Source organism: Salmo trutta, chromosome 30 (assembly GCF_901001165.1).
Source record: "Salmo trutta chromosome 30, fSalTru1.1, whole genome shotgun sequence".
In the NCBI taxonomy this organism is placed as follows: Eukaryota; Metazoa; Chordata; class Actinopteri; order Salmoniformes; family Salmonidae; genus Salmo; species Salmo trutta.
The window spans coordinates 7,235,661-7,307,749 of NC_042986.1; the positions used below are offsets into that span (position 1 = coordinate 7,235,661).

At 44.4% G+C, this 72,089-nt stretch overlaps 1 protein-coding gene across 4 annotated transcripts; it reads right to left on the minus strand.

The window, feature by feature from the left end:
- Positions 1 to 15,928: 15,928 nt before the first annotated feature.
- Positions 15,929 to 38,375, minus strand: LOC115167807 (voltage-dependent L-type calcium channel subunit beta-4). 4 transcript variants are annotated; one of them, XM_029722437.1, is made up of 14 exons: positions 38,289 to 38,375; positions 33,228 to 33,347; positions 32,321 to 32,443; positions 31,918 to 32,039; positions 31,555 to 31,604; positions 31,252 to 31,271; positions 30,561 to 30,641; positions 22,830 to 22,888; positions 22,569 to 22,669; positions 22,230 to 22,381; positions 21,851 to 21,946; positions 20,023 to 20,193; positions 19,746 to 19,807; positions 15,929 to 19,420 (listed from the first exon to the last, which is right to left on the minus strand). In XM_029722437.1, the coding sequence occupies exons 1-13, from the start codon at positions 38,325 to 38,327 to the stop codon at positions 19,778 to 19,780; spliced, it is 1,164 nt and encodes a 387-aa protein (XP_029578297.1). In that variant the 5' UTR covers positions 38,328 to 38,375; the 3' UTR covers positions 15,929 to 19,420; positions 19,746 to 19,777. The 4 variants fall into 4 exon arrangements, with proteins under 4 accessions (XP_029578297.1, XP_029578296.1, XP_029578294.1 ...); XM_029722436.1 differs by lacking the exon at positions 38,289 to 38,375 and adding an exon at positions 34,226 to 34,325 and having other exon boundaries at positions 15,929 to 19,417; XM_029722434.1 differs by lacking the exon at positions 38,289 to 38,375 and adding an exon at positions 34,226 to 34,325.
- Between the last annotated feature and the right edge of the window lie 33,714 nt (positions 38,376 to 72,089).

The following is a 72,089-nucleotide window of genomic DNA, read 5'->3' on the forward strand; positions in this document are numbered from 1 at the left end:
TGATTATTTTCCTGCTGAAGCAAACTGGCTCAAATTAAGATCCTACATCTCGAGCTACAATCCTTCCACTGACGTCCCTCAAAGTGTTTGGCCCAATTCTTGACTTACAGTGTTGCTCAGAGTTCATTGGTGAAATGCTTAGGGTGTTGTGGATATTTGAGAGAGATTGGTGTATGCTGGCAACAGTTCAAATGACTGTAATCCTGTTTGATGTTGTTATTCCTATCTCACAGGAAAGGAATTCTTCACCAGTTTCTCCACACACAGTTCTCTCTCTCTCTCTCTTCTCATCCTCCTCCTCCTTCCTCGCTCATTAGGCTAAATACCTCTCAGACGTCTAATGGCAGTCATAAATGAAAGAGGTTTGTGGAGATGTGCAGTGTGTGTGTGTGTGTGAGTGTGTGAGTGTGTGTGTGTGTGTGTGTGTGTGTGTGTGCGTGTGTATGTGTGTGTTTGTGTGCGCACGTTGCATCGCCACACAACAAAAGGAATGGGATTGGAAGATAAAACAGACATTTTTTAATCAATGCCTGGCTGGGCCCAGGTAAGATACAGAAATACAGCCCTGTTACTATGCAACACTGTCTGCTGCACTATCTGAAGAAATTCCTATGTAAGATTACTTCAGAGCTTCCTTCTCTCTGTCTTTCCTCACTTTCATTGCTCTCTCTCTTCATAAGTCGGGACTTTGATTGGTTGGAGGAAGCCAGTTGGTAAATCTGCATTTATTTTCCTGATCCTGTGCTTGTTGTTTTGATATGGAACTGTGGTGTGAACAGGAGTGCCCACAAAGCTCATCACTAAGCTAAGCACCCTGGTACTAAACACGGCTCTGTGTTACACAAAGTTTAATATTCCATTGAGGTATGTGTGTAATGCTATTTTGTAGGCAAACTGAATGCGCACAACAGTAAACAGATAATCTCATAGATAACCTCACCTGAATACCCCTCTGCAACTGGATCCTGGACTTCCTGACGGGCTGCCCCCAGGTGGTAAGGGTAGGCAACAACACATCTGCCATGCTGATCCTCAACACTGGGCCCCTCAGGGGTGCCTACTTAGTCTCCTCCTGTTCTCTCTGTTCACCCACGACTGCATGGCCAAACACGACTCCAACACCATCATTAAGTTTGCTGACGACACAACAGTGTCATTTGCACATACTCTATATAGACTTTTTTTTTACTGTATTATTGACTGTATGTTTGTTTATTCCATGTGTAACTCTGTGTTGTTGTATGTGTCGAACTGCTTTGCTTTATCTTGACCAGGTCGCAGTTGCAAAGGAGAACTTGTTCTCAACTAGCCTACCTGGTTAAATAAAGGGGAAATAAAATAAAATAAAATACTTTGCATGGGAGGCTATTCTATGAAAACTGTGTCTGAGGAGTTAAAAACCGTGAAGAGTTCCTGTGCCTTATGACATTTGTAATCATGTGTTGCATTTTTCCCGTGGTGTAAATTATAGAAAACCATATTTAGTTTCCATGACAGCAGCAGTGAAAAATTAAATGTCATGAGAACTGTGAAGCTTTACAGAGAAGCTTTACAGGACAGACAGACAGACAGACAGACAGACAGACAGACGGCTTTTCACTCTGCGTGTATTGAGAGGGGAAGACAATCTATCGGGGGGGGACATAGAGAACACTCACGACATGGATCAATGGGTAAACCCACAACATGGTACTTTAAATATCTCCTTTAACGACAGCAATATCCCTGAATAGTTTCTAAAGCATATGATATTCAGCAACATTATTGTAGGTCTACACTGCACAATATTCTCTCTCTCTCGCTCGCTCTTTCCCCATCTATTTCCTTCCGTCCCTCTCTCTCCCTTTCTCTCTCTCTCACACACACAGACACACACACACACACACACACAGACACACACACACACATTTGTTTTACTATCCTTGTGGGAACAAACATTTGATTCCCATTCAAAATCCTATTTTCCCTCACCCCAAACACTTAACCCTAACCCTAAACCGAACCCTAACTCCTAACCCTAACCCTAGTTCTAATCATAAACCTAACCCCGAAGAGAGAAAGAGAGAGAGAAACAGAGAGAGAGCGAGAGAGAGGAACGACTGATATAGTGCTGCTATTCTCCCAATGTGGAGACGCTAGCTGTTGTTGTAAAGGAAGAACAGCTTGAGGAGAGCTTCCAATCTGTCTTGTGGGGGTCTAAGCCAAGACCCAATGGTTGTTGCCAGCAGCACATTAGCTCTGCTCTGTGTGTGTGTGTGCCCTGTCGGTGAAGTAAGTCGGTAAATCTGTCAGCAGCATAACTAAGAAAAGAAGAGGGTCTGTTCTGCTAAATCAAGCAGACAAAAAGCCATGTAGCGTCGGCTATGAATCACAGAACAGAATGTGAGAAACAGCTTGGACAGATTTAAATAAAATCCAATCAAATTGTATTGGCCACATACACATGGTTAGCAGATGTTATTGCGAGTGTAGCGAAATGCTTGCGCTTCTAGTTCTGACAGTGCAGCAAGATCGAACATGTAATCTAACAATTCCACAACAACTACCTAATACACACAAATCTAAGAAAAGGGATGGAATAAGAATATTTACATAAAAATATATGGATGAGCAATGACAAAGGGGCATAGGCAAGATGCAATAGAAGGTATAAAATACAATATATACATATGAGATGAGTGATGCAAGATATGTAAACATTATTAAAGTGGCATTATTAAAGTGATTAGTGATCCATTTATTAAAGTGGCCAATGATTTCAAGTCTGTAGGTAGGCAGCAGCCTCTCTGTGTTAGTGATGGAAAACACAAACATACACGTGCATGCGCACACACACACTTAAGGCTGGTGTGTATGCACAGGTATGAAGACATACAGTTGAAGTCGGAAGTTTACATACACTTAGGATGGAGTCATTAAAACTTGTTTTTCAACCACTCCGCAAATTTCTTGTTAACAAACTATATTTTTGGCAAGTGGGTTAGGACATCTACTTTGTGCACGACACAATACATTTTTCAAACAATTGTTTACAGACAGATTATTTCACTTATAATTCACTGTATCACAATTCCAGTGGGTCAGAAGTTATTTACAGACAGATTATTGACTGTGCCATTAAAAAGCTTGGAAAATTCCAGAAAATGATGTCATGGCTTTAGAAGCTTCTGATAGGCTAATTGACATCATTTGAGTCAATTGGAGGTGTACCTGTGGATGTATTTCAAGGTCTACCTTCAAACTCAGCGTCTCTTTGCTTGACATCATGGGAAAATCTAAAGAAATCAGCCAAGACCTCAGAAAAAAAATTGTAGACCTCCATAAGTCTGGTTCATCCTTGGGCGCAATTTCCAAACGTTTACCACGTTCATCTGTACAAACAATAATGCGCAAGTATAAACACCATGGGACCACGCAGCCGTCATACCGCTGAGGAAGGAGACGCGTTCTGTCTCCTAGAGATGAACGTACTTTTGTGCGAAAAGTGCAAATCAATCCCAGAACAACAGCAAAGGACCTTGTGAAGATGCTGGAGGAAACAGGTTAAAAAGTATCTATATCCACAGTAAAACGAGTCCTACAGTGAGGGAAAAAAGTATTTGATCCCCTGCTGATTTTGTACGTTTGCCCACTGACAAAGAAATGATCAGTCTATAATTTTAATGGTAGGTTTATTTGAACAGTGAGAGACAGAATAACAACAAAAAAATCCAGAAAAACGCATGTCAAAAATGTTATAAAATGATTTGCATTTTAATGAGGGAAATAAGTATTTGACCCCTCTGCAAAACATGACTTAGTACTTAGTGGCAAAACCCTTGTTGGCAATCACAGAGGTCAGTCGTTTCTTGTCATTGGCTACCAGGTTTGAACACATCTCAGGAGGGATTTTGTCCCACTCCTCTTTGCAGATCTTCTCCAAGTCATTAAGGTTTCGAGGCTGACGTTTGGCAACTCGAACCTTCAGCTCCCTCCACAGATTTTCTATGGGATTAAGGTCTGGAGACTGGCTAGGCCACTCCAGGACCTTAATGTGCTTCTTCTTGAGCCACTCCTTTGTTGCCTTGGCCGTGTGTTTTGGGTCATTGTCATGCTGGAATACCCATCCACGACCCATTTTCAATGCCCTGGCTGAGGGAAGGAGGTTCTCACCCAAGATTTTACGGGACATGGCCCTGTCCATTGTCCCTTTGATGAGGTGAAGTTGTCCTGTCCCCTTAGCAGAAAACCCCCCCAAAGCATGTTTCCACCTCCATGTTTGACGGTGGGGATGGTGTTCTTGGGGTCATAGGCAGCATTCCTCCTCCTCCAAACACGGCGAGTTGAGTTGATGCCAAAGAGCTCCATTTTGGTCTCATCTGACCACAACACTTTCACCCAGTTGTCCTCTGAATCATTCAGATGTTCATTGGCAAACTTCAGACGGGCATGTATATGTGCTTTCTTGAGCAGAAGGACCTTGCGGGCGCTGCAGGATTTCAGTCCTTCATGGCGTAGTGTGTTACCAATTGTTTTCTTGGTGACTATGGTCCCAGCTGCCTTGAGATCATTGACAAGATCCTCCCGTGTAGTTCTGGGCTGATTCCTCACTGTTCTCATGATCATTGCAACTCCACGAGGTGAGATCTTGCATGGTGCACCAGGCCGAGGGAGATTGACAGTTCTTTTGTGTTTCATCCATTTGCGAATAATCGCACCAAATGTTGTCACCTTCTCACCAAGCTGCTTGGCGATGGTCTTGTAGCCCATTCCAGTCTTGTGTAGGTCTACAATATTGTCCCTGACATCCTTGGAGAGCTCTTTGGTCTTGGCCATGGTGGAGAGTTTGGAATCTGATTGATTGGTTGCTTCTGTGGACAGGTGTCTTTTATACAGGTAACAAACTGAGATTAGGAGCCCTCCCTTTAAAAGTGTGCTCCTAATCTCAGCTCGTTACCTGTATAAAAGACACCTGGGAGCCAGAAATCTTTCTGATTGAGAGGGGGTCAAATACTTATTTCCCTCATTAAAATGCAAATCATTTTTTAACATTTTTGACATGCGTTTTTCTGGATTTTTTGTTGTTGTTATTCTGTCTCTCACTGTTCAAATAAACCTACCATTAAAATTATAGACTGATCATTGCTTTGTCAGTGGGCAAACGTACAAAATCAACAGGGGATCAAATACTTTTTTCCCTCACTGTATATCGACATAACCTGAACGGCCGCTCAGCAAGGAAGAAGCTACTGCTCCAAAACCGCCATATAAAAAGCCAGACTATGGTTTGCAACTGCACATGGGGACAAAGATCGTACTTTTTGGAGAAATATCCTCTGGTCTGATGAAACAAAAATAGAACTGTTTGGCCATAATGACCATCATTATGTTTGGAGGAAAAAGGGGGAGGCTTGCAAGCCAAAGAACACCATCCCAACCGTGAAGCACGGGGGTGGCAGCATCATGTTGTGGGGGTGCTTTGCTGCAGGAGGGACTGCTGCACTTCACAAAATAGATGGCATCATTAGGAAATAAAATTATCTGGATATATTGAAGCAACATCTCAAGACATCAATCAGGAAGTTAAAGCTTGGTCGCAAATGGGTCTTCCAAATGGATAATGACCCCAAGCATACTTCCAAAGTTGTGGCAAAATAGCTTAAGCACAACAAAGTTAAGGGATTGGAGTGGCCATCAGAAAGCCCTGACCTCAATCCCATAAAAAATTGTGGGCATAACTGAAAAAGTGTGTGCGAGCAAGGAGGCCTACAAACCTGACTCAGTTACACCAGCTCTGTCAGGAGGTATGGACCAAAATTCACCCAACCTATTGTGGGAAGCTTGTGGAAGGCTACCCAAAATGTTTGACCGAAGTTAAACAATTTAAAGGCAATGCTACCAAATACTAATTGAGTGTATGTAAACTTCTGACCCACTGGGAACGTGATGAAAGAAATAAAATCTGAAATAAATCATTCTCTCTACTATTATTCTGACATTTCACATTCTTATAATAAGTTGGGGATCCTAACTGACCTAAACAGGGAATTTTTACTAGGATTAAAATGTCAGGAATTGTGAAAAAACTGAGTTTAAATATATTTGGCTGAGGTGTATGTAAACTTCCTGACTTCAAACTGTATATCGACAAAGACACGCACACCTACATGTTCTGCTCTTAAGTAAGCAGACGGGGCCTAGTGAATAAAAGAGTAAATCAGCGATGTAGGCTCACATTCTGTCACAGAGCGAAGAAAGGGAACAGAGGACCGAGGGGGAGTACTGGGCACTGAGCTGCAATAGCCTCACCACTATCATGCAAAGGACCCATTACAGTAAGTGGACATTTTGTTTGAGACCACACCTTAGCAGGCTAATATTATCTCATGTAGATCAAACTCAAATACACGCAATTTCGCAGACACTTTTATCCAAAGCGACTTACAGTCATGAATGCATACATTTCATGTATGGGTGGTCCCGGTTCCCACTATCCTGGCATCGCAAGTGCCATGCTCTACCAACTGAGCCACAGAGGACCATATTATGCATGAATCCAGAGGACACAGCGAGACAGTGGAAGGACAGGTGGCTGTGAATAATCAGTAGGCTTAAAGTGACACCTCCCAATATGGCCGACACAAAGGGAGATGAACTGTGACTGTTGGGAGGGCAGAGAGATGACACCTTGTAACCCCAGAGACTCTGAACAGTGTTGCTGCAGTATTTGCAACCTAAACTCAGAAGCCTTCAAAGTGTACCTTAAAACCTTTTAACATTTGAACCTTTTAACCTTTTACTGCAAGGGGCTAAATCAGGGTCACGCGGCGTGATTCTTGGTAGTCTTAAACACATCTACTTTGAAACAAAAGTATACACCTCACACACATGGTTATGGGCTTAAAAAAATAGTTGAAATGTATTACATTTTGAGTTTGCGTCCCAATATTACACTTTATATCACAGAAGACTAAAATATGACAAAACTGTTTGACATAAAAACTCCGGATTTTCATCACAAAAAAAAGGGAATTATTTATGAATTATGGAATTATGAAAAATATGAATAACATTCCAACCATCAGGCCAAAGAGGGCGATTTCTGTCATTAACGGCAGGAAAGGGTTCCACACCCTCAGAAGGTTTTGATCGTCTTAGTGACCCACATGAAAAGTTGTATGATAAATCTAGCTGTATGATAGATTTAGAGTCCTCCTGCAGATATGAAATTCATTCACTTCAAGAAATTCACAGTGATTGATGTTTTCGACACAAACATGCAACTGACTGACCCATCTTCAGTGTTCATAAAGAAGCCTATGCATGAGGAAATCTAAGTCTATTCAGGAAGACTATTGAAGTATTATTTTTCTATTCTTCTAAGTGGTCTGTCTGTCTCTCCCAGTGAGTGATGAGTGAGTGAGGGGTGTACTGATGTTGAATAACTCTGTCAGAGAGAGACAGTGCCATGATGCCCAAGGACGGAAAACGACAACAGATGGTAGAAGTAGAGAAAGTAGAAATAAGCTTCCGATAGGAAATGGAGCATAAAGCAATGTGTTATAGAGGGCAGCTTATGGAGACAGTGATGTTAATTTGGGATAGATAGCATGTAGCTCTACTAATCAACAACAATGTGGGCTGATAAGGGAGGGAGGAAGAACTCTACCAGTGTTTCTTTTACTCATTTCAGACAGAAGATGTGGTATATTACATGTAATAAAACATATAAGGAAATATTTATATGACCCCCTTTAAGAAATCCCCTTTTTTACTACTTATGTGCAGGTATACATACCCCTTTTATACAGATCAGTGGTTAACTGGCAAATTGGAAGGGTGGGGAGTGTTGTTAAACCGTGGGGGCTGTTTGCATTTAAAATTAGGGAGGTGTTAAACAATGGAAGTGGTAATGAATTGACCTGCAAAAAAGCAGAGAATCATTCACACAGACTCAATACCTGTACTTTGGTTACATGGTCTGTGAAAATGCAGGAATCATGAGTAGGTCTTTAGGTGGTTTTTAATTTGCCATGTTTCTCACCCACTACCCCTTTCAGATATACAAAAAGGCTGGTATAAAAAAGCAGGCATGGTAAATTAGTTGGATTTTGGTCTGTGTATGAAAGGGATTTCTCTTTTGCTCTCTCTCTGTAAGTACTGTATGTTCCAGTACAAAATTGCAACCTATTCCATATAGTGCACTACATTTGACATAGTGGCGCACTATGTAGAGAATAGAGTGCCATTTGGGACGCAATGTAATGTATCCCGGTCCCACTGCCAGCAGGTCACATAACCGCTGGCAGTGACAACCCTCACTAAGCCAAAGACACTGAATTAACGTACACTTCTAAATCTCTCTTGACGTCACATAGCCCTGTTATTGACGGCCAGATGGACCTCCCTGACCAAACTCTTTACCCTGCCGGCTGGCATACAGGAAACGGAGGGAGAGACAGGGAGAGAAAGTTGCCACAGCATCAGATGGAGAGAGAGAGCTGGACCTCCCTGACCAAAGCCTGGCACACAGCACAGCACGAGACGGGGAGAGACGGGCATAGAGATTCATTCATCTCTATGGATGCTTGTACCACAGCATCAAATCATATCATGCGGCCATTTTATTGGTCGCATACACATATTTAGCAGATGTTATTGTGGGTGTAGCGAAATTCTTGTGTTCCTAGCTCAAACAGTACAGGAATATCTAACAACACACAACAATTCACACAAATATAAAAGTAAAAGAATGGAATTAAGAAATATAGAAATATTAGGACGAGCAATGTTGGAGTCCGGAGTATAAGTATACATATATATATACACTACCAGTCAAAAGTTTGGACACACCTACTCATTCAAGGGTTTTTCTTTATTTTTACTATTTTCTACATTATAGAATAATAGTGAAGACATCAAAACTATGAAATAAGTAACCAAAAAAGTGTTAAACAAATCAAAATATATTTTATATTTGTGATTCTTGAAAGTAGCCACCCTTTGCCTAAATGACAGCTTTGCACACTCTTGGCATTCTCTCAACCAGCTTTGTGAGGTTGTCACCTGGAATGCATTTCAATTAACAGGTGTACCTTGTTAAAAGTTAATTTGTGGATTTTCTTTCCTTCTTAATGCGTTTGAGCTAATCAGTTGTGTTGTGACAAGGTAGGGTTGGTTTACAGAAGATAGCCCTATTTGGTAAACGACCACGTACATATTATGGCAAGCACAGCTCAAATTAGCAAAGAGAAACTTTCAAAGTTTCTTCAAGTGCAGTTGCAAAAACCATCAAGTGCTATGATGAAACTGGCTCTCATGAGGACCGCCACAGGAAAGGAAGACCCAAAGTTACATCTGCTGCATCTCAATATCAACTGTTCAAAGGTAACTGTGTGAACCAGGCCTTCATGGTCAAATTGCTGCAAAGAAACCACTACTAAAGGACACCAATAAGAAGAGGAGACTTGCTTGGCCCAAAAAAAACATGAGCAATGGACATCAGACCAGTGGAAATCTGTCCTTTGCTCTGATGAGTCCAAATTTGACATTTTTGGTTCCAACCGCCATGTCTTTGTGAGACGCAGAGTAGGTGAATGGATGATCTCTGCATGTGTGGTTCCCACAGTGAAGCATGGAGGAGGAGGTGTGATGGTGTGGGGGAGCTTTGCTGGTGACACTGTCAGTGATTTATTTAGAATTGAAGGCACACTTAACCAGCATGGCTACCAAAGCATTCTCCAGTGATACACCATCGCATCTGCTTTGACCTTAATGGGACTATCCAGTGCAGATTTTAGCATGTAAATCTTGGTTAAAAAAAGAAGAAAGTGCCAGCAAACACACTACACAACACGAAACAATACATTAATTGCACTGTAACGATGAGCACCGATACATTTTATCTATAATTTCTCTTCGTCATTTCTCTTCATATGATTTGCCAGTAGATTGTCAACTTGATTCATGATGATGACTGCTAGCTAAGATTTTGAAAGTATAATGTTGACATGATTAGTCCAATCAAAGCTACTGTACATATAACGTGATTGGACTTCATTTTATCTGTGACCAATGAGCCTTCTTGGATGGACACCTCTAATGTAACTCTATGGCAGCACATAAGGGGCTAGAATTTCCAATGTCTACCCTTATACTTGGCGGTGACGTAGTGTCCCCATGAGAGAGAGAACACTGAGCCAATCACGGCGCAACACTCCTTATTTTCTGCTGGCTTGCCCCACTACTACAGAAAGCACTGAGCTAGGCTGAAACACCTGCATTTTGGAGCTGCCTTACTCAAGAAAACAAAAAGGAGACCATGTTTGCATGCGGGTTTAATAACTCAATGATATATATATTTTTTTACATTGTTTGCAAACTAATATGTGACACGTACTATTAATGCCAAAATAACATGAAAAACAGGCAAGCAAAAAATGTGAGGCTCAAAACGCCCTGAGTGACGGGTCGCCACTGGGACTACCATTTGTTTTTCAACAGAAATCGACACAATTCTGTATACATCTGGCCCTTCTTTGGACACTGTGCTAACAAACCTCCAAACGAGCATCAACGTCATACAACACTCCTTCCGTGGCATCCAAATGCTTTTAAATGCTAGTAAAACTAAGTGCATGCTCTTCAACTGATCGCTGCCCGCACCCTCCTGCCTGACTAGCATCACTACTCTGGACAGTTCTGACTTAGAATATGTGGACAACTACAAATACCTAGGTGTCTGGTTTGACTGTAAACTCTCCTTCCAGACTCACATTAAGCATCTCCAATCCAAAATTAAATCTACAATCGACTTCCTATTTCGCAACAAAGCCTCCTTCACTCATGCTGCCAAACATACCCTCGTAAAACTGACTATCCTACCGATCCTCGACTTCGGTGATGTCATTTACAAAATAGCCTCCAACACTCTACTCAGCAAACTGGATGTAGTCTATCACAGTGCCATCCGTTTTGTCACCAAAGCCCCATATACTACCCACCACTGCGACCTGTATGCTCTCGTTGGCTGGCCCTCACTACATATTTGTCGCCAAACCCACTGGCTCCAGGTCATCTATAAGTCTTTGCTAGGTAATGCCCCGCCTTATCTCAGCTCACTGGTCACCATAGCAACACCCACCCGTAGCTCGCGCTCCAGCAGGTATATTTCACTGGTCATCCCCAAAGCCAACACTGCCTTTGGCCGCCTTTCCTTCCAGTTCTCTGCTGCCAATGACTGGAATGAATTGCAAAAATCACTGAAGCTGGAGTCTTATATCTCCCTCTCTAACTTTAAGCATCAGCTGCCAGAGCAGCTTACCGATCACTGTACCTGTACACAGCCAGTCTGTAAATAGCACACCCAACTACCTCATCCCTCTTGCACTTTTGCACCCCAGTATCTCTACTTGCACATCATCATCTGCTCATCTATCACTCCAGTGTTAATGCTAAATTGTAATTATTTTGCCTCTATGGTCTATTTATTGCCTTACCTCCCTACTCTTTGTCACGTCCTGACCATAGAAAGCTGTTATTTTCTATGGTAGAGTAGGTCAGGGCGTGACAGTTTTTTTTTTCTAGTTTAGTTTTTCTATGTTATGTTCTAGTTTTCTATTTCTATGTTGGGTTTTTGTTTGGGATGATCTCCAATTAGAGGCAGCTGGTCATCGTTGTCTCTAATTGGAGATCCTACTTAAGTAGGTGTTTTTCCCACCTGGGTTTGTGGGAGATTATTTCTGAGTAGTTAGTGTATGTTTCACCTCTGCGTCGTTGTTTTGAACTTTAGTTGATGTTTATGTATTGCATAGTTTCACAGTGTAAATAAAATGTGGAACGACACACACGCTGGACTTTGGTCCGCTTCTCCTTCCTACGACAACCATGACACTCTTCTAGATTTGCACACACTGTACATAGACTTTTCTATTGTGTTATTGACTGTACATTTGTTAATGTGTAACTCTGTGTTGTTGTTTTTGCCGTACTGCTTTGCTTTATCTTGGCCAGGTCGCAGTTGTAAATGAGAACGTGTTCTCAACTGGCCTACTTGGTTAAATAAAGGTGAAATCAAAATAAATACAATAAAAAATAAAAAGTCCTGAACAGTAGTTGCAAACAACAACAGTGTGCCACCAGCAGACGGCGGTGTTGACCTAGTAAGTATGACTAGTCTAATACATTTGGCTGGGATTGAATGTAATATTCTGTAGCTGCAGGAGATGTGTCTCTCTCTATCTTTCTAGCTCTCACTCTCTCTTTCCCTCTCTCTGCCATCCTCTCTCTAGTTGTATACCTGATGGTACGGCAACTGCACCGTCCCCAACCGCAGGGCTCTCCAGAGGGTGGTGCGGTCTGCCCAACACATCACCGTGGGCATACCGGGGCCTGCCCTCCAGGACATCTACAGCACCCGGTGTCACAGGAATGCCAAGAAGATCATCAAGGCCTGTTCACCCCGCCACTATTCTAGAAGGTGGAGACAGTGCAGCTGCATCAAAGCTGGGACCGAGAGACTGAAAAACAGCTTCTATCTCAAGGCCATCAGACCACTTCCAACCAGTACCCTGCCCTGAAATTAGTCACTGTCACTAGCCGGCTACCACCCGGTTACTCAACCCTGCACCTTAGAGGCTGCTGTCCTATGTACATAGACATGGAACACTGGTTACTTTAATTATGGAACACTGGTCACATTAATAATGTTTACATAGTGTTTTACCCATTTCATATGTATATACTGTATTATAGTCAAGGCCATCCTATTCAACTATTGCTGAACATATACTATTCTATCCACGTATTCTTCAGATATACTATATATACGTTTGGACACACCTACTCATTCAAGGGCTTGTCTTTATTTTTACTAGTTTCTACATTGTATAATAAAAGTGAAGATATCAAATCTATGAAATAACACATGGAATAATGTAGTAACCAGAAAAGTGTTAAACAAATCAAAATATATTTTGGATTCTTCAAAGTAGCCACACTTTTGGCATTCTCTCAACCAGCTTCATGATGAATGCTTTTCCAACATTCTTGAAGAAATTCCCACTCATGCTGATCACAAAAAGTCCATATACAGTGTGTGCAAATGGCGTAAGGAGGTAAGGCAATAAATAGGCCATAGTAGCGAAGTAATTACACTCTGCCCGATAAGAATACGGTGATTGACAGAGTCGAAAGCCTTGGCCAGGATGATGAATACAGCTGCACAGGACTGTCTTTTATCGATGGTGGTTATGATATTGCTTAGTACCTTGAGTGTGGCTGAGGTGCACCCGTGACCAGCTCGGAATCCGGATTGCACAGCGGAGAAGGTATGGTGGGATTCGAAATGGTCAGTGATCTGTTTGTTAACTTGGCTTTTGAAGACTTTAGAAGGGCAGGGCAGGATGGATATAGATCTGTAACAGTTTGGGTCTAGAGTGTCACCCCTTTGAATAGGGAGATGACCGAGGCAGCTTTCCAATCTTTAGGAATCTTGGACGATACAAAAGAGAGGTTGAACAGACTGGTAATAGGGGTTGCAACAATGGCGGCGGATCATTTTAGAAAGAGAGTGTCCAGATTGTCTAGCTCAGCTGATTTGTACGGGTCCAGGTTTTGCAGCTCTTTCAGAACATCTGCTATCTGGATTTGGGTGAAGGAGAAGCTGGGGAGGCTTGGGCAAGTAGCTGCGGGGGGTGCGGAGCTGTTGGCCGGGGTTGGGGTAGCCAGGAGGAAAGCGTAGCCAGCCGTAGAGAAATGCTTATTGAAATGATCAATTATCGTGGATTTATCGGTGGTGACAGTGTTTCCTAATCTCAGTGCAGTGGGCAGCTGGGAGGAGGTGCTCTTATTCTGTCCCAAAACTTTTTGGAGTTAGAGCTACAGGATGCAAATTTCTGTTTGAAAAAGCTAGCCTTTGCTTTCCTAACTGACTGTGTGTATTGGTTCCTGACTTCCCTGAAAAGTTGCATATCGCTGGGAATATTCGATGCTAGTGCATTCCGCCACAGGATGTTTTTGTGCTGGTCGAGGGCAATCAGGCCTGGAGTGAACCAAGGGCTACATCTGTTCTTAGTTCTACATTTTTTTGAAAGGGGCATGCTTATTTAAGATGGTGAGGAAATTACTTTTAAAGAACAACCAGGCATCCTCTACTGACAGGATTAGGTTAATATCCTTCCAGGATACCCTGGCCAGGTCGATTATAAAGGCCTGCTCGCAGAAGTGTTTTAGGGAGCGTTTGGCAGTGATGAGGGGTGGTCATTTGACCTCGGACCCATAGCGGATGCAGGCAATGAGGCAGTGATCGCTGAGATCCTGACTGAAAACAGCAGAGGTGTATTTGGAGGGCAAGTTGGTCAGGATAATATCTATGAGGGTGCCCATGTTTACGGATTTAGGGTTGTACCTGGTGGGTTCCTTGATAATTTGTGTGAGATTGAGGGCATCTAGTTTAGATTGTAGGACTACCGGGGTGTTAAGCATATCCCAGTTTAGGTCACCTAACAGAATGAACTCTGAAGATAGATGGGGGGCAATCAATTCACATATGGTGTCCAGGGCACAGCTGGGAGCTGAGGGTGGTCTATAACAGGCGGCGACAGTGAGAGACTTATTTCTGGAGAGATTCATTTTTAAAATTAGAAGATCGAACTGTTTGGGTATAGACCTGGAAAGTATGACAGAACTTTGCAGGCTATCTCTGCAGTAGATTGCAACTCCTCCAATTTTGGCAGTTCTATCTTGACGGAAAATGATGTAGTTGGGGATGGAAATCTCAGAATTTTTGGTGGCCTTCCTAAGCCAGGATTCAGACACGGCTAGGACATCAGGGTTGGCGGAGTGCGCTAAAGCAGTGAGTAAAACAAACTTAGGGAGGAGGCTTCTGATGTTAACATGCATGAAACCAAGGCTTTTATGGTTACAGAAGTCAACAAATGAGAGCGCCTGGGGACACACATGGCCTGGGTTAACCTCTACATCACCCGAGGAACAGAGGAGGAGTAGGATGAGGGTACGGCTAAAGGCTATCAAAACTGGTCGCCTAGTGCGTTGGGGACAGAGAATAAAAGGAGCAGATTTCTGGGCGTGGTAGGATAGATTCAGGGCACAATGTACAGACAGGGGTATGGCAGGGTGTGGGTACAGTGGAGGTAAATCTAGGCATTGAGTGACAATGCGTCTCTGGCGGCACTAGTTATACTGGATGAGGTCACCACATGTGTGGGAGGTGGGACAAAAGAGGTATCTGAGGCATGTTGAGTGGGACTAGGGGCTCCGCAGTAAAATAAAACAATGATAACTACCCTAAACAACAGTATACAAGGCATTTTGACATTAGAGAGAGACATAAAGTGAGGCATATAGCAATCACAGGTGTTGATGGGGAGAGCTAGCTAGGACAATAACGGGTAAGACAACAACAGCTAATCAGCTAAGACAACAACAACAGATAAAATGGCGATGAATGGGCAGAGAGGGTCAGTAAACTACACACAGGGCCTGAGTTCAAGGCTGGGGCCGACAGATAAACAAAATAAACAAAATGGAGTACCGTGATTAATGAACAGTCCAGCAGGCATCAGCTATGTAGCCAAGTGATCATAGGGTCCAGTGAACAGCAATAGATGAAACAGGGAAGCTGTTAGGTAGTCATTACTACGCTAGCAAGCGGGAGACACGGCATTCATAAAGTTAGCAGGCCGGGGCTAGCAGAAGTGTCTTCACCGACGGCTCCGTGTCGTCAAAGGGTCCAGACCAATTGGCAAAAGAGGTATTGTAGCTGGAGTAATTTCATTTGCTAGCCGGGAGATGCGCCTGGCTCGAGGCTAACTGGTGCTAGATTCGGGACAAGGGCGTTAGCCACTATAGCCACTCGGTAGCAGCTCAAAATGGTTCCCAATAACTACTGTGGTTACTTGTCGTTTTCTGAAATAAAATAACCACACCGTTTGTAAGCATCAATAAAACGTTCAGTTTATTTATTTAGTTTCTTATTTTTCATAATGTGCTATTGAAAACAGATGCATTCTGTACATAATTAGGTACAGTAGTAGGACATTTCATTTGTTGACTTTTCTGAAGTCATAGACATGGGTTGTCACACCAGGCATCATACTCAGTATTGTAGGTGGTGGGTACAGCAGAGTTACATTTAGTGCATTCATAGCATTATAAATATAAAGCAGACACAAAATGAAAATAGTGCAATTCTTACCCCATCTTAAACAGAAGAGGAGTCTTGATAGTCTCAGCTACTGTCTTGTCAATGCTAGAAGACTTTGTATTGCGTACAGAATTTAGGTATGTCTGGAAAAACTAAAGCAAAACAATAGACATTGATAATTGTGAAAAACATGTGCTTTTGGATATCCATCAATTTTACTTATATTATTATTTATATAAATTACTTGCATGAAAAATGTCATATTTGCAAGTGGGATTGATGCTCATTGTTGTGTTTCAGTGGTGGAACTGTGCTTGATTGGTGTGTATGTTTTGTAGTTCTCAAGTCTCAAGGTTGCGGTACATTAGGTCTAACGACTGACTGTCTGAGGTCGCCATCTAGTGGTCTACAGACATAACCTTAGACCAAGTATAAGTATAAACCAGCCTTTACACAATTTCTCAAAATTGTAACATGTTAGGTTAGGGGTCAACCAATAGAAGCAATACTCAAGATGGTTCCAAATAACTACTGTAGTTGCATCTGAAACGGCATCTTATTCCCTATATATTGTACTATATAGGGAAAATGGTAAAAAGGGAAAATGGTGCCATTTTGGACAGATTCCGCGTTTCATACTAAAAAGGGAGAAAATACACAATTTATGTATAAATACATGCTTATGAGGCTTTGAAGACATGATCAAGTAGACCTACAGTACATTTTCCAGATGATTTTCTGTCAACAGTTTATAGATTTTGTGCACCTTGTTATTACTGAGGAAGAACTGAGAATGAATATGAATTATACAATACAAGTAAGTGACGTTAGAGTGCATACATAATGTAATTAATTGGCTATGCAAGTCATCAGTTAATTTTTTCTTCAGAATAAGATGTGAAAAGCTCCAGTGACTGACTATGATCCTGGAAAGCCCTTCTACTTGTAAAATAAATATGTCCTTCTACTAAAATAAATATGATATATCATGCACATACATTTGATTAAATAACTGTGGTAGTAATTCATGTAATTTATATACAGTTTTGTAATGATATAGCAATAATTATCAATTAATGGCATGTGAGTGTTTTTCTATAGTGAGATGCATCCTGCTCTGTGATTTAAGGTCTTGTTTGCTTGGGAAAGCTTCAGGTATGTATTACTACAATGCGAAAACGTACACGTAGCTCCTGTAAGGGTTGGAAGCTCATAAAAATAGTTTTTGATCTACATATTGGCAACATATCATCATTCTCCTTGTCCTCAAGCAGAGCGCTATCACTAGTGAATATATCTCTTTTATTCAGATACATGAGTTGACATTTGGGCGATGGTATTACGTTGCATGACGTTCAGTAATGTGCTACTTCAGGTGTCATGTCACAAGCCCAACACTAGAGGTCCCTCGCTCCCAACGAAAGAAAAACAGGAAGTGTTACGGACAAGCTTTGATAACGTTGGAATAGGTGGATAGGTAGATTTTCATGAGAACTGAATTATTGTGGAAGCATAGTCTTTATAGGCTACTCATCATTGAAGCGCTGGGACTTTAACTACACTTTTTTTTATCAGAACTTAAAGTGAACTTGTTATCAGAAGTGCTAATCAACTGCTTATGTATGTTGAGTGTAATGTAGTGTTTGAGGAGAGAGCAGGTTGGAGCCTGACAGGTTGAACAGTGGGATGAGAGATACAGTCAAGTCCTGTAATGTGGGCTGTACAGTGATAAGGCATGCAATAATACATTCAGGAGAAACTGGAATTGGTTTTAGGGAGTTTCTCTGTGTTGTCTAAACGTTTTGAACTTACAAATGGTTAATGTATCTCCTCAAGTACAGATGATGTTTTTGGTCATAAAAAGAAATAAAAAATGACAAGCAAACGTGTGTGGTCTGACTCCTCCTATCTGGGTCCCCGCCTGCGACCTGATTGGTGAATTTAATGGCTAAGCTACTCTGACCTTCTGCTGATACATTCTGTTGAAACATGATAAAGATACACAAGAGCTGTAGATGGCAATGTGCAAGTTTGTGCTTTGATAATGTGCTTTGATGTGCTTTGATTCATGCATACTTTATTCCTCTGTGTCACTATATAAGGCCTACAATACCAGTCTGTTACGGGAACACAATACCAAACAGGCCATGAAAAAAACAAGCTATCAAGCAAGAGAACGCAAGCAATAAAGGAAGAGAACGGTTCTGGTCATCACATACGGTACTGACCAGGTGCCTGAACACATCGGAACAACGGTGGTACACTATGCTACTGGCCAGTGTGCCCTAATTACAGCAAACGATTTGGTCCAATCTTTAAATCGCGACGCATAGAAAACGGCGGTGGCGGAAGCCATCCAGAAATGGTGTGTAATATGGGAGATATGTCATTGTCTTTCATTGCCATGTTCCTCAGTACATCTTTAGAAAGCTTAAGAAACCTTAGAGCTTTAAAGAGAGGAGTTGTTGATTGTGGGGGCTACTGTACTCTACCCTACTGTACTGTACTCTACCCTACTGTACTGTACTCTAAGCACATTCAGAAATTCTGATTGGACAGTGATTTTAGGAAGAGACCTATGCCACACTATGCAAAAGTCTAAGCATTATTAAGCATTAGATTACACTTGTTGTTTCAGAATGTGAACTGTCAGACCTGGACCAACCCATCTGTGTCTGGAAAGGCCTGCCCTTAGTGGAAACACATGGGCTGGTTCAGTGGTGAAAGTTTGGGTTTTACATAACTGTTTGGGTGCTATCGCTAAGTGGTTTTGAGTGCTAATAGCGGTGAGTTAGGGTGGGGGCGAAGAGTGAGGTTTGGGGATGTAAGGGGCGAGAGGGTTTGGTCTGGGTCAAGCTGGCGGTCCGGTCGCTGCTCTGGTTTGTGTTCCTGTTGCGTATTGTTGCAGTGCGTGGCCCTGAGAAGCATCATGTGGCTTTGGGATCAGTCAGGGGACTCTGGGAGGACTCTCCAGCAGGGGGCAGCGTGGAGGTGGGGGTCCGTCTTTATCGGGGGGGTTCTCCTCTTCCTCCTCCTCGTCATGCTCCTCTTACTGCTCCTCAACCTCAACCTCCTTCTGCTGCTGTCTCTCTCAGATGCAAGCTGCCCTGTCCCTCTGTCATCCACCTCCTTTTATCTCTCCAGGATTGAGAAGGGCAGGCCTGTGGAGATGGTGCCTATCCAGACAGGAATGAAGGCTGCCGACCCCTGGTCCCCCCGTGACCCCCAGTGACCTCGGACTTCTGACCCCTTACCTCTGAACCACAGCAGTGGCTGCTTCTTATAGAATAAAACAGAATAAAATAGAGTAGAGCAGAATAAAGAAAAATGGTACACTCTTTGAAGAAAGGGTTCTTCGGCTATCTTTTTGGTTCCAGGTTAGAACCCTTTTTGGTTCCATGTAGAACCCTCTGTGGAAAGGGTTCTACATGGATCCCAAAAGGGTTCTACCTGGAACCAAAATGCTTCTACCTGGAACCAAAAGGGTTATTCAAATGGTTCTCCTATGGGGACAGCCAAAGAACCCTTTTAGGTTCTAGAGAACAATTCTTTTTCTAAGAGTGTAGGGAGGGATAGTGACTGCTGAGGGGGTCCTACTCACCCAGGCCTGAGTCTGTGGTAGCTAGGTAGTGATCATTCTATTAACTCTTGAGTCTCTGAGAACTGGAAACACAGAAAAACAAGGATGAATGAGAGAATAGCAAGCAGCAAAATGACCACAGATTCAGGGCCAGATTATTTGGTGGCATACAAGGTCATTTTTTTTTTTTTTCAGTCGCACTGCACAATTTCAGGAACCGCATTAATAAATTAATGCACAGCACAATTGCAAAAAAGACATGCATTGGTTATCAAACATCATGCTGAGAGGAGCTCACCTGTTGGCTGGAGTTAGCAGAGGGCGGGGTGACCACGCTCTGGTCCAATAGGGGGTTGAGGGGGGTGGAACAGGGCAGGTGAGTGGCGCGCCAGTAGATGTCCAGGTACTCTGCCAGGTGTTCACATGCATCCTCCAGCTGGTTCTCATCCAGGATCACATCAAACATCTCCTGAGAGATGAGATACAGTGCATTCGGAAAGTATTCAGACCGCTGTACTTTTTCCACATTTTGTTACGTTACAGCCTTATTCTAAAATTGATTAAATAGTTATTTTTCCTCATCAATTCAGACCCTTTACTCAGTATTTTGTTGAAGCACCTTTGGCAGTGATTACAGCCTCGAGTCTTTTTGGGTATGACGCTACAAGCTTGGCACACCTGTATTTGGGGAGTTTCTCCCATTCTTCTCTGAGGATCCTCTCAAGCTCTGTCAGTTTGGATGGGGAGCGTCGCTGCACAGATATTTTCAGGTCTCTCCAGAGATGTTCAAACAGGTTCAAGTCCGCACTCTGGCTGGGCCACTCAAGGACATTCATAGTCTTGTCTCAAAGCTACTACTGTGTTGTCTTGGCTGTGTGCTTAGGGTCGTTGTCCTTTTGGAAGCTGAACCTTCGCCCCAATCTGAGGTTCTGAGCTCTCTGGATCAGGTTTTCATCAAGAATCACTCTGTACTTAGCTCCATTCATCTTTCCCTAAATTCTGACTCGTCTCCCAGTCCCTGCTGCTGAAAAACATCCCCACAGCATGATGCTGCCACCACCATGCTTCACCGTAGGGATGGTGCCATGTTTCTTCCAGATGTAACGCTTGGCATTCATGCCAAAGAGTTCAGTCTTGGTTTCATCAGACCAGATAATCTTGTTTCTCATGGTCTGAGAGTCCTTTAGGTGCCTTTTGGCACTCATAGCGGGCTGTCATGTGCCTTTTACTGAGGAATGGCTTCCATCTGGCCACTCTACCATGAAGGCCTGATTGGTGGAGTGCTGCAGAGATGGTTGTCCTCTGTTAGAGTGACCATTGGGTTCTTGGTCACCTCTTTGACCAAGGCCCTTCTCTCCCAATTGCTCAGTTTGGCTGGGTGGCCAGCTTTAGGAAGTGTCTTGGTGGTTCCAAACTTCTTTCATTTAAGAATGATGGAGGCCACTGTGTTCTTGGGGACCTTCAATGCTGCAGAAATGTTTTGGTACCTTTCCCCAGATCTGTGCCTCGACACAATCCTGTCTCGGAGCTCTACGGACAATTCCTTCAACCTAGAGGCTTGGTTTTTGCTCTGACATGTACTGTCAACTGTGGGACCTTATATAGACAGGTGTGTGCCTTTCCAAATCATGTCTAATCAATTGAATTTACGAAAGGTGGACTCCAATCAAGTTGTAGAAACTTTTCAAGGATGATCATTGGAAACAGGATGTACCTGAGCTCAATTTTAAGTCTCATAGCAAAGGGTCTGAATACTTATGTCAATAAGGTATTTCTGTTTGTTATTTTTTATACATTTGCAAATATTTCTAAAACCTGTTTCCGGTTTGTCATTATGGGGTATTGTGTGTAGATTGATGAAGAAAAACATTTATTTAATCCATTTTAGAATAAGGCTGTAACGTAACAAAATGTGGAAAAAGAGGTCTGAATACCTTCCGAATGCACTGTAGATGGCAACGTCAAAAACCCAACTCAAATTAACACTTTATCTAAATGATAAGCCTCAAGGGAATGATGCTAACACCCCTAACTGGTGAGTGCACACATTCCATTAGAGTGGAAAGACAGTTTTGGGATTGTTGTACAATGGAAATAAATGTATACGTATTATTTTCATTACATACGGGTGGACACTGTGCTAGTTTGTCTCCTGCCATCATCTGTACGTTGAGGTGTTTACTTTGAGATTTCCCCCGAGATTTGATGAGCCTCTGAAGAACCTGGGAGAAGGGAGAAAAATATTAACTGACTGACTGGCTTACTGGCTGGCAGACTGGCTGGCAGACTGGCTGACTGTTTAGCTGACTAGCTGGCTGGCTGGCTGACTGGTTGACTGGCTGACTAGCTGTCTGGCTGGCTGACTCGCTGGCTGACTGGCTTATTGGCTGACAGTCTGTCTGACTAGCTGGCTAGCTGACTGGTTTGGCGGGCGGGCTGGCTGATTGTCTCGCTGGCTCTTTTGCTGACTGACTGACCGTGTGCAGGTAGTGGATCAGTCCTTACCTTTGGAGAGGACACCTTAACATAAACGATGATAGGAGCCAGGGATGTTTTGAGGAGTTGTGTTGGATGGTTGATGGTGTCTGCATCCAGAACTACGAGCTGTAGGGTCTTAGCCAGCTCAAAGATTCTCTCAATCTCACTCTGGACCTCAGCTACCACCCCAACACACAGAGAGAATTACAGTCAGGTGGCACAGACCAACAGAACCACAGATGGCACAGTAAGTACAGAGAAGAGAGAAGAGGAAGTGGGATGTCGGTTCTGAGTGATATTCGAAAGCTCCAAAATGTTAGTAATTAAAGCTGATGAGGGATGCAGAACAAGTCATCCTCCACTCACCTAGACTGGAGCGTGTGTTGGACCTCTCCATGATGGCCTTCTTGTTCAGAACAGACCTTTTGGCTAATGACAGATCAGCAGTCACCCGCGTGATAGAGATTCTGAAAAGATAGATACATTTAGATGGATAGATTCAATTTAATTGGACTATTTAAGAATGCAATTCCAGCCACACAAGCGGGTACACTGCATTCAAAATCAGCGAGCATTTTCGCAAAACAATTTGACAACTTATTCCGTAGGGATTCTGGCTGTACCCACCTCCCATCAAACCTGTGTTTCAGGAAGTCAAACAGGGCCTTCTGCATCATGTCCGTTACCTGGAACACAGAGGGGAGGATGATGATTGGTTAGTAGAGAGCACGGACCCCTGAATGGTCATGGCCAGAGTCATAGAGGTTTTAGAAAGGACGTCATGTTAGTTTCCTTATTCGCGACATTTTGGTGGTATAACAATTATGAGACCTGCCTCTGACAATTTAGCTAACATTCAAAATCAAATAGCTAAATGATCCATGCTATGGCCATAAAACAATTCCACATGTCAGCTTAGAACCCCCCCCCCCCCCTCCACCTCCCCCCCAAGGGCTTAGACTTTCTAAATTCTCCTAGCCTGCTACGTTAATTATCCTAACCTGCTGCGTAAGTTCTCTTAACCTACTACGAAAAGTCCATTCTGGTCAATTTTGACGTAAACTGTATACTATCTAGTCAGAACTATTGTTCCACACAACATGCTCCCTGGACAGAAGCTTCCTACACACTGCTGTCCAGAGCATGTTATCGGTGACATCACAGACACTGGTCTACAGGCCTTCAAATGCTGAGTGCATAGACACTTCCTGAACACACCACCCTCCCGATCACAACAACGCACTTACCACCCCCCACTGACCGCTGAGCTGCAGTGAACCATATGATTGGTCAGTGGATACTTATTAAGCCATCCACCATCCCCCCTCTTCAGGAGGACACATATTTTTTGCCACATCTACATACATGGTACTTTTCTATACAGCAGTCACATAAAAATAATACATTACCAAACATAAGCTCTTTAATCCCACCCCTCAGCCACTCTCAGCCCATCCCACCTATAACCATAGACCACCCTCGTTTGGTTTCCATACGCCATATATTTTTCAATTGTGCTGTGATGTATTACATGAATTTTGAACCTATCTAATCGCATAGTATCCACAGATTGTGAGCTCAAGATGAAAACTTTTCCTACGAGTATTATTATATTATTGATTGATTGATTGAATATGGATTTCTAAATTGCCCAACACTGCTATTTGTAAGGTTAATTTTAAGTGAATGTTGTGATTTTTTCTGTGACCAGAAACAAGCTACATAGGAGCAATACCAATACTCTTTGCAGCAAAATCTACAGAGCTGAGATTGTTGTATGCCCCTTATATTGGCATCAGTAGAGGCTCCTCAGAGGAGGAAGGGGAGGACATCCTCCTCAGTGAAATTTCATAAAAATTAAAATAGTGAAACATTAAAAAGGTTATCATTTTAGATAAAGGTGTATTCAATATATTCATATGTCACCAAATAACTGTTTAAAATACACTGTTTTACAGTGAAGGTCTACAGTAACTTCAACAGTACTGTCTGGGGTAGCACCATTGTGTAGCCGGAGGACAGCTAGCTTCAGTCCTCCTTTGGCTACATTGACTTCATTCATGGTAATTATGAGCACTTCCGGAGGATGTCCTCCAACCAACCAAAAATGTTGCAGTATGAACTGACATGTTGTCCATCCAATCATAGAATTAGGATTAGAGAATGAACCTAGCAAGTTGTATTGGGATTATGCCACAGAGCATTATGGGGGTTCTATGTGTTGAGAAGCTTGGTGACATTGTTGGATAGAGATTAAGAGTGAAAAGTGATTAGTTGACTATTTTTTTTACATTATTCAATTCAAATTAGTTCTTTCAATTACAGGACACGGAGGAAGTATATTATAAATTGTTTTCTTGGTTTTAGAACTTTATTTTTGTGTCCAGTTAGTGCAATTTATTTAAATGTGCCTTGCTAACTTCAGTAGCTAGCTAGCTAACGTTACCAGGGCGAGTGTGCAGTTTTCTCCGCCAGAATGGTAGCATGGCCAACGCTGCCGAAAACGTTGTGGTCTTTTTGTTGAAGAACCTCTTTCATTCTCTGGGGTACACGGTGCGAATTAAAAGTGAGGGTCGACCTCTGCCTGAGATAAGTTTCATGAAGAAGGATGAAAAGGTGAGGGCGTTCAATACCAACTGGTATCAAAAGTATAGCTGGTTAGCAAGGAGCCTTTCATCAAGCCGCCTGTATTGCTGGCCTTACCCGCTCTTTGGAAAATCTGAGCCTTGGTCAAAAGGTGGGTACAGTGACCCGAATAACATAGATCGTTCAGCAGGCAGCATATAAATGCCCACATCAGGTTCAAGCTTCTGGGAAAAAGCTGCATCGATCATGACGAAGGTCTGCGTATTCAAACTGCGCGACACAACGAGATGTTCTCAAGCGGCTCATCAACACCACTGCGTTTTTGGGCATGCAAGAATGTTGTTTTAGAGGACACTACGAGAGGGACAGTTCCGCCAACAAGGGAAACTACAATGAGCTTGCAGAGTTAATTGCACGTAACAATGCTTTACTTGCAGAACATATCGAACGTTCGACTGATTTGATAGTTTCCGTCGCATCATCCATTTCGCGTGCGCTCAAGTAGTCTTTCCACTTTCCTCCGGTATTTATTTAGCAAAGATGAAAACACATAATCACTCCGGACAGACACAAGCAAAAACGAATGATATAAATGTTGCAGCAGCTGTAACGGCTGTCGTCTGAAGAAGTGGACCAAGGTGCAGCGGAGTTAGTGTTCATTATCAGAATTTAATATAAACAACATGAACACTATACAAAACAAGAAACGAGTAAACCGACAGCAAACAGTCCTGTCTGGTACAAAACACTGACAGAAACAATTACCCACAAACCCAAAGGAAAAACATGCTCCTTATGTGTGACTCCCAATCAGCAGCAACGAGCTTCAGCTGTGCCTGATTGGGAGCCACACACACGGCCCAAAACAAAGAAATACAAAAACATAGAAAAAGGAACATAGAACGCCCACCCAATGTAACACCCTGGCCTAACCAAAATAAAGAACAAAAACCCCTCTCTATGGCCAGGGCGTTACAGTACCCCCCCCCAAAGGTGCGGACTCCGGCCGCAAAACCTGACTCTGAAGGGGAGGGTCCGGGTGGGCCTTCTTACGGCGGCGGCTCAGGTGCGGGACGTGGCCTCTGCTCCACCCTTGACGTCGCCCTCTTCGGTGGCGCACCTGGCCGCGCCGAAGGTCTGGTGGGCGACACTGACTGCGCCCGGCTGGCGGCCAGCGATGGTTGCGCCCGGCTGGCGGGCGGCGATGGTTGCGCCCGGCTGGCGGGCGGCGATGGTTGCGCCCGGCTGGCGGGCGACCCTTGTTGCGCCCGGCTGGCGGGCGGCGATGGTTGCGCCTGGCTGGCGGGCGACCCTGGCTGCTCTGACGGCACTGACCCAGGATTCACCAGGCTGGGGAGACATGACAGAGGCCTGGCCCTAGGCGTAGGCACAGGACTCACCGGGCTGGCGGGCGTCCCTGGCCACTCCGGCAGTTCGGGGCAGTCTGGCCACTCCGGCAGGTCGGGGCAGTCTGGCCACTCCGGCAGGTCGGGGCAGTCTGGCCACTCCGGCAGGTCGGGGCAGTCTGGCCACTCCGGCAGGTCGGGGCAGTCTGGCCACTCCGGCAGGTCGGGGCAGTCTGGCCACTCCGGCAGGTCGGCGCAGTCTGGCCACTCCGGCAGTTCGGCGCAGTCTGGCCACTCCGGCAGTTCGGCGCAGTCTGGCCACTCCGGCAGTTCGGCGCAGTCTGGCCACTCCGGCAGTTCGGCGCAGTCTGGCCACTCCGGCAGTTCAGGGCAGTCTGGCCACTCCGGCAGTTCAGGGCAGTCTGGCCACTCCGGCAGTTCAGGGCAGTCTGGCCACTCCGGCAGTTCAGGGCAGTCTGGCCACTCCGGCAGTTCAGGGCAGTCTGGCCACTCCGGCAGTTCAGGGCAGTCTGGCCACTCCGGCAGTTCAGGGCAGTCTGGCCACTCCGGCAGTTCAGGGCAGTCTGGCCACTCCGGCAGTTCAGCGCAGTCTGGCCACTCCGGCAGTTCAGGGCAGTCTGGCCACTCCGGCAGTTCAGGGCAGTCTGGCCACTCCGGCAGTTCAGGGCAGTCTGGCCACTCCGGCAGTTCAGGGCAGTCTGGCCACTCCGGCAGTTCAGCGCAGTCTGGCCACTCCGGCAGTTCAGCGCAGTCTGGCCACTCCGGCAGTTCAGCGCAGTCTGGCCACTCCGGCAGTTCAGCGCAGTCTGGCCACTCCGGCAGTTCAGCGCAGTCTGACCACTCCGGCAGTTCTGCGCAGTCTGACCACTCCGGCGACTGTTGACTGGCGGGCAGCTCCGACGACTGTTGACTGACGGGCAGCTCCGACGACTGTTGACTGACGGGCAGCTCCGACGACTGTTGACTGACGGGCAGCTCCGACGACTGTTGACTGACGGGCAGCTCCGACGACTGTTGACTGACGGGCAGCCCCGACGACTGTTGACTGGCGGGCAGCTCCGACGACTGTTGACTGGCGGGCAGCTCCGACGACTGTTGACTGGCGGGCAGCTCCGACGACTGTTGACTGGCGGGCAGCTCCGACGACTGTTGACTGGCGGGCAGCTCCGACGACTGTTGACTGGCGGGCAGCTCCGACGACTGTTGACTGGCGGGCAGCTCCGACGACTGTTGACTGGCGGGGCTGGGGACACGCACCTTGGGCTTGGTGCGGGGTGCTGGTACTGGGCGTACCAGATTGGAGACACGTACCTCAGGGCTAGTGCGGGGAGCTGGCCTGGGGCTCCATCCTTGCCCCTCTTCACAGCCCTTGTGCCCCCCCCAAAAAATTTCTTGGGGCTGCCTCTCGGGTTCCCTTAACTCTTCCATAGCCCTGGACACGAACATCCTTAAATCCGCCCACGTCCATCCATCCATGCTGTTCTCCTGCTGCTTGGTCCTTTGGTGGTGGGTAATTCTGTAACGGCTGTCGTCTGAAGAAGTGGACCAAGGTGCAGCGGAGTTAGTGTTCATTATCAGAATTTAATATAAACAACATGAACACTATACAAAACAAGAAACGAGTAAACCGACAGCAAACAGTCCTGTCTGGTACAAAACACTGACAGAAACAATTACCCACAAACCCAAAGGAAAAACATGCTCCTTATGTGTGACTCCCAATCAGCAGCAACGAGCTTCAGCTGTGCCTGATTGGGAGCCACACACACGGCCCAAAACAAAGAAATACAAAAACATAGAAAAAGGAACATAGAACGCCCACCCAATGTAACACCCTGGCCTAACCAAAATAAAGAACAAAAACCCCTCTCTATGGCCAGGGCGTTACAGCAGCCTAGCCTACACCTAAACATTAGAGATCTGACATGCTGCATGGGATGAAAACTAGACCATTTTTCAGTCTGATCAACTGTAGGTTACTAATAAGAACAGATGCATACAGCCTATGTGCGCTGTCCATTTGTTCAGGGTAACTAATTGGTAACGTTATGTATTTATAGTCCATTTATGTATCGGGAGAAAATATGAATGTGATCAAATTTGGTTTATATTCAAAATTGGGCTGGCTAGGCTGCCTATACGTTTTCAATCCAAAATGATTAACTGGAATCAATCAATCAACATTTTTTATAAGGCCTGCAGTTGCATAGGCCTGCATGATGCAAACATTCAAGCAAACTGTGATAAGACCAAAGAGTTAATTGCGAACTTTCAATTGAAATTGGTTGTGGTAAGTTAGTTTAGATTTTTTTGAGATACTGTACGAATACCAAGTATGTCTACTTCACCATCTGCTCGTTGTATTGGTAAACTAGCAATACGTAATATGATACACTTGTCATAATTAGGTTTTAGTCCAGAGAGACTAGAAAAGTGATCAAAATCTTCATTGAGACTGTGCAGGGATCTAGATTGCGGACTTAAGAAAAAACTTGAGCATCGGCAAACATTGACACTGGATTTCTAACCCCTTGATGTTCTTGTTGGATCTAGCATTTTGATGGCGATAATAAATAAATATGGAGATGGTCAACTGAATGTCACTTTATATTGGATTTGGCCATTGTTCACCAAAAAATCTCTCTCTCGGCCTCCCCTTCTCCCTCCCACCCTCCCTCTCTGAAATACTTAGAAAGTCAAGGAACCAAAATCTCTATATCCTTTATTAAATAAGGACAGGTCTACGTGTGTGGTCTGTTTGTGTAACTATAGGAAGTAGACAACATGGGTCTGAGTGTTCCTTTCTTTCCATCTCACTGAAGACAATGTTAGTCTGACTGTGGCAATGGAGCTTAGAGAGCGGTAATCTCTGTGGAGGAGCAGACAGAGAAACCTTTGCCTGGCCCAGCCTGTGTGTGTGTGTGTGTGTGTGTGTGTGTGTGTGTGTGTGTGTGTGTGTGTGTGTGTGTGTGTGTGTGTGTGTGTGTGTGTGTGTGAGAGGCGAGGCGTGGCCGTCTATAAAAAATAAAAAGATGCCTTGTGAAATAGGGGATAAAACCAAGAACTCCTACCGCTGCAACTTCCCTGCTGTCTTGGAGAGGGAGTGGGAGAGGAGAGGAGAGAAGGAGAAAGGGAGAGAGAGAAAGGCAGAGAAAGACAAAGAGAGCGAGAATGAGAGAGGAAGAGAGAGACGAAGAGAAAGGGAGAGAAAGACAGAGAGAGGGAGGGATGGAGAAGGAGAGAGAGAAGGCTGACGTATGCCTCCGGAGCATCCCCAAAGCACATCACCAGAGAAAAGCATAAATATTTCACAGACACACAAAACAAACGGCTTGGCTCTCAGCCTCCGCAGTCACACAGGAGAGAGAGAGAGAGAGAGAGAGGGGGTGAGAGAGAGAGGGGGAGAGAGAGAGAGGGTGGCAGAGGCAGAGTGAAAATGTTAAAGCAGAGAGAGATTTCATCTAATTATATGCCTTATAGTTGTGCAGACTTGTTTGTTAGGCACAAGCTAAGTCAAGCTCATTACAGTCAAATGGCATGCGGTATCATTTTATATCCCTTGTATCCCTACACATCTATTGTATTCTGTATGGGGCATGTACAGTATAAGACATAGACTACTTGTTGATTTTCTATGTGATTGTGAGTGGGCAGCACATATAGTTACTGTATCATCATGTAGTGTAATTTGATCATAATAAGTTTATGGAGTTGGCCTAATGGGCTAATGGAATGGAAGTGTGTGTGTGCGTGCATACTTATGTGTCTCTGTGAGGGTGTGTGCGTGCATACTTATGTGTCTCTGTGAGGGTGTGTGTGCGTGCGTACTTGTGTGTCTCTGTGAGGGTGTGTGCGCGTGCGTACTTGTGTGTCTCTGTGAGGGTGTGTGTGCGTGCGTACTTGTGTGTCTCTGTGAGGGTGTGTGTGCGCGTGCGTACTTGTGTGTCTCTGTGAGGGTGTGTGTGCGTGCGTGCGTACTTATGTGTCTCTGTGAGGGTGTGTGTTCGTGCGTACTTGCGTGTCTCTGTGAGGGTGTGTGTGCATGCGTACTTGTGTGTCTCTGTGAGGGTGTGTGTGCGTGCGTACTTGTGTGTCTCTGTGAGGGTGTGTGTGCGTGCGTACTTGCGTGTCTCTGTGAGTGTGTGTGTGCGTGCGTACTTGTGTGTCTCCGTGAGGGTGTGTGTGCGTGCTTACTTGTGTGTCTCTGTGAGGGTGTGTGTGCGTGCGTACTTGTGTGTCTCTGTGAGGGTGTGTGTGCGTGCGTACTTGTGTGTCTCTGTGAGGGTGTGTGTGCGTGCGTACTTGTGTGTCTCTGTGAGGGTGTGTGTGCGTGCGTACTTGTGTGTCTCTGTGAGGGTGTGTGTGCGTGCGTACTTGCATGTGTGTCTATCGACCAGCTTCTCACCTCATAGCCTTTCAGGGAGGGCCCCACCAACACCACCGGCCTCATGGAGGGAACAACATCATAGGGTGGGAGATGCTCTGTCTGCACAGGAGACACACACATTGGGCTTGGAACAACTTATACTTTAAAGACCATAATAGAGCCCTAACCTCATACAACCATCCGGAAGTCTCGCAAGCTTACATTCTGTTTCGCTTAGGGTTGCAAAATTCTGGGAACTTTTAATAAATTCCCTGGTTGTCTGCCCATTCCCTTCTTATTCCGGGAGCCTCCAACCGGGATTTTGGGAAAATCAGGAAATGTATTGAAAATTCCTGAAATTGTTCTACACGGAGCGATAATCAGCCTGGTAATTACAAGGCTAAGCATAACCCCCCCCGTCATTGAGAATAGGATCTACCAAAGTGTCATTAAATAAGAACAAGAGACTGTGGAGTAGAGTATTTTACAAATCAAGAAATCAATCAATCAAATTTTATTTGTCACACGCGCCGAATACAACCTTATCATGAAATACTTACATACAAGCCCTTAACCAACAATTTACTAAATAAACTAAAGCAACAACAACAAAAAAGAAGTAGCAAAAAAAGTTACAGAATAAAATAACAATAAGGAGGCTATATACAGGGGGTACCATTTTTATTCCTAGATCCGACACACAGTAGAATAACCTGCATGACCAACATACCTGCTTTTGCTTCTGTTTGGCTTGTAAAAACAAGAAAACAGATTTAGCATTAAAGCGAAGACGCATGTCTATTTATGGGGAGCAGATGGAATAGCGTCTGAAAAGAGGATATCCTGTGGCGCCCTTTGACACCCATTCATCCAGTAAAAAGCAGCAACATTCTTCCTGAATTGACTTAATTCAACTCGGGATACAGTGCACATGGTTGATTCTAATGAATAAACAGGCTTTGCTACATAGACATTTTTCTTTGCCATCACTTTACATAAATCGGGTACGAGAACGAAGCGTGAGGTCAGTCACCTGCAGATGGTGGTGTGGACCTCCAGCTGGACGATGTGTTCGCTGCTTTCCTGTAGGACAACAACATGGTGCGTGAGAACAAGTTGAGGATTCAAGGACTATACAAGCATGTTATCTTTCCTTGAATCCTCTCCTTGCTTAACATAACATAAGAAATATATGGCTGTAAGCAGACGCTTTTAGCCAAAGCTGCCAACTGTGCTTCCAACTGTGCTTCCGTCTGACATGCAAGGAATTCCTTGCTGACGTTTTGAGGAGGCAGGGAGAGGATGGTAGAAGGGGACACAAGGAATCAAGGTAAGACTACTGAGAAAGAGATTTTGAATGCAGCATGGGGATGTATGAGAGAGGATGAACCCTGACCTCTGTGCCTGTTTTTGTTCCTGTTTGATCCGCATGGCCTCCAGTTTCACCGGGCTGGGGATGAAGGTGATGTCCGCCCCCTCCTTCACCAGCCGACCGATCCACCAGTCATTGCTGTATTTCTGCAGACAAAGAGACAAAATGGACGTCAGTCAAGTCAAAATGAAACTGCTGTCAATGCTGTTCCAACAATATGGCAGCAGTGGTCAATGTGGCTAATGTCTTAGTAACTGAAGTGAAAGAGATGCCTGTCAAAGTCATGGTCTTCCATATTGTCAACGTGTAAGGACTATGTTACGATAGCCACTGGTTAAGCGAAATGTAATTCGAGTGGAGATAATATATGTGATCGTGATATGGTGACAGGGATTGTTGATGATGATGCATACGGAACTCCACTCACCTCTTTTATATGTAGAAAGTCTTTGGTTTCAAAGTTGATAGCAGCACCTTGGACAGGACAGTCCCCATCTAGAGCCCCACAGTAACTCACGTTGGTCTTCACTGCAAATGCTACCGGTTTCGCCTGGGGAGGACAGAGAGAGACACAACATATATGAAGTGTTTATGAAAGGATTCTGTTACCGGACGATATTCCATCCTATGGGGATCTCTCCTTGGCTCTCTGGACCTGAATAACTCTGCTTCATTTTTTGTATTCGACCCTTAGTTGCCTGAGAACACATTCACATTTACAGTCAGAGGAATAGTTGCAGGGGAGAAGGGAGCTTGAAGAAGGGTCACTCCCCTTAGCTCTCTCCAGCTGCAGTTGGGCCTGAATAAACTCCTATATAAACTCTACTGACTAAAGTTGAACTCTTACCATAGCTCAATTGGGCCTGACATTTAACTAACTAAACTCCTGACTCTGCTTGGCTCTTTGACTAGCGGGTGGAGGAGAGGTTGCTTATCTTGGCTCTATGACTAGCGTATGGAGGAGAGGTTGCTTATCTTGGCTCTCTGACTAGCGGGTGGAGGAGAGGTTGCTTATCTTGGCTCTCTGACTAGCGTATGGAGGAGAGGTTGCTTATCTTGGCTCTATGACTAGCGGGTAGAGGAGAGGTTGCTTATCTTGGCTCTCTGACTAGCGTATGGAGGAGAGGTTGCTTATCTTGGCTCTCTGACTAGCGGGTGGAGGAGAGGTTGCTTATCTTGGCTCTCTGACTAGCGGGTGGAGGAGAGTTGCTTATCTTGGCTCTCTGACTAGCGGGTAGAGGAGAGGTTGCTTATCTTGGCTCTCTGACTAGCGGGTGGAGGAGAGGTTGCTTATCTTGGCTCTCTGACTAGCGGGTGGAGGAGAAGTTCCCTACCTTAGCTCTCTCCAGCTGCAGTTGGGCCTGGCGCTCGGCTTCAAGCCGAGACGCCTCGGGGTCGTCCTCCAGGGACACGTCGGAATCCGAGGGTCTACTAGTGTAGGAATCAGCTGAACCCTAGAGAGAGGGAGGGAGAGACAGAAAGAGAGAGAGAGAAGACAGAGACAGAGAGACAGAGAGACATAGAAACAGAGAGACGGAGAGGGGAAGAACGAGAGAGTCAGCCTACAGGAAGGGGAGAAACATAACACCACACAGGAGCCCATTTCCTGTAAACTTACTTCGACTGTATTGCTGATAATGTTTCTATCATTCAAATCCAAGCTCTCAGTGTCACCCATTACGTCAGATCAGATGGCTTTATGTGGACTCCCTGCTCCAGTACCTGAGATGAGCACGTTCTGTCCCTTTACCTGCTGCAGGTACCTGTCTGGCCTGGCCCTGCACCCACGTGACCTGCCTAGCTGGGACTGGCAGTTCCAGTTCCTCTTCAGTTCCTGCTTTCCAAAGCAGTCCTCTCTGGGGAGCATGTGTGTGAGGCAAGCACTGCAACAACATGCAGCACATACGATAGCGTTCCAATGTTTATTTACTGAAGTGAATGATAGGAAACCTTGTATTATATACAGTACGTCTACCTTCGATTGTGCTGCAATCGATGCTGCAACCACATTCAGCCACAAAGGAGTACACACTATTCTGAACATACGTGTATCTTCTAATCTAAACAGTATTCTCAAGTTCATATCGCCCACCATTAGTAAGTCACCACACAATCACAGCCATAACTTTGGAGACACGAAGAGCATAACCAGGGTAGGTATCAAGTTATTAAAATATCTCAACACTTTCGGAAAGAAACCTGGTTAAAGGAAGAGCAGTCCAAAACACTAATTGCCTCATCGTATCAGCTCACTGTCAGACAAACCTGTCATGGGTAAAAATACATCTCCCTCTCCTCGGTCAGTCCTAAAGCCAACATGCTCTACACTCACCGTGACCCCTTTCCAATCCCCGTCTCCTTTCAGTCCCAGTTGGCCCCACACACACCAGAGGAAGACTGACTCCTCACATGCCAGGCTGATACACATAAACACCCACACACACCACTTCCAAATACAGCTCCAAATATAGCTCAATAACAACTGCACAGCAGCAGGCAGCCTTCTCTTTTTTCACCTGTCTCTCTCTCTTTTTTCTCCACCCCTCCCTCTTCCTCCCTCCCTCCCAAGTCATTTCTGCAGGCTCGATCCAGAGCACAGCTTTTCTCTTTTTTTTCTCTTTTTTTTTTACTTGTCTTTCTCCACCCCCTGCTTCCCTTCTTCCCCTCTCTCTCCCCCATCCCAAAACATTATGGGGCTTGATCTTTTTCTTTCTTTCTTTCACCTGTCTCCTCCCCTCTGTCCCCATCCCCTCGTCCCAAAATCATTTGGGCGCCAGGCTGGATTTAGCGATCCAGAGTGCAGTGTGGATATCATTTAAATATCAAAGCGTGCCGAGAGGGGCTGGCGTCTAAAGATACTTCGACCGCAGGAAGAAACAAAGCAGAATTAACAAGAAAAGACCCTAGTTTCGTTTGGTTAGTAGTGCTGCGGATGAGACTAATACATAACACCCTGAAAAATATATTGTGTGTGTTTTAACATATCATCTATGCTAACGCTCTACAACTTGTTATAAGCATCTATGAGCCTTTATAATGCCTTATAATAATGATTAGCGGTGCTGAGGATGTGAGTGACTAATACAGTAAACGGTTGCATGTGTTTCACATTAGATGCCTTTCTGCATGCAGGTGTAACCCCAACCGCCATGTTCTTATGCTATCTGGGGGGGGGGGGGGGGGGGGGGCAACCAATGCCATATTACAACCTATGTGTGGTGATAATTGCTTTGTTTGCACTGTAACCTGTTAATGCATATGCCCTGCGACCGTGATACATAGACCTAAAGGACGAGACAATAAGAAGACACAGTGGCAGAATAAATTCAACCACACCTTTTTTTTAAAAAATGTATCACAAAACCGGATAGCAACCTCTGTCCAGTGAAGTCCACAAAGCATATTGCATGTATAGTAACAGACAGTTTCATGACATACAGCACGTCAAGCAAGTTAATGTTTCCGACATTTTCGGACCGCTAAACAGTTATTGATTTAGAACCACGGAGAGTGACCGCAAGTCTCAAAGAAAACAGGAGCTGCCTCCACTATTCCAGCACCATTTCAACTTTAACATGTCAACATCATCAAATCACCTCTGCTTCGTCTAATACAGTGACAATTTAGTCCAATCAACATAAGCTAAATATGATGTGGCTGTCCATGGTTCTGATTTCTGTATGTGTGTGACTGTGAGTGTGTGTGTGTGAGTGTGCGTGTGCGTGTTCGTGCAAGTAGAACAAAAATGTTGACTCACCCTACTTGTAGAGAAACTCCAATGCCATCCTTCTCTCGTTCATGTTGACGAAACGGTCTATCACTCTGTCATACAGTACACACTTTTAGTTTTTGTTGTCCTTGGCTACCTGGCTAAAATGCTTGCTCGCTAGCCTAACTTCCATTCATGGGCAACATTAGCTAGTTAACTTTAGCCTTCTACATCGAGCTACATATTCAACTTCCATCCTATCAGGACAGGGGCACAAAAATGTAGGAATTAATGGTTGGATCAGAATCGCCGTTATAATCATTGGCTAGTACGGAGAATTATGTAAAACCACAAGTACAAGTCCCTATCTCCATCCATGGCTAATTTAGGAAAGGGACAATTTTAGCTAGCTGGCTAAGCTAGCCCACTGAGGTAAACAACACAAATCAAGTTTTTCTGTCAATGACGTATGCTATCAATGGGATTTCATAGGAGTGACGCCAAATCCAAGCTGGCTTCCCTTGACAATTTTTTTTTGGTATTCCAGGACCATTCATGGTTGAGCTCAACACTGAATGGCCAGATGGGGTGGCCAGATGCTCGCTGGCTTCGTTCGCCTTCAATGCTATAGGCGGCAACAATGTCATACTCATTTGGACCAGACAGCATCAGATTGGTGTCCTACACATAGAGAGACAGAGGGGCGCTGTTTTGCTCGCTCGGATGCTTTCTCCCGTGAGACACATTCAGCCTCTTGCAAATTGAAGGAAAATTCTGAAACATGGTCAAATCCCTTGGCACCCCATGAATACACGCCATTGCTCTCTTTCCAGTAGCAGCAAGTTGGAACACCGGCCGGATTCTGTCAAGTTCCACCCCGTGCATCCTCAGAGTAAAGTGTGAGAGACGGGAGGAGAGAGGAAAGAGGGTCGGAGAGCAGGGAAAAGGAGGGGAGAGGGGTGGAGCGGAAGAGGGATAGACTCGATGGATATAAAGGCCCTCTCTCTCTCTGACACTGTCCTGGTCTCACAGTCTCACACCATAGCTAGAGTATAGAATCTTAGAATATCTCTTAGATTAGTCCAATTTCCACTCCCCTGGTCTGTGAATCTGAGCAATACCAAACCCGTTGTTCGCTTTTGCCAAGAACTCCTTATTGTCAGACACCAGTTGAATTCTATCATTTTCAAACGATGAGCCAGCTTGTTATTCTGAAGGCTACTGTATCGCCTATAACAACAATCACAGCAACATCCACCATATCTCCTACCAGGGCTTTAAAAGATCCTCCTAAGAAGTCACTGCCAACCACACAACACTGAGATCAGATCAATACAGTCATGTGATACTAGAAGAGACACAAGATCCTAGAAGGGGATGACATTCAGTTGGCGTGGCTGCAACATATGTGGTGTAGCGAGAGAGAGAGAGAGAGAGAGAGAGTGAGCGAGAGAGAGAGAGAGACAAAGGGAGCGAGAGACAGAGAGAGACAGAGAGAGACAGAGAGAGACAGAGAGAGAGAGAGAGAGAGAGAGAGAGAGAGAGAAATAATGAGTAACAATAACTTGGCTATATACATACCAGAACCCAGTCAATGTGCAGCGGTAGGGTATGCTACCCTTGCACATTGCCGACAGTAGCTACCGCCCTCTCAGACACACACATTTCACTTATTCCTCTCTGACAAGAAAATAATAAAGCATCTTCTATTTCACACAGCAACAGCGAATAATACATGAGGTCGTAACAACATAGTCTGTCCAGGTGGTGTCACCCCACACACAGCAGTCAGTTGAGTCAGCATCTCTCAGTATTTTACTTATTTAACTAGGCAAGTCAGTTAAGAACAAATTCTTACTTACAATAACGGCCTACACCGGCCAAACCCAACTGTGCACCACCCTATGGGACTCTCAATCACAGCCAGTTATGATACAGCCTGGATTTGAACCAGGGTGTCTGTAGTGAGGCCTCTAGCACTGAGATACAGTGCCTGTGACTGCTGCGCCACTCAGGAGTCCTGTATAGATACTAATAATACCACTTTCCCCCCAATAACAGTTCAGACAGTCTCATGGACAATTTCCATTCAGCCGCTCAGATTCTGTTTTTGTAAACCCATGTTTTTGTTGATTGAGATAACACGTTTTAGTTTGAATTTGTTTTATATAAAATCTCTTATGACATGTCATACTTGTTATACCATTCTATATCTTTTAACTGAATTGGTATAAAACTCGGTATTCAGCACAAATGTCTCACACAAGATAGCAACAGCAACATGCAAAGTACAAAGTGGAGCAGAGAAAGTCCAGAGAGGGGAGATGGGAAGACGTGTTCCTGTATACCTGACAAGGAAGGGGAAAGGCAGAGGAAGAGTGGGGATAATGCTGACAGAGTGAGTGAACAAGAACAGGCTTTCTACTGAGGTAGGTAGAGCACGTTGAAAACATGAGGAGGGGTAGAGCACGGAAGAGAGGAGATAGGGAGCGGTACCATAGGAGAGGAGAGGAGAGGAGAGGAGAGGTAGGAGGAGAGTGAGAAGGAGAAGAGCATTAGAGCATTAGATTAGAAGAGAGGTACCAGATTGGGGAAACAGAGAGCAGATGGAAAGACAGACAGATGGCCTAACGCTGCAGAGAGAGAGAGAGAGAGAGAGAGAAAGCAACAGAGAGCAACACAATACCTTATTACCGATGAGTCCTGTAGCGCTCGAGTCGGACATGCTTCTACCGCTGCCTTCTCTCTCTTCCTCTCCATCTCACACATGCAGACCCCTCCCCTCCTCTTCTCCCCCAGCCTCCAAGCCCGTCGTTAGTTACAGGGAGAGAGAGAGGCAGTGCGCTCAGGCTCGGCCTAAGTGCTCCATTCTAACGTTAGTGCACTGCCTGCCTGCCTGCCTTGGCTGGGCTGAATGCCTCAACAGCCATTTCCTATACAAAATGTATGCCCTAACTGCAGTACTGGTGCTTAGTGTGCCGTATACGCCCTCTCACTGGCCGGGTTGGTTCTGCTCTAGTATCTCTCTCCCAAGCTTCAAACACTTTCTTTCTCCCTTCTTTTCCTTCCTTTTTTTTGTTCCTTTATGCAAGACCTTGTTCCTTTCTTTCCTCTTCTCTCGATTCTTCTTCTTCTACACACCCCTCCAGTTACCATGACACTGCTTATCCACTGTACTGTAGTGTACCCCTTCTCCCTTCTCTCTAGTCTGTAGAACACACGGACCTCATTTCTCCTGCCAGGTAAAATACATCCCTATCCTCTGCAGGAAGGAGACTATATTTCTTTTCTCCTGCTTGTAACTGTATTTAGAACCCCTCCCTTTTACATTACACATATTCCCACTGTTTACAACACATCTCCCTCTATATGATCTCTGTGATAACGCTATGATAACCTCGTTATGTGATCACGCTCTATGATAACCTCACCATATGATAATCTCACTATGTGATAACCTCTACATGTGATAACCTCTCTGTGTGATAACTATCTATGATAACCTCTCTGTGTGATACCTCTCTATGATAACCTCTCTATGTGATACTATATATGATAACCTCTCTGTGTGATAACTCTCTGATAACCTCTCTATGTTATAACCTCTCTATGATAACCTCCCTATGTGATAACTCTCTATGTTATAACCTCGCTATGATAAACTCTCTGTGTGATAACACTCTATGCTAACCTCTCTGTGTGATAATGCTCTATGATAATCTCTCTCTGTGATAATGCTCTATGATAATCTCTCTATGTGATAACTCTCTATGATAACCTCTCTATGTTATAACCTCTCTATGATAATCTCCCTATGTGATAACTCTCTATGTTATAACCTCGCTATGATAAACTCTCTGTGCAATAACGCTCTATGATAACCTCTATATGTGATAACTCTCTATGATAACCTCTCTATGTTATAACCTCCCTATGTGATAACTCTCTATGTTATAACCTTGCTATGATAAACTCTCTGTGCCATAACGCTCTACGATAACCTCCCTATGTGATACCTCTCTACGATAACCTCTCTACATGATAACTGTGATCATGAAGGATACATTTCACAAACTAACCAACACCGTGGGCCAGTAGCAGAGAGTGGTCGGTAATCATGGGGAAAAACACTGGCTGTGACTGACATGGCACCCTATTCCTCATGAAAAGTGCATACCTTCTATACCGTACTGTAATGTACTTTATGAAATAAGATGCACTATCTAAGGAATAGGGTGTCATGTCTGATTAGCCCATCATCACTGTAGTCACCAGCCACCTCCATAAAGAAACTTAACAAAGAGATCTAGCTGTTATGTAACTGAACTCAGCAATAATAATGATACTATAGTAACAACCAATAGAGGGAGGGTTACGAAGACTATATAGTCCATAACTTAATACGTCTGCCTTATAACTTTGTCAATTAGCTGTGTGGTTTGCCATCCTTCATCGGCAAAGTGCTGTGTTTACAATTTGAGTAGAGCGACTGCCTTGTCCTACCTCTATAGCTTCCATAGTTCAGTAGCAGTGCTGAGACAATAGCTAGTTCTCAATTAGTCTTTTCCTCGATCCCTTGCGTCCTCTCCCTTCGCCTCCTTCTCCTTGGACCTTCTCCTCCAATGGCTTTTGAGAAAGAAGCGAGGAGCGATGACATGAGAAATCGAGGAAAGACGAATCGAGAAAGAGACAGCGAGAAGGGCAGGGTTATGTTAGACTGGCTAGCTAGCAGAGACAGAGCGAGCAGACCAGGGAAGGCTAACTAAGACAGAGACAGGACATGGTAGGGTTGTGTCTGTCAGAGTGACTAACTAGCATTCCTAAGACAGAGAGACAAAGAGAGAGAGGAGGGGCTACCATAGCAGTCCTAAGATGGAGACAGAGACAGAGAAAGGAGGGTAGAACGGGCTTGTGTAGCCCATTCTACAACAGAGGCAGAGAGCAGGGCAGGGCAGGGGAGGGTGTGGCCGCTCAGTGCTGCTCAGTGCTGCTGTCAGAGAGGTGATGCATGGAGCTACAGAGATGCAGGGGGTGAGTCAGCATCAAGGAGTCATCTCTTCTCCATATCCATCATGTCTCTCTCTATACAGGCTAGTAGAGAGAGATATCCTATAGTGGGAAATGTACACACGCACACACACTAACAGATGCATTCAAGCACACACAGCAAGCAATAACTGTCTTTCTTTTTCGGCATCAGACCTGCCTTATTCTAAGTTTAAACATAGTTTGTGTGTTTATTTTGTTAACATCTGACTCCAGAATGATCTGTTCTTGCAGTTTGTAGTCTATGATATTTCAGATTTAGATCTGATGATTTTTCATGAACTAGTTTGGATGTATTTAACTACTTTTTCAAAGAAACTTTTTAGTTCAGTAAACTCTATTTTTCCATAGGGGTAACTTTAGTGTAGCTTAACTTCTTACAGTGTGAAGTAATTGACAGCTTGGTAAACTATATTTTCAGAAGTAGCTTCCCCAACACTGCACACACACACACACACACACACACACACACACACACACATACACACACAACAGCCCTATTGTTCCTGACCCAGGGTCTAATAAGACTGGGCCCTGCCTGCATGCTTTCCCACTCAGGCTGCCCCAGGCACTAAGGACCCTACTTAAGATGGGCCATTAACCTGGTAGTATACACTCTCCCCACTCTCCCTCTCATTCAACTTTGGCTGCTAAAGAATAAAGTGCACCAACTGCTTTCAGCTGAAACGCCTAAGGGCTATATTTTATGGATGTGCTGCCGTTTTTATTTCATTCAAGGCATTGCAAACAAATGCGCGCGCACGCACACGGCCACACACACACACACAATTACACACACACACACACTCACGCGGGCATGCACGTGGACACACACATGCTCACCCACACATGCTCAAACACACATGCTCACACACACACAGACACAAACAGAGAGACACACACACACACACACACACACACACACACACACACATACAAACAGAGAGACACACACACTTCAAAAGCCCTGGTCTTAGAACCGAGAAGACGGGATGACTATTTGCATCATTAGTGTTGTGCTGGAACAGCTACTGAGTCGCAGAGGAGTTCTAACTCACTCAGAGGGAGGGGAATGCAGATAGAGAGAGGCATTACAAAGAAAGAGTGAGGCGAAAACAGAGTGAAAAAGGGAAGGAGGGAGGTAGCAGCGAGAGTGGTGAGAGAAAGAAGAGGAGCGGGAGATTGAGAGAGAGAAAGAAAGCAGAGGAGCGAGAGATTGAGAGAGAGAGAATGAAAGTGCGAGAGAGAGAGAAAAAAAAGAGAATGTTAGTATCTCAGCAGACCAAGGACTGGAGATTGAAAACGGAATGTTTTTTGCTGCGAGTTGGTCGTTCTAAATATAGCCTCCCTCCATTCTCCTCTCCTCCCTCTCCTACTTTCCTCACAGCCCTGGCACCGCACATCTCTGAACACCCGTGACAATCCTTGGAGGCTAGGTGGCTAGGAGGATAGGTGGGGGGGGGGGGGGGGGGTGGAGGGATTCTAGGAGGACGGCTGGATGGGACTGTGGGTTGTCAAAGTTCACCACGTATTGTTGAATTCCCTCGAGAGAGAGACTAAATCGAATTAGACAACTGCACACAACAATACTCAAATCCACTGAAGCCAGATATTTGATCAGACAGTGGACACTTTAGCTACTGCATATAGAGATCCGATCCCGCAGAGTCATTAGAGCAGTTGCTCCAGTCTACAGCCCTGCCCTGGGTGTGATTTGACCCGTTCCTCTTCTGCGAGCTCATATCTTTGACCATTCAAATCCACTGAAGCCAGATACACCATCAGTTAACACTATACTGTATAGGGATTAGCCATTAGGCCAGTTGCCTCCAGTCCAAAGACCTGAATGTGATTTGACATCTTCTATGAGCTCATTACACTAGGTCACACTACTGAGTCAAGTCAATGCAAGCCAACCATCCCTGTGCTGACCTGGTAACACATCCACCCTACTTGCTAAAAGCTTTCTCGAAAGGAAGAAAATATCCAAGCCAGTATGAAAACCGGTCCCTCCGTACAAGAGCAGGGGCAGTCCTGGTAACCAGTTCCAAGTGGGTCATGTAGGTTTTCCACACAACTAACAGCAGAGCAGAACATGTGATCTGGGATAGATTTATTAGCTAGTTTTCCAACAATTGGCGACAGATTTTCATGCGAATATTCGAAAATATGCATAAAAAAACAACATTTTTCCACCAGAGGTGTTTCCATCAAACTGACTAAAAGGATGACTTAGTGCACATAAAAAAAACGGATGTTGTGAGGTTCACTGAACAACATCCATTACAGGAGAGCTATGTCAAGTATTGTCACCCGGGTACCCAATACGACGTATGTTTTTGACACACCAACCAGAGCATGTGAGCGAACAGAGATATGATTACAGACAGAGGACATTCAACTCGGCCCAGACAGTCCCCTGACGACGCAATGGGATCAAGACATTGAGAGCAAGACCCGAGTCAATCAATATGAGAGACACACAGATTGATCATTTATCCTGTTCTAAGCGACCAGCACCAGGACAGCGAGCCAGTCATCATCTCCGCTCCATGACCTCCCCTCATCTAGTTACCACATACTGCTTTCTTACTGCACTCCTGCCCATGTGTCTGTGTGTGTGTGTCTGTGTGTGCATGTGTCTGTGCGTCTTTCAATCAACTACCACCACCATCGTTACACATCGTTACAACAACAATGCATCACTGCACCTTTCATCTCTCTCCAGCAGTGAGCTGTCCTAGCCTAGCTTCTCTGCTACCCCACCAAGGACACTCAGTTCTCACAGACAAGTGTTGTTCCCTCCTTCCCACCGTGCGCACACGCGCACACACGCACGCACGCACACACACACACACACACACACCTGCCTGTATGCCCCCTGTTAAAAATAGGAGGTATCTCATCTCCAGTCACTGCTAGAGACACTGCCGATGCAATGAGGACACTGTAATGATATGAATCATCAGGAAGGAACAAACACTGACACAGGCATAGACAGAGGCATACGGTACGACAGGAGGAGCAGGAGGGGCAAGAGCTGGAGGCAAGGCTGGGGTGGGAATGTATGCCCAGGCCAGGGAGTGATCCAGGGAGTGATCTCTATGGTTACCGCCGAAATGACATTCCCTAAATAACTGAAGTGTACTAAACATTAGGAAAACCTTCTGTTGCCGTCAGAACAGCCTCTATTTGTCGAGGCATGGACAAGGTGTGGAAAGCGTTCCACAGGGATGCTGGCCCATGTTGACTCCAATGCTTCCCACGGTTGTGTCACGGTGGCCGGATGTCCTCTGACACTTCTCTGTTTTCACAATGACATTCAAATCACCGTTGAAAAGAGGCGCAAGTTTTACGTTTGTTCCACCTGAGCGAGTCTGACAACAAGTCAGAGACCACTATGATGACACACCAAAAAGTGTTGGATCGATCGCGGGAAAAAGAGCAGGAATAGGCTTTAGTAGGCTACAGGCCAAGCTACGTCTTCGAATGGTTTTACTGCTGTCGGCATCCAAACATTATCCACCTTGAATAAATGCTCGGAGGTAAGGATGACAGCAGTGGTGTAGTCTACGGCGATACGGATATCACCTATTATTAATATCTATATAGCGCATTGATGTGAATCCCACTGCTGCTCTCTCATTTAGCTCCCTTACGGAATGTGGTTGTTGTGGATGGCTGATCACAAATCTAAATGTATATTTGAACCCAATAATGGTTGAATTCAAGTTTAAGCTGCCTATCAATCATTGTTTTTGAAACCAGCGGGCAGCCAGTGAAAAATGCTCTCCTGTAACAGCTGCATAGTGTGGATCCCAGCCTACGGAATAAAAGTGGGGATTTTATTGCTCAATCTAATTCATGCTGATATAGAAATATCCATAGGCCTAATGGACACATGCTCAAACTTGCACACAGTAGTTGCTACATCCATTTTTTGACTCACATATATAAACACACACATATATATATATATATATATATGTATATATATATATATATATATATATATATATATATATATATATATATATATATATATATATATATATATATACATACACACACATATAGTACCAGTCAAAAGTTTGGACACACCTACTCATTCAACGGTTTTTCTTTATTTTGACTATTTTCTACATTGTAGAATAATAATGAAGGCATCAAAACTATAAAAAAACACATATGGAATCATGTAGTAACCAAAAAAGGGTTAAACAAATCAAAATATATTTTATAATTTAGATTCTTCAAAGTAGCCACCCTTTGCCTTAATGACATCTTTAAACACTCGTGGCATTCTCGGAATGTAATTACGCTACAGAGTTTGGGTAATCCAAAAGTTACGTTACCGATGACAGTTTTGGACAGGTAACTAGTAACTGTAACGGATTACATTTAGAAAGTAACCTACCCAACCCTGAGTAAGTACACTACTTCTGACCAGGGTTTCCCTATGTCGTGCACTTCTTTTGACCAAAGCCTGTGGCCCTAGTCGAAAGTTGTGCACTATTATGGTGACTAAGGTGCCATTTCTTTCATCGACTAGGCTGCCTGGCTGGCTGCGGGCTCGGCCTTGCATTGCTCTGCTGCTACTGTGAATACTTAGTCTTTTATCCCCACAGGGACTCCTCAACCTGACTCCACCGAACTGCTGCTTCAAAGTATCTCCACTGAGAAGCTACTGGAGCTAACCCATATACAGCCATCATGTGTACCTACAGTACTGGGCTGCCTGCACTCTTCATATTTTAATTGCATCTTCATAAGACCCATAGAAGCCGTGTACTGTACCTGTATTATACATCACCAAACACTACTTTATTCAGATAAATCTGTAGCTAATCCATATAGTGCAGCCGCCGTGTACTGTACCTACAGTACTGTGCTACAGGAACCCTTTAATGTCTGAATCCTTCTGGCTAGCGCATGTTATTTAGAATTTGGCCTAATTAGGCTATGCCAGGATTCAGCTTTGTACAATTGGTGTGTCGTGATTATTGTATTGATGAGAGGGATTTAGGACTGTCATATTCATAAATGTATGAATACGTATATTGTTCCCCCCCTTGAAGTCATTCAATTCCTATCATTTTGCCTTTTCTTTTTTATTTCGCACGTCTGAAAAGAACACTGCTATTTATCTAAGACATTCTGTTGTTATGGATAAGGTTTATATTGAATGCATGGCACTCAGTTACTGTAGCCTATTTCAAATTCAATGATGAGTGAAAAGATGGAAGCTGTCAGTGCATGGACGTTTTAGCCACAGGGAGATATAGAGGACTCATCTTTGTCTCTGTCAAGAGTCCTCTATGGTTCTAGTACTGGGGAACCTGTTTTTGTTCATTCGGGTGGGTGAATTGGTGTAAATATGGGGTTGTGAGGTGCCCTAGATAGGACTTGCCTTGCAAATCAACAGGGTAACACAGGATAAAAATTTACTTAAAGCCTGCACATATAACGCTTTATAACTTGTTATAAGCATGTATGAGTCATTATAATGTTTTAAAATGAGGCATATAATGAGGAATTTATAAACAATTACAAGCACTTATAATTACTTATTCATGAAATTCTAAAGTGTAACCAGCTGTATAGAGGGCACACATTTCCATTATATTCCCACTTGTATTCCAATAGAAAACAACCCGTAGAGTGACTAAAGAGTATTTTTCTTGAGACAGGAAGGAAGCAGAGAGAGACAGAAACTGAGTCTTCACCTCTCTAGACTGAGCTTGTTCATCAAATTTAATCAAAGCATTGCAATCTGACACGCCAGTGCAAATGCACACACACACACCAACACACGCACACGCGGATACGCAAACATGAATGCACACACACATGCACACACCAACACACACACACACAAACGCACACACACAGAAAGCACACCTCTCCTCACAGGACAGGCTTTTAGTGCTCTGTCTCACGCAGTATTTAATTGACCCCACACAGGAAGCATAGTGGTCCACACATATACAGCACACACACACACACACACATTGAGCGCACAACCACACACTGAGTGCACAACCACACACTGAGAGCATACACACATTGAGCGCATACAAAAACACACACACACACACACACACACACACACACACACACACACACAGTACAGCACAGCACAGCACAGCACAGCACAGCACAGCACAACACAACACAGAGAAGAGAGGATAAAGCATGAATGCCTGCCAGTATTATGCACAGCTTCTTCCCCACCCCTGCCTCTCCTCAGTTACTGAACATAACCAGCTAGGTCACCCTTGATACAAGTCAGTATTCGACGTCCATCCATGTCTGAAGATGTCGGGAGATGACGTGGAAACTGACCACTAGGGGCAACAGTGAGCGCTGTCACCTTGAAGTAGATTTCGGGTTTACTAAGGCGTTGTGGACGGGAATGGTGGATTGGTGTAACATCTGCCTCTGATTCCAAAGGTAGCAAGTTCAAATACAACAATAAAAATATGTTTTTGGTATTTTTGTTTTAAGCCAATCCCAAACCTTAACTTAACCATTCATAGTTAAAACCTTAAGAATTTGGCGTTAACGCCTGAACTTAACCCTAACTTTTAAAAATATGAGTTAACGCCTGAACTTAACCCTAACTTTTAAAAATATGGGTTAATGCCTAAACTCAACCGTAAACACTTCGCAATGAGACGTTTGGAACAACTTAGAAATTTGACATTTGAGAAACATGGATGAACGTCTAATTCTGACGTGAGACCGTGAGAGCTGGTTGAACATAACAGCAGTTCTGCAACTTATAACCCGGAATACACCAGAACCATTCACCAGCAGTGTCATCAATGGAGCAAGAGTCATGTCACTGGACATCAAGTTTAATGGACATAAGACTGATAATACTGTAAGCTTGAGTGAAGGAACAATGAAAGGTTAAATCAAATGTTATATTTCTTAACATGCACAGTTGCATGATGACTCAAACTGAATTATTTCCACTGCTCTGTCATTCGCTACATACTTCAAGTCTGAGACTGCCATCATTGAAGTCGTTTGTGGTGGCGTCAAAATAAGGGGCGTTATACAAAACAAAGTCATCAGCGATTGGGATCGTCTCTAACCAATCAAAGTATCAAAGCCAATGATGAAGTTTCAAATTGTCGCTATACCCCATGTGTGTTCTGGTTCTGGACCAACCCATCCGTTTTTGGGACCAATCAGACGGCCCCGAGCGTGACTGCATTCGGTGTTCGCTCGGGGAAGCATTCAGATCCAGACTCATTGGGAGAAGAAACTAACGTCCGTGGGCGTGGCGTAGCATTTGGCAGGAGCAAGGAGTCTGGGTAGCCAGGCAAAAAGCTGCTACCCATGAGAGTTGTCCCAGAGTGCTAAACATTTTAACAGAAGCAGTCGCTGTTGTATGAACTTGATAAGACTATTTTCAGCTCAAGGTACTGGAAGATCAACTCTTTTTTAGGTTTTGATTGATCTAATTTTGATAAAAGAAAATTCACCAAGTTTAAATCTAGAAAACACATCAAGAAGAAAATACAATACAAATGTTCTGTTCTCTGCAGAATGCCTATGCAGGCAGAGAGAATAGAATAAAACAGAAGAAGCTGAATAGTCTTGAGAAAGATAGAATGTATGGTGGGTACTTACTCTGTTGGAGGTAGGAAGAGAAAGCTCTCTCCCCCTCTCTGTCTATCTCCCTCTCTCGCTCTCTTGCTCTGCTACACAGTCGTGGTGTTCTCTCTCTCCAGGGTAGCGGTGAAGTGAACTGTAGCGTGCTTATAAGCAGTCTATCCCTCTCTGTTTCACTCTACCCCCTCCTCCCTCTCCGATACACAACCCTTTGCCACGTCATTAGGGCTCCTTTCTTTCTATCCTATCCGGCACTCTTTCTTTCCTTCACCCCCCTTTCTCTCCCTCTTCATTGTCATTCTTTTACCCCTATCACTACCTCCACTGTTCTTCTTAGTTACTCTCTTACATTTAACTTTCATACAGCCATATCATATTGTGCGGGACTGAGAGAAAGGAATTGTCAGTCTGATTCTGATTCTATCATTTTGTTATTCACATTTTTTTTATCTATATTTAGATAATTGTTACTGTAAGATAATCAGAGTTCATTACAGTGTTAATGCTATAGATTACTAAATGACAGGGACATATCTGTCGTTGACTTCAATTCCTTTGAACATCATGCTGTATTGTTAAAATGTCAACCATCTGTGCTGGCCGTAACCCTCTGTAGACCACCAAAGTCATGTCTCATTTTTTTAGTTGATTTCTCAGAATATCTGTCCATCATTCATACAAGTTATGACAAAATGAAGATTTTACGTGATTTCAATTTACATATACACTCAGTGGCTAGTTTATTAGGTAAACCACCCCATTCACAAAAATGGTTCGCTCCTACAGACAGTGAGTCACGTGGCCATGGCTTGCTATATAAAGCAGGCATCGAGGCATTCAGTTACTGTTAGATTGAATGTCAGAATGGGAAAACGAGAGACCTAAGCGACTTTGAGCATGGTATGATGGTCGGTGCCAGGCGTACCGGTTCCAGAATCTCAGAAACTTATGGCTTTCTGGGCTTTTCATCCACGACTGTCTAGGATTTACGGAGAATGGTGCAACAACAACAAAAAACATCCAGACAGCGGCAATCCTGTGGGTGAAAACAGCTTGTTGATGAGAGGTCAAAGGAGAATGGCAAGAATTGTGCAAGCTAACAGGCGGAGCACAAACAGGCAAATTAACGACACAGGACAAGATTGGTGTGCAGAACAACATCTCGGAATGCAAAACTCCTGAATATTTGTCACGGATGGGCTATTGCAGCACCAGTGTGCATGCAATCACCAACACTGGACAAATGAGGAGTGGAAAAACATTGCCTAGTCTGACAAATCCCCGTTCCTGTAGCTAATGGCAGAGCAGTGATGTAAAGTACTTAAGTAAAAATACTTTAAAGTATTACTTAAATAGTTTTATTGGGTATCTGTACTTTACTATTAAAACATTTGACAACTTTTACTTTTACTTCACTACATTCTGTCACGTCCTGACCAGCAGAGGGAGCAATTGTAGCAGTTTTGGTCAGGACGTGGCAGAGATTTTTGTGTTACGTGTGAGTTGGTTGTTGGACTCCCAATTGAAGGCAGGTGTGTTGAGTTGCCTTTGATTGGGAGTCCTATATAGTAGTGTGTGTTTTTCCTTGTGGTTGTGGGTAATTGTTTCTGTTCAAGTGTGTTATGCTGTCAGTACTGTTTAGCTGTTGGTTGTTTATTGTTTTGTAAGTGTATAGTGTTCCGTTTGCATTAAAGATGACGAACACGAACTCCACTGCATTTTGGTCCACTTCTCTCCATGCCGACAGCCCTTATAGAATTACCCACCACAAAAGGACCAAGCAGTGGAGAAGAGGGCAGAGGGAAGTCAAGGAGGACTATTGGAAGCAGCGCGCTCGGGAGGAGATGGCATCCTGGTCGCTGGAAGTATTGGAGGAAAGGATTGACTGGACATGGGAGCAATTGCGGGACCACTGTGACAACCTGCCTGGGAGGCAGGTAGAGCCCGAGAGGCAGCCCCAATAATTGTTTTGGGGGGGGCACAAGGGCTGTTTGGCGGGGCGAGATTGGAGCCCCAGGCCAGCTCCCCGTACCCTTGTAGGGCAGAGACAGACTGGACAGGTCCCATGCTTTGGGGTTGGGGCTGTGGTGAGGCCTGGGATTTTCAGGCCGGTAGGCACAGTACCAGCGCCCCGCATGTGCCAGGGCGAAGTGAGCATCGAGCCTGAAGGGGTGATGCCAACCCTGCGCTCAAGACCGCCAGTGCGCCTCTACGGTCCGGTGTTTCCCGCAATATGCACTAGCATGGAGGTGCGTGTTTCCAGGCTGGCACGTCCAGTACCAGCCCCACGCATCAGGTGTATAGTGCGTCAGCCCAGCCTCACCAGTCAGGAGCTGCCAGAGCTGCCCGCCAGTCAAGAGTCGCCAGAGCTGCCCGCCAGTCAAGAGCTGCCAGAGCTGCCCGCCAGTCAAGAGTCGCCAGAGCTGCCCGCCAGTCAAGAGTCGCCAGAGCTGCCCGCCAGTCAGGAGTCGCCAGAGCTGCCCGCCAGTCAGGAGTCGCCAGAGCTGCCCGCCAGTCAGGAGTCGCCAGAGCTGCCTGCCAGAGCTGCCTGCCAGTCAGGAGTCGCCAGAGCCGCCCGCCAGTCAGAAGCTGCCAGAGCCGCCCGCCAGTCAGGAGCTGCCAGAGCTGCCCGCCAGTCAGGAGCTGCCAGAGCCGCCCGACTGCCCGGAGATGCCAGAGCGGCCCGACTGCCCGGAGATGCCAGAGCGGCCCGGATCAGCCAGAGTGGCCCGACTGCCCGGAGCTGCCAGAGTGGCCCGACTGCCCGGAGCTGCCAGAGTGGCCCGACTTCCCGGCGCTGCCAGAGTGGCCCGACTGCCCGGAGCTGCCAGAGTGGCCCGACTGCCCGGAGCTGCCAGAGTGGCCCGACTGCCCGGAGCTGCCAGAGTGGCCCGACTGCCCGGAGCTGCCAGAGTGGCCCGCCTGTCCTCCGGCCCAGCCCGAGTGGCCCGCCTGTCCTCCGGCCCAGCCCGAGTGGCCCGCCTGTCCTCCGGCCCAGCCCGAGTGGCCTGCCTGTCCTCCGGCCCAGCCAGAGTGGTCCGTTTGCCAGGGTCAGCCCGAGTGGCCCGTCTGCCCGGCGCAGCTATCGGCGCCACCGAAGTGGGCGACGCCGAAGGTGGAGCGAGGTTCATGTCCTGCACCTGAGCCACCTCCAGGATAGGTGGGTTGGGGGGGGAGGGTGTAGCACAGTGCCGTCGTTGACGGCAGCCACCCTCCCTTCCCTCCCTTATTGTTTAGGGGGTATTGTTTATTGGTTTTGTTGGGGTATTGGGGATTTTTTGTGTTTTCTTTTTTAAGGTGCATTCCGGGGTCTGCACCTTTAGGGGGGGGGGGGGTACTGTCACGTCCTGACCAGCAGAGGGAGTAATTGTAGTAGTTTTGGTCAGGACATGGCAGAGATTTTTGTGTTACGTGTGAGTTGGTTGTTGGACTCCCAATTGAAGGCAGGTGTGTTGAGTTGCCTTTGATTGGGAGTCCTATATAGTAGGGTGTGTTTTTCCTTGTGGTTGTGGGTAATTGTTTCTGTTCAAGTGTGTTATGCTGTCAGTACTGTTTAGCTGTCGGTTGTTTATTGTTTTGTAAGTGTATAGTGTTCCGTTTGCATTAAAGATGACGAACACGAACTCCGCTGCATTTTGGTCCACTTCTCTCCATGCCGACAGCCCTTACACATTCCCAAAGAAAATAATGTACTTTTTGCTCCATACATTTTCCCTAACACCCAAAAGACTCGATTAGAATGCTTAGCAGGACAGAAACATTTTCAAATTCAAGCACTTATCAAGAGAACATCCCTGGTCATTCCTACTGCCTCTGATCTGGCGGACTAACTAAACACAAATGCTTAATTTGTAAATTATGTATGCGTGTTGTAGGTTACCCCTGGCTATCCGTAAAAAAAAATTGCTGTCTGGTTTTCTTAATATAAGCAATTTAAAATGATTTATACTTTTATTTTGATACAGTGGCTTGCGAAAGTATTCACCCCCCTTGGCATTTTTCCTATTTTGTTGCCTTACAACCTGGAATTAAAATAGATTTTTGGGGGGGTTTGTATCATTTGATTTACACAACATGCCTACCACTTTGAAGATGCTAAATACGATTTTTTTGTGTGAAACATACAAGAAATAAGACAAAAAACTGAAAACTTGAGCGTGCATAACTATTCACCCCCCTAAGTCAATACTTTGTAGAGCCACCTTTTGCATCAATTACAGCTGCAAGTCTCTTGGGGCTCGGCACATCTAGCCACTGTGATTTTTGCCCATTTTTCAAGGCACAACTGCTCCAACTCCTTCAAGTTGGATGGGTTCGTTGGTGTACAGCAATCTTTAAGTCATACAACAGATTCTCAGTTGGATTGAGGTCTGGGCTTTGACTAGGCCATTCCAAGACATTTAAATGTTTCCCCTTAAACCACTCGAGTGTTGCTTTAGCAGTATGCTTAGGGTCATTGTCTTGCTGGAAGGTGAAACTCCGTCCCAGTCTCAAATCTCTTGAAGACTGAAACAGGTTTCCCTCAAGAATTTTCCTGTATTTAGCGGCATCCATCATTCCTTCAAATCTGACCAGTTTCCCAGTCCCTGCCGATGAAAAACATCCACACAGCATGATGCTGCCACCACCATGCTTCACTGTGGGGATGGTGTTCTCAGGGCGATGAGAGGTGTTGGGTTTCTGCCAGACATACCATTTTCCTTGATGGCCAAAAAGCTCAATTGTAGTCTCATCTAACCAGAGTACCTTCTTCCATATGTTTGGGGAGTCTCCCACATGCCTTCCCACGTGTTTGCTTATTTTTTTCTTTAAGCAGTGTTTTTTTTCTGGCCACTCTTCCGTAAAGCCCAACTCTGTGGAGTGTACGACTTAAAGTGGTCCTATGGACAGATACTACAATCTCCGCTGTGGAGCTTTGCACCTCCTTCAAGGTGATCTTGGTCTCTTTGTTGCCTCTCTGATTAATGCCCTCCTTGTCTGGTCCATGAGTTTTGGTGGATGGCCCTCTCTTGGCAGGTTTGCTGTGGTGCCATATTCTTTCCATTCTTTAATAATGGATATAATGGTGCTCTGTGGGATGTTCAAAGTTTCAGATATTTTTTTATAACCCAACCCTGATCTGTACTTCTCCACAACTTTGTCCCTGACCTGTTTGGAAAGCTCCTTGGTCTTCATGGTGCTGCTTGCTTGGTGGTGCCCCTTGCTTAGTGGTGTTGCAGACTCTGGGGCCTTTCAGAACAGGTGTATGTCTACTGAGATCATGTGACACTTAGATTGCACACAGGTGGACTTTATTTAACAAATGATGTGACTTCTGAAGGTAATTGGTTGCACCAGATCTTATTTAGGGGCTTCATAGTAAAGGGGGTGAATACATATGCACACATCACTTTTCCGTTTTTATATTAATTGTATTTTTTTAAACAAGTTATTTTTTAAATTTCACTTCACCAATTTGGACTATTTTGTGTATGTTCATTACATGAAATCCAAATAAAAATCAGTTTAAATACAGGTGGTTGTAATGCAACAAAATAGGAAAAATGCCAAGGGGGTGAATACTTTTGCAAGGCACACCAGAATTTATAACTGACTTTTTCCGACATTATATACAGTAGGTACAGCAGTTCTCCTTATTGTATGGGACACTTTTAAATGTGCCATTAGAGGCCATGCAATTCAATACTCATCTTTAAAGCAAAAGCAATTTAGGTAAAAATAATTCATATTAACAGAGGGACTAACAGTACAGATAGATAGCAATAAAAACTGTACCATAGAGGAAAAACAAAAAGAATTGGAGGAACATATTCAAGAAAGATCAAGTGCAATATATTTTTATAAAAATAAAGCGAACTGAATGGAATATGGTGAAAAATGCAATTTTTTAATCATCAACATAGAAATGCTACCAAAAATAATAAACTGAAACTTGTTAGAAATGACGGAGTCACACATGATCCACAAAACAATATTTTGAAAGAGGAAGCAAAGTACTTTAAGCATATGTTTTCGTTTCAGTCTCCTCCATCTCCACTAACCAAAGTTAATTGTAAGGATTTGTTTTAATTAATCATGTAAAATTAACACCTGTACAGAAACACTCATGTGAAAGCCAAATTAAAGAGGAGGAACTTCTTGATGCAATTTAAGCCTTTAAGTCCAGGAAAACTCCAGGGCTGGATGGCATACCAGTTGTGGTGTACCAAACCTTTTTTGATGTACTCAGAGGACCGTTATTAGCATGTTTTAACCACGCCTATAAAAATTGTAGATTATCAAATACTCAACAAGAAGGTCTGATTTAATTTATTACTGAAACAGGACCCAAGTGGTAAATATAAAGATTCAGTCCATTTACAAAAATTAGAGGCCACTTATACTTGCAAAAATTCTAGCAAAATGCAAAGCACATAGAATTAAAAAGGTATTGTCGGATATTATTCATCCTAATCAGACAGGTTTGTTTTACATGGACGATACATTGGAGATAACATAAGACAAGCACTGGAAACAATCGAACACTATGAAAAATTTGCTAAGCTAGGCCTGGTATTCATAGCTGACTTTGAAAAGGCTTTAGATGAAGTACGACTGTAATTTCTATATATATGCCTGGAATATTTCAATTTTGGAAAATCTCTTATTCAATTGGTTAAAGATATGTATAGTATACCTAGGTGTAAAATAGTAAATAATGGCTACTTCTCAGAAAGTATTAAACTGTCAAGAGGAGTAAAACAGGCCGTCAACTATCAGCATATCTATTTATTATAGCCATTGAAATGTTAGCTATTAAAATTAGATCAAACAACAATATCAAGGGGCTGGAAATCCATGGCTTAAAAACAAACATGTCATTGTACACTAATGATGAATGTTTTCTTTTAAATCCACAATTTGAATCCCTCCACAGCCTCATAGAGGATCTAAATATTTTTTCTAACCTCTCTGGATTACAACCAAATTATGATAAGTGTACTATATTACGTATTGAATCACTAAAAAATGCAACCTTTTACATTACTGTGTAGTTTACCAATAAAATGGACTGACGGTGAAGTGGACATAATCTGTATTCATACCCATAAATAAATAAATAATCTCACTACAATATATTTTAATAGAAAGTTAGCAAAAATAGATAAGATCTTGCTACCATCGAAAGGAAAATACCTGTCTATTTGTGGAAAAATCACCCTGATTAACTCTTTTGTCATATCCCAGTTTACCTATTTGATTATGGCCTTGCCTACACTTAGCGACTTGTTTTTTAAATGGTATGAGCAGAGAATATTCCATTGTATTTGGAACGGTAAGCTAGACAAAATTAAACAGGCCAATTTATATAATGAATATGAATTTGGAGGGCAGAAATGATTAAATATTAAAGCATTAGACTTCTCACTAAAGGCTTCAGTCATACAAAAGTAATATTTAAATCCAAACTGGTTCTCTAGCACAGTGGTTCCCAAACTTTTTATAGTCCCGTACCCCTTCAAACATTCAACCTCCAGCTGCGTACCCCCTCTAGCACCAGGGTCAGCACACTCTTAAATGTTGTTTTTTGCCATCATTGTAAGCCTGCCACACACACACACTATACAATACATTTATTAAACATAAGAATGAGTGTGAGTTTTTGTTACAACCCGGCTCGTGGGAAGTGACAAAGAGCTCTTATAGGACCAGGGCACAAATAATAATATAAGAATAATAAATAATTTAGCTCTTTATTTAGCCATCTTACATACAAAACTTTATTTGTTAATTGAAAATTGTGAATAACTCACCACAGGTTAATGAGAAGGGTGTGCTTGAAAGGATGCACATAACTCTGCAATGTTGGGTTGTATTGGAAAGAGTCTCAGTCTTAAATAATTTTCCACCCAAAGTCTGTGCCTGTATTTAGTTTTCATGCTATTGAGTGCCGAGAATCCACTCCCATGTAGGTATGTGGTTGCAAAGGGCATCAGTGTCTTAACAGCGCGATTTGCCATGACAGGATACTCTGAGCGCAGCCCAATCCAGAAATTCTGGCAGTGGCTTCTGATTAAATTCAATTTTCACAGAATCGCTTGTTGCAATTTCTATGAGGCTCTCTTGTACAGATATCGGTAAGTGGACTGGAGGCAGGGCATGACAGGGATAACGAATCCAGTTGTTTGTGTCGTCCGTTTTGGGAAAGCACTTGCTTAATTGCGCACCCAACTCACTCAGGTGATTCGCTATATCACATTTGACATTGTCTGTAAACTTGAGTTTATTTGCACACCAAAAAATCATGCAACGATGGAAAGACCTGTGTGTTGTCCTTGTTAAAACTTCTTCAGGATCGGTGGGTCCCCTGCGGGACGGTTGTGCTAACGTAGGCTAATGCGATTAGCATGAGGTTGTAAGTAACAAGACCATTTCCCAGGACATAGACATATCTGATATTGGCAGAAAGCTTACATTCTTGTTAATCTAACTGCATTACAGTGAAATAATACCATGCTATTGTTTGAGGAGAGTGCACAGTTTTGAACATGAAAATGTATTAATAAACAAATTAGGCACATTTGGGCAGTCATGATACAATTTTTTTAACAGAAATACAATGGTTCATTCAATCAGTCTAAAACTTTGCATATACACTGCTGTCATTTAGTGGCCAAAATCTAAATTGCACCTGGGCTGGAATAATACATTATGGCCTTTCTCCTGCATTTCAAAGATACAATTTTTTTTACAAAAACTGTTGTTTTTTTCTTTGTATTATCTTTTACCAGATCTAATGTGTTATATTCTCCTACATTACTTTCACATTTCCACAAACTTCAAAGTGTTTCCTTTTAAATGGTACCAAGAATATGCAGTTAGATTTGGGTATTTTAGGTGAAAATTGAAAAAAGGGACGGATCCTTATGACAGAGAGGAGCTCCAACTTCTTAATCATAGCCTCACTTTTGTCCCACACATTGAATATAGTTGCGGAGAGTCCCTGTAATCCTAGATAGGCCAGTCGTGTGAGAAACTCGTCATCATGCAAGCAGTCAGACAAGTGAAAATGATGGTCAGTAAAGAAAACTTTAAGCTCGTCTCTCAATTCAAAAAACGTGTCAATACTTTGCCCCTTGATAACCATTACGCTTCTGTATGTTGTAAACGCATTACATGGCCGCTGCCCAAATCATTGCATAGTGCAGAAAATACACACGTGAGTTCAGGGGCCTTGCTTTAATAAAGTTAACCATTTTCAATGTAGTGTCCATAACGTATTTCAAGCTGTTTTGGCAGCAAGAGCCTCACGGTGGATGCTGCAGTGTACCCAAGTGGCATTGGGAGCAACTGCTTGCACGTGCGTTACCACTCCACTATGTCTCCCTGTCATGGCTTTTGCGCCATCAGTACAGATACCAACACATCTTATCCACCAATGTGTGAATCACATTTTTATTTAGTGTACCCCCGACGGCATTGTACCTCAGTTTGGGAATACCTGCTCTAGCAGATTAGTAAGAATGCTCACCCCATGTTCAATAATGGCCTTTTCCCCTTTATTACAACTTCTCACTTTCGATTATTTGAAAATGAAATAATCTAAAATGTTACAGACACCGACGTCTCGCTTCCAGACAAACTAAACACCTTCTTTTCCCGCTTTGAGGATAATACAGTGCCACCGTCACGGCCCGCTAACATGGACTGCGCCCTAACCCAGTCTGCTGTCCCCAAATGCTTCAAGATGGCCACCATTGTTCCTGTACCCAAGAAGGCAAAGATAACTGATACTAAATAACTACCGCCCCGTAGCACTCACTTCTGTCATCATGAAGTGCTTTAAGAGACTAGTCAAGGATCATATGACCTCCACCTTACCTTCTACTCTAGACTCACTTCAATTTGCATACCGCCCCAACAGGTCCACAGACGATGCAATTGCCATCACACTGCACACTGCCCTATCCCATCTGGACAAGAGGAATACCTATGTAAGAATGCTGTTCATTGACTATAGCTCAGCATTCAACACCATAGTACCCTCCAAGCTCATCATTAAGCTGGAGGCCCTGGATCTCAACCCCACCCTGTGCAATTGGGTCCTGGACTTTCTGACGGGCCACCCCCAGGTGGTGAGTAGGAAACAACATCTCCACTTCGCTGACCCTCAACACTGGGGCCCCATAAGGGTGCGTGCTCAGCCCCCTCCTGTACTCCCTGTTCACCCATGACTGCCTGGTCATGCACGCCTCCAACTCAATCATCAAGTTTGCAGACGACACAACAGTAGTGGGTTTGATTACCAACAACGACGAGACAGCCAACAGGGAGGAGGTGAGGGCACTCGGAGTGTGGTGTCAGGAAAACAACTTCTCACTCAACGTCAACAAAACAAAGGAGAAGATTGTGGACTTCAGGAAACAGCAGAGGGAGCACCCCCCTATCCACATCGAATGGACAGTAGTGGAGAAGGTGGAAAGTTTAAAGTTCCTCTGCGTACACATACATCACAGACAAAATGAAGTGGTCCACCCACACAGACAGTGTGGCGAAGAAGGCGTAACAATGCCTCTTCAACCTCAAGAGTCTGAAGTAATTTGTCTTGTCACCTAAAACCCTGACAAACTTTTACAGATGCACAATCGAGAGCATCCTGTCAGGCTGTATCACCGCCTGGTACGGCACCTGCACCACCCTCAACCGCAGGGCTCTCCAGAGGGTGGTGCGGTCTGCACAACACATCACCGAGGGCAAACTACCTGCCCTCCAAGACACCTACAGCAACCAATGTCACAGGAAGGCCAAAAAGATAATCAAGGACAACAACCACCCAAGCCACTGCCTGTTCACCCTGCTACCATCCAGAAGGTGAGATCAGTACAGGTCCATCAAAGCTGGGACCGAAAGACTGCTAAACAGCAATCACTAACTCAGAGAGGCTGCTGCCTACATAGATACTCAAATCACTGGCCACTTTAACATATGGATCACTAGTCACTTTAAACAATGCCACTTTAATAATGTTAACATATCTTACATTACTCATCTCATATGTATATACTGTACCTTATACAATCTATTGCACCTTTTCTATGCCGCACGGCCATCACTCATCCATATATTTACATGTACATATTCTTATTCCATCCCTTTAGATTTGTGTGTATAAGATAGTTGTTGGGGCATTGTTAGATTACTTGTTAGATATTACTGCACTGTCGGAACTATAAGCACAAGCATTTCGCTACACTCGCATTAACATCCGCTAACCATGTGTATGTGACCAATAACATTTGATTTGATATGGAATCATGTAGTAACCAAAAAAAGTGTTAAACAAATCTAAATATATTTTATATTTGACATTCTTCAAAGCAGCCACCCTTTGCCTTGATGACAGCTTTGCACACTCTTGGCATTCTCTCAACCAGCTTCATGAGGTAGTCACCTGGAATTAATTTCAATTAACAGGTGTGAGAGACTTACCCAGAAACACTCACAGCTGTAATCACTGCCAAAGGTGATCTAATGAAGATATATTAGTCTAGAAAAAAAAAACTTTTGGAATCAAGACTGAAAAATAACTGATATTGGCACGAGATGGAGGAAGTGTTGGAACATAATGAACGAAATGATGGTTAAAAAAAATGAACACTTAATCCGGTTTAAAACGAATGTATAGAATTTATTATACTGTACAAGAGACAAAATAAAAAAAGTATTCAGCAAAACGGCAGAGTCATGTCCTAAGTGTAAAACTAATAATGACTCAATAATTCATGCCTCCTGGGAGTGCTGTAAATTCTCAAAGTTATGGGCAGTGTTAGAAAGCTGTCTGTCAGTATTACAATATAAGTTTACTTTTAATCTATCTAACTGCATATTTCGAGACATGGCATATGGGAGTGCGGTGAGATACCCAATGGGTTGGGCAATATTATTTTCGTCACTTATATTGAAGAAGCTATCACTTAAATACTAGAAGTCAAATGATACTCCAACATTAAGAGAATGGAAGAATCAAATGCTTTATTATTTAGATATTGAAAAGAAATCATTAGAGCACTATAAACAACATTTGGTGTGGATACGGTGGGAACATGTGGGTCTAAGCAAGTGTGATGCCATTAATGTGTGTGGAAATGCATGTAAACGTTAAGTTGTCTAGTTTTTGTCTATATTAGTGTTATATTTTTCATATTTATTTTTACCAATGTTAGAATTTTTCTTCCACTTCAACATTATAGAGTATTTTGTGTAGATAGTTGACATAAAATTATAGTAAAATCCATTTTAATCCCACTTTGTAACACAACAACATTTGAAAAAAGTCAATGGGTGTGAATACTTTCTGAAGGCACTGTATCCCCAAGGAATAATACAATCAAGTAAGAACATGATGCCATAGTGGATGACCACCGTTTTGCGAGCTCCGACCCAACTTTGCTATTTTGTGATTATATTAGTTTCTAATATATCTTATATCTTCACTTCATTTTCACTAAATGTATACACTATAATTTCTTATAACTGGCAAGAACTTTTGAACAACAGATTGCCAATCACAATTCAGGCATCAACTTCGACTCATCTGCGTCTATTTCTGAAATTCTGACCCAATTTTTGGGCTATGCAAGTGGAAATGCCAGCGTTACAGAGACAGGAGAGGGGGAGTCCTGGCGAGATTAAGGCGAAGGGAAAACCGGACACCTTCCTTCCATTGTATTGGCCAATGTACAGTCACTTGATAATAAGATGGATGCTACCAACAGCACTCTCGTAACTGCAATATTCTCTGTTTTTCTAAAACATGGCATTCGGACAAGATAACCCCATGGCTATCAAACTCGATGGATTCTCCATTCACCCAGCGGACAGGACAGTAGGGTCAAGGAAATCGAGAGAGAGAGTGGTTTGCCTTTTCATCAACAACAAATGGTGTGCTGACTCGAGCGCAGTGGTATTCTTGATCCATTGTTCACCCTTCTTGGAATACCTGATGGTCAAATGCTGACCATTCTACCTCCCGGAGGAGTTTTCAGCTGTTATCATGACTGTGGTATACATTGTGGAATGTATACCAAGAAATAGAACAAGCTGGCACTTAACCTGTATGAGGCAGGAAAACGCACATCCGTATGGTGCCTTTCTTGTTGCCGGCAATTCTAATTCCACGTCATTAAGACACGTGATGCCCAACTTCCATCAGCACGTCTCCTTTGCCACTAGAGGTGATAAAGTCCTAGACCACTGTTACTCTACCCACAAGCAAACATACAAGGCCTTCCCTCGTCCGCCATTCATCAAATCAGATCATGACTCCGTTCTTCTATTTCCTGTTTACAAGCAGAAGCTAAAACATTGTAATGTCATTGTAATGGCTTGTCATTGTAATGGCTTGAATGGAAGAAATGGAACAGTATCAAACACATCAAACATATGGAAATCACATATTTGACTCTGTTCTATGAATTCCATTCCAGCCATTACAATGAGCCTATCCTCCTACAGCTCCTCCCACCAGCCTCCACTGACACACACAGTCATAAAGAAGACGCGATAGCACCTCTTCCCCCTCAGGAAGTTGAAAAGGTTTCGCTTGGGCCCTTAAATCCTCAAAAAGTTATACAGCTACGCCATTGAGAGCATCTTGACTGGCTGCATCACCGCTTGGTATGGCAACAGCACCGCCCTCGATCGCGTGGTGCTACAGAGGGTGGTGCAGACAGCTCAGTACATCACTGGGGCCGAGCTCCCTGTCATCCAGGACCCCTATATCAAGCGGTGTGAATAAAAGGCCTGGAAAATCATTAAAGACTCCAGCCACCCAAGCCATAGACTATTCTCCCTGCTTTCGTACGGCAACCGGTACATCTGAGTTGACCCTTGTATTTTATTTTTGCAATGTCTCTATGCACACTCGCAGGACTCTATACATTCACGCACACTGACACTCCAACACACACATACTGTAACATGCACACACATTTATACTGACTGTACACACACACTGTCATATACAATCATAATGTACGCTGCTACATATCCTGATGCCTTATCCCTGTACAGATCTACCTCTGTCACTCCAGTATCCCTGCACATTATCAATATGGTACTGGAACTGACCCTGATTATAACTTCTTACTTTCTCCTGTTCTACTTATTTCTTATTTCTTGTGTGTTTTAGTTCTACCTTATGTTAGGTTTAGTATTAAATTGATATTGATTACTGCATTGCTGGGTTTTGAGCTTGCAAGAAAGGCATTTCACTGTACTTGTGCACGTGACATTAAAACTTGTGCACGTGACATTGTGCACTGGGCCAGCCCTACCCTGCCATCACACTATGCATGAGTACCAGACACAAGAACTAAAGACACAAATTACCAACAAACCCCGACCAAAGCCACGTCTTCAAACTCTTATCACCACCCTCTCCTAACCACCGTGGAGTTGAACATGTCAGAACAGCCAAACCTTCAAGAAAATAGCAAAACAGAAGACGGTGTGGTGGTGGTAGGGTGACATGGAGTCAGACATGTAGAAGGCTCCAAGGTGTGTTTGTGGGTGTGTGTGTCTGTGTGCTGTTCTTCGGATGTCACGGCTGGCTGTACACTGACAGGCCCTCCACTGCACTACTATGTCAGGGGCCATTGTGTGTGCTTGTTCTAGGGAACACTTTAACCGAGAACAGTCAATCCCTCAACTCAACTCTCCCGCTGATCCTGCTGGTGTTGGCACGCTGCGATGCATCACACACACACACACACACATGTGCGCGCACACACATTTTGAACATCTACACAATTCCAAGCTCTCACCTCGTGGAGTTACAATGATCATGAGAACGGTGAGGAATCAGCCCAGAACTACACGGGAGGGTCTTGTCAATGATATCAAGGCAGCTGGGACCATAGTCACCAAGAAAACAATTGATAACACACTACGCTGTGAAGGACTGAAATCCTGCAGCACCCGCAAAGTTCCCCTGCTCAAGAAAGCACATATACTGTACATGCCCGTCTGAAGTATGCCAATGAACATCTGAATGATTCAGAGGACAACTGGGTGAAAGTGTTGTGGTCAGATGAGACCAAAATGGAGCTCTTTGGCATCAACTCAACTCGCCGTGTTTGGAGGAGGAGGAATGCTGCCTATGACCCCAAGAACACCATCCCCACCGTCAAACATGGAAGTGGAAACATTATGCTTTGGGGGTATTTTTCTGCTAAGGGGACAGGACAACTTCACCGCATCAAAGGGACGATGGACGGGGCCATGTACCATCAAATCTTGGGTGAGAACCTCCTTCCCTCAGCCAGGGCATTGAAAATGGGTTGTGGATGGGTATTCCAGCATGACGCTGACCCAAAACACTTGGCCAAGTCAACAAAGGAGTGGCTCAAGAAGAAGCACATTATGGTCCTGGAGTGGCCTAGCCAGTCTCCAGACCTTAATCCCAAAATCTGTGGAGGGAGCTGAAGGTTCGAGTTGCCAAACGTCAGCCTCGAAACCTTAATGACTTGGAGAAGATCTGCAAAGAGGAGTGGGACAAAATCCCTCCTGAGATGTGTGCAAACCTGGTGGCCATCTACAAGAAATGTCTGACCTCTGTGATTGCCAACAAGGGTTTTGCCACCAAGTACTAAGTCATGTTTTGCAGAGGGGTCAAATACTTATTTCCCTCATTAAAATGCAAATCATTTTATAACATTTTTGACATGCGTTTTTCTGGATTTATTTGTTGTTATTCTGTCTCTCACTGTTCAAATAAACCTACCATTAAAATAATAGACTGATCATTTCTTTGTCAGTGGGCAAATGTACAAAATCAGCATGGGATCAAATACTTTTTTCCCTCACTGTATATATATATATTTTTTAAAAGCTCATAGTGACGTATGCGCCAAGACTGCACCATTTGACGTCATAGCCTACAATTAAGACTGAAGAAGTCTATGAGAAATTTCCAGTGAAGTTAAGATTCATAATTTATAGCACAGGTTGCGGGAAACAGTCAGCCTAAGGAGAAGAGAGGAGAGGGACATCAATTTGAATTCAGTATGAGCAGTATGAAGTGAATAAAACATGAAGAAAGGGCTTGAAAGCTAAACTCCATCCACAATGTTAGAGAGAGAGAGAGAGAGAGAGAGAAAGAGAGAGAGAAAGAGAGAAAGAGAGAGCTATAGATGACTCCCTGTCTTGGGGTTGGCAGTGAAGCCCTGTCTTGTCCTGTGAGCTGCACCCAAGCATTTCAGTGCAGATATGTCAGCAGACCTGGGATCAAATACTATTTGATATCATCTCAAATACTTAAACTGGGCTTGATTGGGCTTGCCTGGTGCAGCAGAACCAATAGAATAGTCACACAACTGCAAACCCTATTCATCTGGCACGCCAGACAGGCAAAAGCAAACACTATGTATTTGAAAGATTTCAAATAGTATTTGAACCCAGATCTATTAGTCCCTTTGTGTCTGTCCCTGTAAGTCTGTCTGTCGGTCTGTCTATCCCATGAACCGCCCATGAACCGTGTGTGTGTGCCACGCACGCGTACTCGTACATGCTTGCATGTGTATCAGTCCGTCAGTCTGCCCCATGAACCACATCTGCAGAACTGGTACTAGTGCATTATGGATGAGACATCTATTTCAAGGCACAGAGTCTAGGGGGGAGGGTTGAGGGTGCTGCGTTCTGACTTTTGAGGGTAGGGAGACGACACCAACCCGCCTGCTGGCTGGTGGCCAAGCTCCCTTCAGGATCAGGAGGACATCTAGTACAGTAGATTAGACTGAGACGTTACAGCAGGTACAGCCCTATGGGCCCTGGTCAAAAGTAGTGAACTACATTGGGAATAGGGTGCCATTTGGGATACAGACTGAGATGTTTCAAGACACGTACAGCTTGTGTTGGTGACTGTAGCCTACAGTCAGTCAGAGAGGAGTGGTGTGGCATGGAGTGGCAGGAGGAGAGCAACTGGGCGAATGAGCAGATGAGGGGAGAGGGAGGGAGGAGGAGGGGAAAGGAGTGAGTGACAGAGAGCAGCCAGCTTTAGTGGGTGTGTTAGATTATGTTAAATTGTGTTCAGGTTAGATTAGACTAAAATAGATTATGAGATACCAGTGTAAACTGAGTCAACCAGCATCATAGGTCTGCATGGATTGAGCTTGATGGAGAAAATAAGAAACTAATGGACCAATATGTCACTGTAAACACACACCACGTATTAGATATAATATAGAATAGAATTGAACGATAGAAAAGTGCCTTTGGCAAAAGCAAAACTTGGGACTTCAGGGCAATACATTGCAACTTCTCATGTTTATTACATACATACTGTACATCTATGCAGGAACGACACCCAATGAACCAGGAAGATACTGCTGCTTGTAAACATTGGCTGGACAGTAAACAAACAAATAACTTCATATAGCTTCAAATTTGGTTTTACAAATATATACCTCAAGTGCAATATATTTCTTTACTACTGCTATATCACAGACATTTAGGGCCATGTGCAAGTGGAAATATAGTACCCAACATCTGATTTTGACCAAACCTCTTCTTAACAACGACTAAATCAAATCAAGCTTTTTTTATATAGCACATTACAGACATGAATGCAACGCAATGCGCTTCACAGGAAAAAGTAGAAATAAAAAACGATGAAAATAAAAACAGAAATATTTACTACACAACAAACATAAGAGGATAAAAAAACAAAAGAATAATACAAAAAACTGAAAGTCTAAACAAACACCCTAAGGAAAAGCAAAGCTAAAAAGTTTTTAAGATCTCTTTTAAATATGTCCACAGTTTCGTCCCCGCTCAGGTTCTCTTGCAGGCTATTCCAGAGGCAGGGGGCATAGTAACTCAAGGCTGACTTTCCATGCCTCTTGGTCCTAGGCGTTGACAGGAGAGCGTTACAGCAGTCAAGCCTGCTTGTAATAAAAGCATGGATGAGTCTCTCTTTATCAGCCTGAGATATAAACTGCAATGTTCCTCAGGTGGTAAAAAAGCTATTTTGGTCACATTCCTAATGTATGACTCGAAATTGAGTTCAGAATCTAAAATGAAACATAGATTTTTACCTGATGTTTTACCTTTATTGAATTTAAATGTGCAGCCAGATTCGCTCTGTGCCTTGGCTCCAATAATAAGTACCTCGGTCTTGTCTTGATAAAAGCTGGAGGAAGTTGTGAGCCATCCAAGTATTTTTTAAATCGCTACACTATAATCAGTGTGATAATTTATCTGTGGAGCAAAAATCCTCTGGTGACACAAAAATATAAAGTTGTGTTTCGTCTGCATAGCAGAGAAAATCAATGCCGTGCTTTCTGATAACGCTGCCAAGGGGTAACATACCAAAAGGTATGTGGACGCCTGCTCATCAAACATCTCATTCCAAAATCATGGGAATTAATATGGAGTTGGTTCCCCATTTGCTGCTATAACAGCCTCCACTCTTCTGGGAAGGCTTTCTACTAGACTTTGGAACATTGCTGCGGGGATTTGCTTCCATTCAGTCACAAGAGCATTAGTGTGGTCGGGCACTGATGTTGGGCGATTAGGCCTGGCTCGCAGTCGGCGTTCCAATTCATCCCAAAGTCGTTGAAGTAAGGGCTCTGTGCAGGCCAGTCAAGTTCTTCCACACTGATCTCGACAAACCGTTTCTGTATGGTCCTCGCTTTGTGCACGGGGCCATTGTCATGCTGAAACAGGAAACGGCCTTCCCCAAACTGTTGCCACAAAGTTGGAAGCACAGAATCATCTAGAATATCATTGTATACTGTAGCGTTAAGATTTCCCTTCACTGCAAAACAGCCACAGACCATTATTCCTCCTCCAACAAAATGCCCCACGTAAATCTATTTTGCAGAACAATCTCTCTATTGGTGGCTACTTGTACATTCCAATGCCTTTATTATTCTTTCATTCTTTAATAACTTTACCTCCCAGATTAGGAAGGGAAGAGAAAGGGGATCGCTAGTCAGTTGCACAACTAAATGCATTCAAACGTTCAAAAGTTTGGGGTCACTTAGAAATGTTCTTGTTTCTGAAAGAAAAGCAATTTTTTTCCCTTTAATAGAACATAAAAATGCTCAGAAATACAGTGTAGACATTGTTAATGTTGTAAATGACTACTGTAGCTGGAAACGGCTGATTTCTCAGTCTGGCCAATAAAAAGAAAAGATTAACATTTACATTTACATTTAAGTCATTTAGCAGACGCTCTTATCCAGAGCGACTTACAAATTGGTGCATTCACCTATAATATCCAGTAGAACAACCACTTTACAATAGTGCATCTAAATCTTTTAAAGGGGGGGGGGGGTTAGAAGGATTACTTTATCCTATCCCAGGTATTCCTTAAAGAGGTGGGGTTTCAGGTGTCTCCGGAAGGTGGTGATTGACTCCGCTGTCCTGGCATCGTGAGGGAGCTTGTTCCACCATTGGGGTGCCAGAGCGGCGAACAGTTTTGACTGGGCTGAGCGGGAACTGTGCTTCCTCAGAGGTAGGGAGGCGAGCAGGCCAGAGGTGGATGAACGCAGTGCCCTTGTTTGGGTGTAGGGCCTGATCAGAGCCTGAAGGTACGGAGGTGCCGTTCCCCTCACAGCTCCGTAGGCAAGCACCATGGTCTTGTAGCGGATGCGAGCTTCAACTGGAAGCCAGTGGAGAGAGCGGAGGAGCGGGATGACGTGAGAGAACTTGGGAAGGTTGAACACCAGACGGGCTGCGGCGTTCTGGATGAGTTGTAGGGGTTTAATGGCACAGGCAGGGAGCCCAGCCAACAGCGAGTTGCAGTAATCCAGACGGGAGATGACAAGTGCCTGGATTAGGACCTGCGCCGCTTCCTGTGTGAGGCAGGGTCGTACTCTGCGAATGTTGTAGAGCATGAACCTACAGGATCGGGTCACCGCCTTGATGTTAGTGGAGAACGACAGGGTGTTGTCCAGGATCACGCCAAGGTTCTTAGCACTCTGGGAGGAGGACACAAGGGAGTTGTCAACCGTGATGGCGAGATCATGGAACGGGCAGTCCTTCGCCGGGAGGAAGAGCAGCTCCGTCTTGCCGAGGTTCAGCTTGAGGTGGTGATCCGTCATCCACACTGATATGTCTGCCAGACATGCAGAGATGCGATTCGCCACCTGGTTGTCAGAAGGGGGAAAGGAGAAGATTAATTGTGTGTCGTCTGCATAGCAATGATAGGAGAGACCGTGTGAGGATATGACAGAGCCAAGTGACTTGGTGTATAGCGAGAATAGGAGAGGGCCTAGAACAGAGCCCTGGGGGACACCAGTGGTGAGAGCACGTGGTGCGGAGACAGATTCTCGCCACGCCACCTGGTAGGAGCGACCTGTCAGGTAGAACGCAATCCAAGCGTGGGCCGCGCCGGAGATGCCCAGCTCGGAGAGGGTGGAGAGGAGGATCTGATGGTTCACAGTATCAAAGGCAGCAGATAGGTCTAGAAGGATGAGAGCAGAGGAGAGAGAGTTAGCTTTAGCAGTGCGGAGAGCCTCCGTGACACAGAGAAGAGCAGTCTCAGTTGAATGCCCAGTCTTGAAACCTGACTGATTAGGATCAAGAAGGTCGTTCTGAGAGAGATAGCAGGAGAGCTGGCCAAGGACGGCACGTTCAAGAGTTTTGGAGAGAAAAGAAAGAAGGGATACTGGTCTGTAGTTGTTGACATCGGAGGGATCGAGTGTAGGTTTTTTCAGAAGGGGTGCAACTCTCGCTCTCTTGAAGACGGAAGGGACGTAGCCAGCGGTCAAGGATGAGTTGATGAGCGAGGTGAGGTAGGGGAGAAGGTCTCCGGAAATGGTCTGGAGAAGAGAGGAGGGGATAGGGTCAAGTGGGCAGGTTGTTGGGCGGCCGGCCGTCACAAGACGCGAGATTTCATCTGGAGAGAGAGGGGAGAAAGAGGTCAAAGCACAGGGTAGGGCAGTGTGAGCAGGACCAGCGGTGTCGCTTGACTTAGCAAACGAGGATCGGATGTCGTCAACCTTCTTTTCAAAATGGTTGACGAAGTCATCCGCAGTGAGGGAGGAGGGGGGGGGAGGGGGAGGAGGATTCAGGAGGGAGGAGAAGGTAGCAAAAAGCTTCCTAGGGTTAGAGGCAGATGCTTGGAATTTAGAGTGGTAGAAAGTGGCTTTAGCAGCAGATACAGAAGAGGAAAATGTAGAGAGGAGGGAGTGAAAGGATGCGAGGTCCGCAGGGAGGCGAGTTTTCCTCCATTTCCGCTCGGCTGCCCGGAGCCCTGTTCTGTGAGTTCGCAGTGAGTCGTCGAGCCACGGAGCAGGAGGGGAGGACCGAGCCGGCCTGGAGGATAGGGGACAGAGAAAATCAAAGGATGCAGAGAGGGAGGAGAGGAGGGTTGAGGAGGCAAAATCAGGAGATAGGTTGGAGAAGGTTTGAGCAGAGGGAAGAGATGATAGGATGGAAGAGGAGAGAGTAGCAGGAGAGAGAGAGCGAAGGTTGGGACGGCGCAATACCATCCGAGTAGGGGCAGAGTGAGAAGTTTTTGATGAGAGCGAGAGGGAAAAGGATACAAGGTAGTGGTCGGAGACTTGGAGAGGAGTTGCAATGAGATTAGTGGAAGAACAGTATCTAGTAAAGATGAGGTCAAGCGTATTGCCTGCCTTGTGAGTAGGGGGGGAAGGTGAGAGGGTGAGGTCAAAAGAGGAGAGGAGTGGAAAGAAGGAGGCAGAGAGGAATGAGTTGAAGGTAGACGTGGGGAGGTTAAAGTCACCCAGAACTGTGAGAGGTGAGCCATCCTCAGGGAAGGAACTTATCAAGGCGTCAAGCTCATTGATGAACTCTCCAAGGGAACCTGGAGGGCGATAAATGATGAGGATGTTAAGCTTGAAAGGGCTGGTAACTGTGACAGCATGGAATTCAAATGAGGAGATAGACAGATGGGTCAGGGGAGAAAGAGAGAATGTCCACTTGGGAGAGATGAGGATTCCAGTGCCACCACCCCGCTGGCTCGATGCTCTAGGGGTATGTGAGAACACGTGGGCAGACGAGGAGAGAGCAGTAGGAGTAGCAGAGTTATCTGTGGTGATCCATGTTTCCGTCAGCGCCAGGAAGTCTAGGGACTGGAGGGTAGCATAGGCTGAGATGAACTCAGCCTTGTTGGCCGCAGACCGGCAGTTCCAGAGGCTGCCGGAGACCTGGAACTCCACGTGGGTCGTGCGCGCTGGGACCACCAGGTTAGAGTGGCAGCGGCCACGCGGTGTGAAGCGTTTGTATGGCCTGTGCAGAGGGGAGAGAACAGGGATAGACAGACACATAGTTGACAAGCTACAGAAGAGGCTACGCTAATGCAAAGGAGATTGGAATGACAAGTGGACTACACGTCTCGAATGTTCAGAAAGTTAAGCTTACGTTGCAAAAAATCTTATTGACTAAAATGACAAATGATACAGTACTGCTGGCTGGTGGAGTAGGCTAGCTAGCAGTGGCTGCGTTGTTGACTTTGTTTGACCGTGTAGCTGGCTAGGTGTAGCTGGCTAGGTGACCTCGATAGTTTCAGTACTACACCTTGTCATGATACAAAAGCAACTTTGTAGCTAGCTAACATAACACTAATCAAGACGTTCCTTTGTAATGTATTTAGTTTCTACAGTGTTACTAGTTGGCTGGGTTTGGAAAAAATGGCGTCGCGGGGGACGGCAATAGCTGGCTAGCTAACCTCGGTAATTACTAAACTACACAATTATCAAGCTATGACAAAGACAACTATGTAGCTAGCTAGCCAACACTGCACTAGTCAAATCGTTCCGTTGTAAAGTATTGGTATCTACAGCGCTGCTAGTCGGTAACGGTTGGCTAGCTGTTTGCTAGCTAGCTAGCAGTGGGTTAATGATGACTAGGTGTGTTGACTACGTCTGGCGTCGCGGCTGGCTAGTTACTAATAATTACTCTAAACTACACAATTATCTTAGATGCAAAGACAGCAAAGACAACTATGTAGCTGGCTCACTAACACTACACTAATCAAGTCGTTCCGTTGTAAAGTATTAGTGTCTAGAGCGCTGCTAGTCGGTAACGGTTGGCTAGCTGTTGGCTAGCTAGCTAGCAGTGGGTTAATGAAGACTAGGTGTGTTGACTAAGTCTGGCGTCGCGGCTGGCTAGTTACTAATAATTACTCTAAACTACACAATTATCTTAGATGCAAAGACAACTATGTAGCTGGCTCACTAACACTACACTAGTCAAGTCGTTCCGTTGTAATGTAATAGATTCTACAGTGCTGCTAGTCGGTGGAAGTTGGCTGGTTGGCTAGCTAGCAGTGTTGACTAGCTAGCTAGCAGTGATGACTACGTTAGGAGGACGAAGATAGCTAACTTCGATAATTACTCTAAGCTACACGATTATCTTTGATACAAAGACGGCTATGTAGCTAGCTAAGAAAAGAATTGCTCGGATCAAACAAATCAAACCGTTGTAATGTAGTGAAGTGTAATATTACCTGTGGAGTGAAGCGTAGTGCGACTGCTCGCTCCAAACCGGAATGAGCAAAAGAACACAGACACTGGACAGAGGAACTCTGCCTAGAAGGCCAGCATCCAGGTCGCCACTTCACTGTTGACGTTGATACTGGTATTTTGCGGGTAATATTTAATGAAGCTGACAGTTGAGAACTTGTGAGGCGTCTGTTTCTCAAACTAGACACTCTAATGTACTTGTCCTCTTGCTCAGTTGTGCACCAGGGCCTCCCACTCCTCTTTCTATTCTGGTTAGAGCCAGTTTGCGCTGTTCTGTGAAGGGAGTAGTACACAGCATTGTACGAGATCTTCAGTTTCTTGGCAATCTCTCGCATGGAATA

Excerpts from the sequence above, each read along its gene's own strand:
- LOC115167807 (XM_029722436.1), bottom strand. The coding sequence starts at position 34,321 with ATGTGTATCAGCCTGGCATGTGAGGAGTCAGTCTTCCTCTGGTGTGTG. Across the intron at positions 30,642-31,251 it reads CCAAACAGAAGCAAAAGCAG|ACAGAGCATCTCCCACCCTA; the intron begins GTATGTTGGTCA and ends TCTCCTGTGCAG. Across the intron at positions 20,194-21,850 it reads AACTAGCACAGTGTCCACCC|GAGATGTTTGATGTGATCCT; the intron begins GTATGTAATGAA and ends CTCATCTCTCAG.